This window comes from Ambystoma mexicanum, chromosome 10 (genome assembly GCF_040938575.1).
Source record: "Ambystoma mexicanum isolate Mex_15411 chromosome 10, UKY_AmexF1_1, whole genome shotgun sequence".
Taxonomy (NCBI): domain Eukaryota; kingdom Metazoa; phylum Chordata; class Amphibia; order Caudata; family Ambystomatidae; genus Ambystoma; species Ambystoma mexicanum.
Genome location: NC_090932.1, coordinates 542,765,732 through 542,837,820, shown reverse-complemented (window position 1 = coordinate 542,837,820; position 72,089 = coordinate 542,765,732).

Below are 72,089 nucleotides of genomic sequence, written 5' to 3'. Positions count from 1 at the left end.
CATATGGGAGGAGAGGGTGCATGAAGGTGGGCAACCATGGAGACAGGGACAACAAGGTCAGAGATGGTTAACACATGGGAAGAGAGGGTGCATGAAGGTGGGCAACCATCGAGAGAGGTCAACAAGGACAGAGATGGGTAACACATGGGAGGAGAGGGTGTATGAAGGTGGGCAACATGGAGACCGGGGCAACAAGGACTGAGGTGAGTAACACATGGGAGGAGAGGGTGCAGGGTGGGAGAACAGTGATGGGTAACACAAGGCAACAGAGGTTGGGTAACACATGGGGGGAGAGGGTGCATGAAGGTCGGTAACCATGGAGACAGGGACAAGGTCAGAGATGGTTAACACATGGGAAGAGTGGGTGCATGAAGGTGGGCAACCATGGAGAGAGGGCAACAAGGACAGAGATGAGTAACACATGGGAGGAGAGGGTGTATGAAGGTGGGCAACCATGGAGACAGGGGCAACAAGGTCAGAGATGGGTAACACATGGGAGGAGAGGGTGCAGGGTGGGAGAACAGTGATGGGTAACACAAGGCAACAGAGGGTGGTAACATATGGGAGGAGAGGGTGCATGAAGGTGGGCAACCATGGAGACAGGGACAACAAGGTAAGAGATGGTTAACACATGGGAAGAGAGGGTGCATGAAGGTGGGCAACCATCGAGAGAGGGCAACAAGGACAGAGATGAGTAACACATGGGAGGAGAGGGTGTATGAAGGTGGGCAACCATGGAGACAGGGGCAACAAGGACAGAGGTGGGTAACACATGGGAGGAGAGGGTGCAGGGTGGGAGAACAGTGATGGGTAACACAAGGCAACAGAGGTTGGGTAACACATGGGGGGAGAGGGTGCATGAAGGTGGGCAACCATGGAGACAGGGACAAGGTCAGAGATGGTTAACACATGGGAAGAGAGGGTGCATGAAGGTGGGCAACCATGGAGAGAGGGCAACAAGGACAGGGATGAGTAACACATGGGAGGAGAGGGTGTAGGGAGGTGAGCAACCATGGAGACAGGGGCAACAAGGACAGAGATGAGTAACACATGGGAGGAGAGGGTGTATGAAGGTGGGCAATCATGGAGACAGGGGCAACAAGGACAGAGATGGGTAACACATGGGAGGAGAGGGTGCAGGGTGGGAGAACAGTGATGGGTAACACAAGGCAACAGAGGGTGGGTAACACATGGGAGGAGAGGGTGCATGAAGGTGGGCAACCATGGAGACAGGGACAACAAGGTCAGAGATGGTTAACACATGGGAAGAGAGGGTGCATGAAGGTGGGCAACCATGGAGAGAGGGCAACAAGGACAGAGATGAGTAACACATGGGAGGAGAGGGTGTATGAAGGTGGGCAACCATGGAGACAGGGGCAACAAGGACAGAGATGTGTAACACATGGGAGGAGAGGGTGCAGGGTGGGAGAACAGTGATGGGTAACACAAGGCAACAGAGGTTGGGTAACACATGGGAGAAGAGGGTGCATGAAGGTGGGCAACCATGGAGACAGGGGCAACAAGTTCAGAGATGGGTAACATGGGAGGAGAGGGTGCATGAAGGTGGGCAACCATGGAGACAGGGGCAACAAGGACAGAGATGGGTAACACATGGGAGGACAGGGTGCATGAAGGTGGGCAACCATGGAGACAGGGACAACAAGGTCAGAGATGGTTAACACATGGGAAGAGAGGGTGCATGAAGGTGGGCAACCATGGAGAGAGGGCAACAAGGACAGAGATGGGTAACACATGGGAGGAGAGGGTGTATGAAGGTGGGCAACCATGGAGACAGGGGCAACAAGGACAGAGATGGGTAACACATGGGAGGAGAGGGTGCAGGGTGGGAGAACAGTGATGGGTAACACAAGGCAACAGAGGGTGGTAACATTAGGGAGGAGAGGGTGCATGAAGGTGGGCAACCATGGAGACAGGGACAACAAGGTCAGAGATGGTTAACACATGGGAAGAGAGGGTGCATGAAGGTGGGCAACCATCGAGAGAGGGCAACAAGGACAGAGATGGGTAACACATGGGAGGAGAGGGTGTATGAAGGTGGGCAACCATGGAGACAGGGGCAACAAGGACAGAGATGGGTAACACATGGGAGGAGAGGGTGCAGGGTGGGAGAACAGTGATAGGTAACACAAGGCAACAGAGGGTGGTAACATATGGGAGGAGAGGGTGCATGAAGGTGGGCAACCATGGAGACAGGGACAACAAGGTCAGAGATGGTTAACACATGGGAAGAGAGGGTGCATGAAGGTGGGCAACCATCGAGAGAGGGCAACAAGGACAGAGATGGGTAACACATGGGAGGAGAGGGTGTATGAAGGTGGGCAACATGGAGACCGGGGAAACAAGGACTGAGGTGAGTAACACATGGGAGGAGAGGGTGCAGGGTGGGAGAACAGTGATGGGTAACACAAGGCAACAGAGGTTGGGTAACACATGGGGGGAGAGGGTGCATGAAGGTCGGTAACCATGGAGACAGGGACAAGGTCAGAGATGGTTAACACATGGGAAGAGTGGGTGCATGAAGGTGGGCAACCATGGAGAGAGGGCAACAAGGACAGAGATGAGTAACACATGGGAGGAGAGGGTGTATGAAGGTGGGCAACCATGGAGACAGGGGCAACAAGGACAGAGATGGGTAACACATGGGAGGAGAGGGTGCAGGGTGGGAGAACAGTGATCGGTAACACACGGCAACAGAGGGTGGTAACATATGGGAGGAGAGGGTGCATGAAGGTGGGCAACCATGGAGACAGGGACAACAAGGTAAGAGATGGTTAACACATGGGAAGAGAGGGTGCATGAAGGTGGGCAACCATCGAGAGAGGGCAACAAGGACAGAGATGAGTAACACATGGGAGGAGAGGGTGTATGAAGGTGGGCAACCATGGAGACAGGGACAACAAGGTCAGAGATGGTTAATACATGGGAAGAGAGGGTGCATGAAGGTGGGCAACCACGGAGAGAGGGCAACAAGGAAAGAGATGAGTAACACATGGGAGGAGAGGGTGTATGAAGGTGGGCAACCATGGAGACGGGCAACAAGGACAGAGATGGGTAACACATGGGAGGAGAGGGTGCAGGGTGGGAGAACAGTGATGGGTAACACAAGGCAACAGAGGGTGGGTAACACATGGGAGGAGAGGGTGCATGAAGGTGGGCAACCATGGAGACAGGGACAACAAGGTCAGAGATGGTTAACACATGGGAAGAGAGGGTGCATGAAGGTGGGCAACCATGGAGAGAGGGCAACAAGGACAGAGATGAGTAACACATGGGAGGAGAGGGTGTATGAAGGTGGGCAACCATGGAGACAGGGGCAACAAGGACAGAGATGGGTAACACATGGGAGGAGAGGGTGCAGGGTGGGAGAACAGTGATGGGTAACACAAGGCAACAGAGGTTGGGTAACACATGGGAGAAGAGGGTGCATGAAGGTGGGCAACCATGGAGACAGGGGCAACAAGTTCAGAGATGGGTAACATGGGAGGAGAGGGTGCCTGAAGGTGGGCAACCATGGAGACAGGGGCAACAAGGACAGAGATGGGTAACACATGGGAGGACAGGGTGCATGAAGGTGGGCAACCATGGAGACAGGGACAACAAGGTCAGAGATGGTTAACACATGGGAAGAGAGGGTGCATGAAGGTGGGCAACCATGGAGAGAGGGCAACAAGGACAGAGATGGGTAACACATGGGAGGAGAGGGTGTATGAAGGTGGGCAACCATGGAGACAGGGGCAACAAGGACAGAGATGGGTAACACATGGGAGGAGAGGGTGCAGGGTGGGAGAACAGTGATGGGTAACACAAGGCAACAGAGGGTGGTAACATATGGGAGGAGAGGGTGCATGAAGGTGGGCAACCATGGAGACAGGGACAACAAGGTCAGAGATGGTTAACACATGGGAAGAGAGGGTGCATGAAGGTGGGCAACCATCGAGAGAGGGCAACAAGGACAGAGATGGGTAACACATGGGAGGAGAGGGTGTATGAAGGTGGGCAACCATGGAGACAGGGGCAACAAGGACAGAGATGGGTAACACATGGGAGGAGAGGGTGCAGGGTGGGAGAACAGTGATAGGTAACACAAGGCAACAGGGGGTGGTAACATATGGGAGGAGAGGGTGCATGAAGGAGGGCAACCATGGAGACAGGGACAACAAGGTCAGAGCTGGTTAACACATGGGAAGAGAGGGTGCATGAAGGTGGGCAACCATCGAGAGAGGGCAACAAGGACAGAGATGGGTAACACATGGGAGGAGAGGGTGTATGAAGGTGGGCAACATGGAGACCGGGGCAACAAGGACTGAGGTGAGTAACACATGGGAGGAGAGGGTGCAGGGTGGGAGAACAGTGATGGGTAACACAAGGCAACAGAGGTTGGGTAACACATGGGGGGAGAGGGTGCATGAAGGTCGGCAACCCTGGAGACAGGGACAAGGTCAGAGATGGTTAACACATGGGAAGAGTGGGTGCATGAAGGTGGGCAACCATGGAGAGAGGGCAACAAGGACAGAGATGAGTAACACATGGGAGGAGAGGGTGTATGAAGGTGGGCAACCATGGAGACAGGGGCAACAAGGACAGAGATGGGTAACACATTGGAGGAGAGGGTGCAGGGTGGGAGAACAGTGATGGGTAACACAAGGCAACAGAGGGTGGTAACATATGGGAGGAGAGGGTGCATGAAGGTGGGCAACCATGGAGACAGGGACAACAAGGTAAGAGATGGTTAACACATGGGAAGAGAGGGTGCATGAAGGTGGGCAACCATCGAGAGAGGGCAACAAGGACAGAGATGAGTAACACATGGGAGGAGAGGGTGTATGAAGGTGGGCAACCATGGAGACAGGGGCAACAAGGACAGAGGTGGGTAACACATGGGAGGAGAGGGTGCAGGGTGGGAGAACAGTGATGGGTAACACAAGGCAACAGAAGTTGGGTAACACATGGGGGGAGAGGGTGCATGAAGGTGGGCAACCATGGAGACAGGGACAAGGTCAGAGATGGTTAACACATGGGAAGAGAGGGTGCATGAAGGTGGGCAACCATGGAGAGAGGGCAACAAGGACAGGGATGAGTAACACATGGGAGGAGAGGGTGTAGGAAGGTGAGCAACCATGGAGACAGGGGCAACAAGGACAGTAATGGGTAACACATGGGAGGAGAGGGTGCAGGATGGGAGAACAGTGATGGGTAAAACAAGGCAACAGAGGTTGGGTAACACATGGGGGGAGAGGGTGCATGAAGGTGGGCAACCATGGAGACAGGGACAACAAGGTCAGAGATCGTTAACACATGGGAAGAGAGGGTGCATGAAGGTGGGCAACCATGGAGACAGGGGCAACAAGGACAGAGATGGGTAACACATGGGAGGAGAGGGTGCAGGGTGGGAGAACAGTGATGGGTAACACAAGGCAACAGAGGGTGGGTAACACATGGGAGGAGAGGGTGCATGAAGGTGGGCAACCATGGAGACAGGAACAACAAGGTCAGAGATGGTTAACACATGGGAAGGGAGGGTGCATGAAGGTGGGCAACCACGGAGCGAGGGCAAAAAGGACAGAGATGAGTAACACATGGGAGGAGAGGGTGTATGAAGGTGGGCAACCATGGAGACAGGGGCAACAAGGACAGAGATGGGTAACACATGGGAGGAGAGGGTGCAGGGTGGGAGAACAGTGATGGGTAACACAAGGCAACAGACGGTGGATAACACATGGGAGGAGAGGGTGCATGAAGGTGGGCAACCATGGAGACAGGGGCAACAAGTTCAGAGATGGGTAACATGGGAAGAGAGGGTGCATGAAGGTGGGCAACCATGGAGACAGGGGCAACAAGGACAGAGATGGGTAACACATGGGAGGACAGGGTGCATGAAGGTGGGCAACCATGGAGACAGGGACAACAAGGTCAGAGATGGTTAACACATGGGACGAGAGGGTGCATGAAGGTGGGCAACCATGGAGAGAGGGCAACAAGGACAGAGATGGGTAACACATGGGAGGAGAGGGTGTATGAAGGTGGGCAACCATGGAGACAGGGGCAACAAGGACAGAGATGGGTAACACATGGGAGGAGAGGGTGCAGGGTGGGAGAACAGTGATGGGTAACACAAGGCAACAGAGGGTGGATAACACATGGGAGGACAGGGTGCATGAAGGTGGGCAACCATGGAGACAGGGACAACAAGGTCAGACATGGTTAAGACATGGGAAGAGAGGGTGCATGAAGGTGGGCAACCATGGAGAGAGGGCAACAAGGACAGAGATAAGTAACACATGGGAGGAGAGGGTGTATGAAGGTGGGCAACCATGGAGACAGGGGCAACAAGGACAGAGATGGGTAACATATGGGAGGAGAGGGTGCAGGGTGGGAGAACAGTGATGGGTAACACAAGGCAACAGAGGGTGGGTAACACATGGGAGAAGAGGGTGCATGAAGGTGGGCAACCATGGAGACAGGGGCAACAAGTTCAGAGATGGGTAACATGGGAAGAGAGGGTGCATGAAGGTGGGCAACCATGGAGACAGGGGCAACAAGGACAGAGATGGGTAACTCATGGGAGGACAGGGTGCATGAAGGTGGGCAACCATGGAGACAGGGACAACAAGGTCAGAGATGGTTAACACATGGGACGAGAGGGTGCATGAAGGTGGGCAACCATGGAGAGAGGGCAGCAAGGACAGAGATGGGAAACACATGGGAGGAGAGGGTGTATGAAGGTGGGCAACCATGGAGACAGGGGCAACAAGGACAGAGATGGGTAACACATGGGAGGAGAGGGTGCAGGGTGGGAGAACAGTGATGGGTAACACAAGGCAACAGAGGGTGGGTAACACATGGGAGGACAGGGTGCATGAAGTTGGGCAACCATGGAGACAGGGACAACAAGGTCAGAGATGGTTAACACATGGAAAGAGAGGGTGCATGAAGGTGGGCAACCATGGAAAGAGGGCAACAAGGACAGAGATGAGTAACACATGGGAGGAGAGGGTGTATGAAGGTGGGCAACCATGGAGACAGGGGCAACAAGGACAGAGATGGGTAACACATGGGAGGAGAGGGTGCAGGGTGGGAGAACAGTGATGGGTAACACAAGGCAACAGAGGGTGGATAACACATGGGAGGAGAGGGTGCATGAAGGTGGGCAACCATGGAGACAGGGACAACAAGGTCAGAGATGGTTAAGGCATGGGAAGAGAGGGTGCATGAAGGTGGGCAACCATGGAGAGAGGGCAACAAGGACAGAGATAAGTAACACATGGGAGGAGAGGGTGTATGAAGGTGGGCAACCATGGAGACAGGGGCAACAAGGACAGAGATGGGTAACATATGGGAGGAGAGGGTGCAGGGTGGGAGAACAGTGATGGGTAACACAAGGCAACAGAGGGTGGGTAACACATGGGAGAAGAGGGTGCATGAAGGTGGGCAACCATGGAGACAGGGGCAACAAGTTCAGAGATGGGTAACATGGGAAGAGAGGGTGCATGAAGGTGGGCAACCATGGAGACAGGGGCAACAAGGACAGAGATGGGTAACACATAGGAGGACAGGGTGCATGAAGGTGGGCAACCATGGAGACAGGGACAACAAGGTCAGAGATGGTTAACACATGGGACGAGAGGGTGCATGAAGGTGGGCAACCATGGAGAGAGGGCAACAAGGACAGAGATGGGAAACACATGGGAGGAGAGGGTGTATGAAGGTGGGCAACCATGGAGACAGGGGCAACAAGGACAGAGATGGGTAACACATGGGAGGAGAGGGTGCAGGGTGGGAAAACAGTGATGGGTAACACAAGGCAACAGAGGGTGGTAACATATGGGAGGAGAGGGTGCATGAAGGTGGGCAACCATGGAGACAGGGACAACAAGGTCAGAGATGGTTAACACATGGGAAGAGAGGGTGCATGAAGGTGGGCAACCATCGAGAGAGGGCAACAAGGAGAGAGATGAGTAACACATGGGAGGAGAGGGTGTATGAAGGAGGGCAACCATGGAGACAGGGGCAACAAGGACAGAGGTGGGTAACACATGGGAGGAGAGGGTGCAGGGTGGGAGAACAGTGATGGGTAACACAAGGCAACAGAGGTTGGGTAAGACATGGGGGGAGAGGGTGCATGAAGGTGGGCAACCATGGAGACAGGGACAAGGTCAGAGATGGTTAACACATGGGAAGAGAGGGTGCATGAAGGTGGGCAACCATGGAGAGAGGGCAACAAGGACAGAGATGATTAACACATGGGAGGAGAGGGTGTATGAAGGTGGGCAACCATGGAGACAGGGGCAACAAGGACAGAGATGGGTAACACATGGGAGGAGAGGGTGCTGGGTGGGAGAACAGTGATGGGTAACACAAGGCAACAGAGGTTGGGTAACACATGGGGGGAGAGGGTGCATGAAGGTGGGCAACCATGGAGACAGGGACAACAAGGTCAGAGATGGTTAACACATGGGAAGAGAGGGTACATGAAGGTGGGCAACCATGGAGAGAGGACAACAAGGACAGAGATGGGTAACACATGGGAGGAGAGGGTGCAGGGTGGGAGAAAAGTGATGGGTAACACAAGGCAACAGAGTGTGGTAACATATGGGAGGAGAGGGTGCATGAAGGTGGGCAACCATGGAGACAGGGACAACAAGGTCAGAGATGGTTAACACATGGGAAGAGAGGGTGCATGAAGGTGGCCAACCATCGGGAGAGGGCAACAAGGACAGAGATTAGTAACACATGGGAGGAGAGGGTGTATGAAGGTGGGCAACCATGGAGACAGGGGCAACAAGGACAGAGGTGGGTAACACATGGGAGGAGAGGGTGCAGGGTGGGAGAACAGTGATGGGTAACACAAGGCAACAGAGGTTGGGTAACACATGGGGGGAAAGGGTGCATGAAGGTGGGCAACCATGGAGACAGGGACAAGGTCAGAGATGGTTAACACATGGGAAGAGAGGGTGCGTGAAGGTGGGCAACCATGGAGAGAGGGCAACAAGGACAGAGATGAGTAACACATGGGAGGAGAGGGTGTATGAAGGTGGGCAACCATGGAGACAGGTGCAACAAGGACAGAGATGGGTAACACATCGGAGGAGAGGGTGCAGGGTGGGGGAACAGTGATGGGTAACACAAGGCAACAGAGGTTGGGTAACACATGGGGGGAGAGGGTGCATGAAGGTGGGCAACCATGGAGACAGGGACAACAAGGTCAGAGATGGTTAACACATGGGAAGAGAGTGTGCATGAAGGTGGGCAACCATGGAGAGAGGGCAACAAGGACAGAGATGAGTAACACATGGGAGGAGAGGGTGTATGAAGGTGGGCAACCATGGAGACAGGGGCAACAAGGAAAGAGATGGGTAACACATGGGAGGAGAGGGTGCAGGGTGGGAGAACAGTGATGGGTAACACAAGGCAACAGAGGGTGGGTAACACATGGGAGAAGAGGGTGCATGAAGGTGGGCAACCATGGAGACAGGGACAACAAGGTCAGAGATGGTTAATACATGGGAAGAGAGGGTGCATGAAGGTGGGCAACCACGGAGAGAGGGCAACAAGGACAGAGATGAGTAACACATGGGAGGAGAGGGTGTATGAAGGTGGGCAATCATGGAGACAGGGGCAACAAGGACAGAGATGGGTAACACATGGGAGGAGAGGGTGCAGGGTGGGAGAACAGTGATGGGTAACACAAGGCAACAGAGGGTGGGTAACACATGGGAGGAGAGGGTGCATGAAGGTGGGCAACCATGGAGACAGGGACAACAAGGTCAGAGATGGTTAACACATGGGAAGAGAGGGTGCATGAAGGTGGGCAACCATGGAGAGAGGGCAACAAGGACAGAGATGAGTAACACATGGGAGGAGAGGGTGTATGAAGGTGGGCAACCATGGAGACAGGGGCAACAAGGACAGAGATGGGTAACACATGGGAGGAGAGGGTGCAGGGTGGGAGAACAGTGATGGGTAACACAAGGCAACAGAGGTTGGGTAACACATGGGAGAAGAGGGTGCATGAAGGTGGGCAACCATGGAGACAGGGGCAACAAGTTCAGAGATGGGTAACATGGGAGGAGAGGGTGCATGAAGGTGGGCAACCATGGAGACAGGGGCAACAAGGACAGAGATGGGTAACACATGGGAGGACAGGGTGCATGAAGGTGGGCAACCATGGAGACAGGGACAACAAGGTCAGAGATGGTTAACACATGGGAAGAGAGGGTGCATGAAGGTGGGCAACCATGGAGAGAGGGCAACAAGGACAGAGATGGGTAACACATGGGAGGAGAGGGTGTATGAAGGTGGGCAACCATGGAGACAGGGGCAACAAGGACAGAGATGGGTAACACATGGGAGGAGAGGGTGCAGGGTGGGAGAACAGTGATGGGTAACACAAGGCAACAGAGGGTGGTAACATATGGGAGGAGAGGGTGCATGAAGGTGGGCAACCATGGAGACAGGGACAACAAGGTCAGAGATGGTTAACACATGGGAAGAGAGGGTGCATGAAGGTGGGCAACCATCGAGAGAGGGCAACAAGGACAGAGATGGGTAACACATGGGAGGAGAGGGTGTATGAAGGTGGGCAACCATGGAGACAGGGGCAACAAGGACAGAGATGGGTAACACATGGGAGGAGAGGGTGCAGGGTGGGAGAACAGTGATAGGTAACACAAGGCAACAGAGGGTGGTAACATATGGGAGGAGAGGGTGCATGAAGGTGGGCAACCATGGAGACAGGGACAACAAGGTCAGAGATGGTTAACACATGGGAAGAGAGGGTGCATGAAGGTGGGCAACCATCGAGAGAGGTCAACAAGGACAGAGATGGGTAACACATGGGAGGAGAGGGTGTATGAAGGTGGGCAACATGGAGACCGGGGCAACAAGGACTGAGGTGAGTAACACATGGGAGGAGAGGGTGCAGGGTGGGAGAACAGTGATGGGTAACACAAGGCAACAGAGGTTGGGTAACACATGGGGGGAGAGGGTGCATGAAGGTCGGTAACCATGGAGACAGGGACAAGGTCAGAGATGGTTAACACATGGGAAGAGTGGGTGCATGAAGGTGGGCAACCATGGAGAGAGGGCAACAAGGACAGAGATGAGTAACACATGGGAGGAGAGGGTGTATGAAGGTGGGCAACCATGGAGACAGGGGCAACAAGGACAGAGATGGGTAACACATGGGAGGAGAGGGTGCAGGGTGGGAGAACAGTGATGGGTAACACAAGGCAACAGAGGGTGGTAACATATGGGAGGAGAGGGTGCATGAAGGTGGGCAACCATGGAGACAGGGACAACAAGGTAAGAGATGGTTAACACATGGGAAGAGAGGGTGCATGAAGGTGGGCAACCATCGAGAGAGGGCAACAAGGACAGAGATGAGTAACACATGGGAGGAGAGGGTGTATGAAGGTGGGCAACCATGGAGACAGGGGCAACAAGGACAGAGGTGGGTAACACATGGGAGGAGAGGGTGCAGGGTGGGAGAACAGTGATGGGTAACACAAGGCAACAGAGGTTGGGTAACACATGGGGGGAGAGGGTGCATGAAGGTGGGCAACCATGGAGACAGGGACAAGGTCAGAGATGGTTAACACATGGGAAGAGAGGGTGCATGAAGGTGGGCAACCATGGAGAGAGGGCAACAAGGACAGGGATGAGTAACACATGGGAGGAGAGGGTGTAGGGAGGTGAGCAACCATGGAGACAGGGGCAACAAGGACAGAGATGAGTAACACATGGGAGGAGAGGGTGTATGAAGGTGGGCAATCATGGAGACAGGGGCAACAAGGACAGAGATGGGTAACACATGGGAGGAGAGGGTGCAGGGTGGGAGAACAGTGATGGGTAACACAAGGCAACAGAGGGTGGGTAACACATGGGAGGAGAGGGTGCATGAAGGTGGGCAACCATGGAGACAGGGACAACAAGGTCAGAGATGGTTAACACATGGGAAGAGAGGGTGCATGAAGGTGGGCAACCATGGAGAGAGGGCAACAAGGACAGAGATGAGTAACACATGGGAGGAGAGGGTGTATGAAGGTGGGCAACCATGGAGACAGGGGCAACAAGGACAGAGATGTGTAACACATGGGAGGAGAGGGTGCAGGGTGGGAGAACAGTGATGGGTAACACAAGGCAACAGAGGTTGGGTAACACATGGGAGAAGAGGGTGCATGAAGGTGGGCAACCATGGAGACAGGGGCAACAAGTTCAGAGATGGGTAACATGGGAGGAGAGGGTGCATGAAGGTGGGCAACCATGGAGACAGGGGCAACAAGGACAGAGATGGGTAACACATGGGAGGACAGGGTGCATGAAGGTGGGCAACCATGGAGACAGGGACAACAAGGTCAGAGATGGTTAACACATGGGAAGAGAGGGTGCATGAAGGTGGGCAACCATGGAGAGAGGGCAACAAGGACAGAGATGGGTAACACATGGGAGGAGAGGGTGTATGAAGGTGGGCAACCATGGAGACAGGGGCAACAAGGACAGAGATGGGTAACACATGGGAGGAGAGGGTGCAGGGTGGGAGAACAGTGATGGGTAACACAAGGCAACAGAGGGTGGTAACATTAGGGAGGAGAGGGTGCATGAAGGTGGGCAACCATGGAGACAGGGACAACAAGGTCAGAGATGGTTAACACATGGGAAGAGAGGGTGCATGAAGGTGGGCAACCATCGAGAGAGGGCAACAAGGACAGAGATGGGTAACACATGGGAGGAGAGGGTGTATGAAGGTGGGCAACCATGGAGACAGGGGCAACAAGGACAGAGATGGGTAACACATGGGAGGAGAGGGTGCAGGGTGGGAGAACAGTGATAGGTAACACAAGGCAACAGAGGGTGGTAACATATGGGAGGAGAGGGTGCATGAAGGTGGGCAACCATGGAGACAGGGACAACAAGGTCAGAGATGGTTAACACATGGGAAGAGAGGGTGCATGAAGGTGGGCAACCATCGAGAGAGGGCAACAAGGACAGAGATGGGTAACACATGGGAGGAGAGGGTGTATGAAGGTGGGCAACATGGAGACCGGGGAAACAAGGACTGAGGTGAGTAACACATGGGAGGAGAGGGTGCAGGGTGGGAGAACAGTGATGGGTAACACAAGGCAACAGAGGTTGGGTAACACATGGGGGGAGAGGGTGCATGAAGGTCGGTAACCATGGAGACAGGGACAAGGTCAGAGATGGTTAACACATGGGAAGAGTGGGTGCATGAAGGTGGGCAACCATGGAGAGAGGGCAACAAGGACAGAGATGAGTAACACATGGGAGGAGAGGGTGTATGAAGGTGGGCAACCATGGAGACAGGGGCAACAAGGACAGAGATGGGTAACACATGGGAGGAGAGGGTGCAGGGTGGGAGAACAGTGATCGGTAACACACGGCAACAGAGGGTGGTAACATATGGGAGGAGAGGGTGCATGAAGGTGGGCAACCATGGAGACAGGGACAACAAGGTAAGAGATGGTTAACACATGGGAAGAGAGGGTGCATGAAGGTGGGCAACCATCGAGAGAGGGCAACAAGGACAGAGATGAGTAACACATGGGAGGAGAGGGTGTATGAAGGTGGGCAACCATGGAGACAGGGGCAACAAGGACAGAGGTGGGTAACACATGGGAGGAGAGGGTGCAGGGTGGGAGAACAGTGATGGGTAACACAAGGCAACAGAGGTTGGGTAACACATGGGGGGAGAGGGTGCATGAAGGTGGGCAACCATGGAGACAGGGACAAGGTCAGAGATGGTTAACACATGGGAAGAGAGGGTGCATGAAGGTGGGCAACCATGGAGAGAGGGCAACAAGGACAGGGATGAGTAACACATGGGAGGAGAGGGTGTAGGGAGGTGAGCAACCATGGAGACAGGGGCAACAAGGACAGAGATGGGTAACACATGGGAGGAGAGGGAGCAGGATGGGAGAACAGTGATGGGTAAAACAAGGCAACAGAGGTTGGGTAACACATGGGGGGAGAGGGTGCATGAAGGTGGGCAACCATGGAGACAGGAACAACAAGGTCAGAGATGGTTAACACATGGGAAGGGAGGGTGCATGAAGGTGGGCAACCACGGAGCGAGGGCAACAAGGACAGAGATGAGTAACACATGGGAGGAGAGGGTGTATGAAGGTGGGCAACCATGGAGACAGGGGCAACAAGGACAGAGATGGGTAACACATGGGAGGAGAGGGTGCAGGGTGGGAGAACAGTGATGGGTAACACACGGCAACAGAGGGTGGGTAACACATGGGAGGACAGGGTGCATGAAGTTGGGCAACCATGGAGACAGGGACAACAAGGTCAGAGATGGTTAACACATGGAAAGAGAGGGTGCATGAAGGTGGGCAACCATGGAGAGAGGGCAACAAGGACAGAGATGAGTAACACATGGGAGGAGAGGGTGTATGAAGGTGGGCAACCATGGAGACAGGGGCAACAAGGACAGAGATGGGTAACACATGGGAGGAGAGGGTGCAGGGTGGGAGAACAGTGATGGGTAACACAAGGCAACAGAGGGTGGGTAACACATGGGAGGAGAGGGTGCATGAAGGTGGGCAACCATGGAGACAGGGACAACAAGGTCAGAGATGGTTAAGACATGGGAAGAGAGGGTGCATGAAGGTGGGCAACCATGGAGAGAGGGCAACAAGGACAGAGATAAGTAACACATGGGAGGAGAGGGTGTATGAAGGTGGGCAACCATGGAGACAGGGGCAACAAGGACAGAGATGGGTAACATATGGGAGGAGAGGGTGCAGGGTGGGAGAACAGTGATGGGTAACACAAGGCAACAGAGGGTGGGTAACACATGGGAGAAGAGGGTGCATGAAGGTGGGCAACCATGGAGACAGGGGCAACAAGTTCAGAGATGGGTAACATGGGAAGAGAGGGTGCATGAAGGTGGGCAACCATGGAGACAGGGGCAACAAGGACAGAGATGGGTAACACATGGGAGGACAGGGTGCATGAAGGTGGGCAACCATGGAGACAGGGACAACAAGGTCAGAGATGGTTAACACATGGGACGAGAGGGTGCATGAAGGTGGGCAACCATGGAGAGAGGGCAACAAGGACAGAGATGGGTAACACATGGGAGGAGAGGGTGTATGAAGGTGGGCAACCATGGAGACAGGGGCAACAAGGACAGAGATGGGTAACACATGGGAGGAGAGGGTGCAGGGTGGGAGAACAGTGATGGGTAACACAAGGCAACAGAGGGTGGTAACATATGGGAGGAGAGGGTGCATGAAGGTGGGCAACCATGGAGACAGGGACAACAAGGTCAGAGATGGTTAACACATGGGAAGAGAGGGTGCATGAAGGTGGGCAACCATCGAGACAGGGCAACAAGGAGAGAGATGAGTAACACATGGGAGGAGAGGGTGTATGAAGGAGGGCAACCATGGAGACAGGGGCAACAAGGACAGAGGTGGGTAACACATGGGAGGAGAGGGTGCAGGGTGGGAGAACAGTGATGGGTAACACAAGGCAACAGAGGTTGGGTAAGACATGGGGGGAGAGGGTGCATGAAGGTGGGCAACCATGGAGACAGGGACAAGGTCAGAGATGGTTAACACATGGGAAGAGAGGGTGCATGAAGGTGGGCAACCATGGAGAGAGGGCAAAAAGGACTGAAATGAGTAACACATGGGAGGAGAGGGTGTATGAAGGTGGGCAACCATGGAGACAGGGGCAACAAGGAAATAGATGGGTAACACATGGGAGGAGAGGGTGCAGGGTGGGAGAACAGTGATGGGTAACACAAGGCAACAGAGGTTGGGTAACACATAGGGGGAGAGGGTGCATGAAGATGGGCAACCATGGAGACAGGGACAACAAGGTCAGAGATGGTTAACACATGGGAAGAGAGGGTGCATGAAGGTGGGCAACCATGGAGAGAGGGCAACAAGGACAGAGATGGGCAACACATGGGAGGAGAGGGTGTAGGGAGGTGAGCAACCATGGAGACAGGGGCAACAAGGACAGAGATGGGTAACACATGGGAGGAGAGGGAGCAGGATGGGAGAACAGTGATGGGTAAAACAAGGCAACAGAGGTTGGGTAACACATGGGGGGAGAGGGTGCATGAAGGTGGGCAACCATGGAGACAGGAACAACAAGGTCAGAGATGGTTAACACATGGGAAGGGAGGGTGCATGAAGGTGGGCAACCACGGAGCGAGGGCAACAAGGACAGAGATGAGTAACACATGGGAGGAGAGGGTGTATGAAGGTGGGCAACCATGGAGACAGGGGCAACAAGGACAGAGATGGGTAACACATGGGAGGAGAGGGTGCAGGGTGGGAGAACAGTGATGGGTAACACAAGGCAACAGAGGGTGGGTAACACATGGGAGGACAGGGTGCATGAAGTTGGGCAACCATGGAGACAGGGACAACAAGGTCAGAGATGGTTAACACATGGAAAGAGAGGGTGCATGAAGGTGGGCAACCATGGAGAGAGGGCAACAAGGACAGAGATGAGTAACACATGGGAGGAGAGGGTGTATGAAGGTGGGCAACCATGGAGACAGGGGCAACAAGGACAGAGATGGGTAACACATGGGAGGAGAGGGTGCAGGGTGGGAGAACAGTGATGGGTAACACAAGGCAACAGAGGGTGGGTAACACATGGGAGGAGAGGGTGCATGAAGGTGGGCAACCATGGAGACAGGGACAACAAGGTCAGAGATGGTTAAGACATGGGAAGAGAGGGTGCATGAAGGTGGGCAACCATGGAGAGAGGGCAACAAGGACAGAGATAAGTAACACATGGGAGGAGAGGGTGTATGAAGGTGGGCAACCATGGAGACAGGGGCAACAAGGACAGAGATGGGTAACATATGGGAGGAGAGGGTGCAGGGTGGGAGAACAGTGATGGGTAACACAAGGCAACAGAGGGTGGGTAACACATGGGAGAAGAGGGTGCATGAAGGTGGGCAACCATGGAGACAGGGGCAACAAGTTCAGAGATGGGTAACATGGGAAGAGAGGGTGCATGAAGGTGGGCAACCATGGAGACAGGGGCAACAAGGACAGAGATGGGTAACACATGGGAGGACAGGGTGCATGAAGGTGGGCAACCATGGAGACAGGGACAACAAGGTCAGAGATGGTTAACACATGGGACGAGAGGGTGCATGAAGGTGGGCAACCATGGAGAGAGGGCAACAAGGACAGAGATGGGTAACACATGGGAGGAGAGGGTGTATGAAGGTGGGCAACCATGGAGACAGGGGCAACAAGGACAGAGATGGGTAACACATGGGAGGAGAGGGTGCAGGGTGGGAGAACAGTGATGGGTAACACAAGGCAACAGAGGGTGGTAACATATGGGAGGAGAGGGTGCATGAAGGTGGGCAACCATGGAGACAGGGACAACAAGGTCAGAGATGGTTAACACATGGGAAGAGAGGGTGCATGAAGGTGGGCAACCATCGAGAGAGGGCAACAAGGAGAGAGATGAGTAACACATGGGAGGAGAGGGTGTATGAAGGAGGGCAACCATGGAGACAGGGGCAACAAGGACAGAGGTGGGTAACACATGGGAGGAGAGGGTGCAGGGTGGGAGAACAGTGATGGGTAACACAAGGCAACAGAGGTTGGGTAAGACATGGGGGGAGAGGGTGCATGAAGGTGGGCAACCATGGAGACAGGGACAAGGTCAGAGATGGTTAACACATGGGAAGAGAGGGTGCATGAAGGTGGGCAACCATGGAGAGAGGGCAACAAGGACTGAAATGAGTAACACATGGGAGGAGAGGGTGTATGAAGGTGGGCAACCATGGAGACAGGGGCAACAAGGAAATAGATGGGTAACACATGGGAGGAGAGGGTGCAGGGTGGGAGAACAGTGATGGGTAACACAAGGCAACAGAGGTTGGGTAACACATAGGGGGAGAGGGTGCATGAAGATGGGCAACCATGGAGACAGGGACAACAAGGTCAGAGATGGTTAACACATGGGAAGAGAGGGTGCATGAAGGTGGGCAACCATGGAGAGAGGGCAACAAGGACAGAGATGGGCAACACATGGGAGGAGAGGGTGTATGAAGGTGGGCAACCATGGAGACAGGGGCAACAAGGACAGAGATGGGTAACACATGGGAGGAGAGGGTGCAGGGTGGGAGAAAAGTGATGGGGAACACAAGGCAACAGAGGCTGGTCACATATGGGAGGAGAGGGTGCATGAAGGTGGGCAACCATGGAGACAGGGACAACAAGGCCAGAGATGGTTAACACATGGGAAGAGAGGCTGCATGAAGGTGGGCAACCATCGGGAGAGGGCAACAAGGACAGAGATGAGTAACACATGGGAGGAGAGGGTGTATGAAGGTGGGCAACCATGGAGACAGGGGCAACAAGGACAGATGTGGGTAACAGATGGGAGGAGAGGGTGCAGGGTGGGAGAACAGTGATGGGTAACACAAGGCAACAGAGGTTGGGTAACACATGGGGGGAGAGGGTTCATGAAGGTGGGCAACCATGGAGACAGGGACAAGGTCAGAGATAGTTAACACATGGGAAGAGAGGGTGCATGAAGGTGGGCAACCATGGAGAGAGGGCAACAAGGACAGAGATGAGTAACACATGGGAGGAGAGGGTGTATGAAGGTGGGCAACCATGGAGACAGGTGCAACAAGGACAGAGATGGGTAACACATGGGAGGAGAGGGTGCAGGGTGGGAGAACAGTGATGGGTAACACAAGGCAACAGAGGTTGGGTAACACATGGGGGGAGAGGGTGCATGAAGGTGGGCAACCATGGAGACAGGGACAACAAGGTCAGAGATGGTTAACACATGGGAAGAGAGGGTGCATGAAGGTGGGCAACCATGGAGAGAGGGCAACAAGGACAGAGATGAGTAACACATGGGAGGAGAGGGTGTATGAAGGTGGGCAACCATGGAGACAGGGGCAACAAGGACAGATATGGGTAACACATGGGAGGAGAGGGTGCAGGGTGAGAGAACAGTGATGGGTAACACAAGGCAACAGAGGGTGGGTAACACATGGGAGGAGAGGGTGCATGAAGGTGGGCAACCATGGAGACAGGGACAACAAGGTCAGAGATGGTTAATACATGGGAAGAGAGGGTGCATGAAGGTGGGCAACCATGGAGAGAGGGCAACAAGGACAGAGATGAGTAACACATGGGAGGAGAGGGTGAATGAAGGTGGGCAACCATGGAGACATGGGCAACAAGGACAGAGATGGGTAACACATGGGAGGAGAGGGTGCAGGGTGGGAGAACAGTGATGGGTAACACAAGGCAACAGAGGGTGGGTAACACATGGGAGGAGAGGGTGCATGAAGGTGGGCAACCATGGAGACAGGGACAACAAGGTCAGAGATGGTTAACACATGGGAAGAGAGGGTGCATGAAGGTGGGCAACCATGGAGAGAGGGCAACAAGGACAGAGATGAGTAACACATGGGAGGAGAGGGTGTATGAAGGTGGGCAACCAAGGAGAAAGGGGCAACAAGGACAGGGAAGGGTAACACATGGGAGGAGAGGGTGCAGGGTGGGAGAACAGTGATGGGTAACACAAGGCAACAGAGGTTGGGTAACACATGGGAGAAGAGGGTGCATGAAGGTGGGCAACCATGGAGACAGGGGCAACAAGTTCAGAGTTGGGTAACATGGGAGGAGAGGGTGCATGAAGGTGGGCCACCATGGAGACAGGGGCAACAAGGACAGAGATGTGTAACACATGGGAGGACAGGGTGCATGAAGGTGGGCAACCATGGAGACAGGGACAACAAGGTCAGAGATGGTTAACACATGGGAAGAGAGGGTGCATGAAGGTGGGCAACCATGGAGAGAGGGCAACAAGGACAGAGATGGGTAACACATGGGAGGAGAGGGTGTATGAAGGTGGGCAACCATGGAGACAGGGGCAACAAGGACAGAGATGGGTAACACATGGGAGGAGAGGGTGCAGGGTGGGAGAACAGTGATGGGTAACACAAGGCAACAGAGGGTGGTAACATATGGGAGGAAAGGGTGCATGAAGGTGGGCAACCATGGAGACAGGGACAACAAGGTCAGAGATGGTTAACACATGGGAAGAGAGGGTGCATGAAGGTGGGCAACCATCGAGAGAGGGCAACAAGGACAGAGATGAGTAACACATGGGAGGAGAGGGTGTATGAAGGTGGGCAACCATGGAGACAGGGGCAACAAGGACAGAGATGGGTAACACATGGGAGGAGAGGGTGCAGGGTGGGAGAACAGTGATGGGTAACACAAGGCAACAGAGGGTGGGTAAAACATGGGAGGAGAGGGTGCATGAAGGTGGGCAACCATGGAGAGAGGGACAACAAGGTCAGAGATGGTTAAGACATGGGAAGAGAGGGTGCATGAAGGTGGGCAATCATGGAGAGAGGGCAACAAGGACAGAGATGAGTAACACATGGGAGGAGAGGGTGCATGAAGGTGGGCAACCATGGAGAGAGGGCAACAAGGACAGAGATGAGTAACACATGGGAGGAGAGGGTGTATGAAGGTGGGCAACCATGGAGACAGGGGCAACAAGGACAGAGATGGGTAACACATGGGAGGAGAGGGTGCAGGGTGGGAGAACAGTGATGGGTAACACAAGGCAACAGAGGGTGGTTAACACATGGGAGGAGAGGATGCATGAAGGTGGGCAACCATGGAGACAGGGACAACAAGGTCAGAGATGGTTAACACATGGGAAGAGAGTGTGCATGAAGGTGGGCAACCATGGAGAGAGGGCAACAAGGACAGAGATGAGTAACACATGGGAGGAGAGGGTGTATGAAGGTGGGCAACCATGGAGACAGGGGCAACAAGGACAGAGATGGGTAACACATGGGAGGAGAGGGTGCAGGGTGGGAGAACAGTGATGGGTAACACAAGGCAACAGAGGGTGGGTAACACATGGGAGGAGAGGATGCATGAAGGTGGGCAACCATGGAGACAGGGACAACAAGGTCAGAGATGGTTAACACATGGGAAGAGAGGGTGCATGAAGGTGGGCAACCATGGAGAGAGGGCAACAAGGACAGAGATGAGTAACACATGGGAGGAGAGGGTGTATGAAGGTGGGCAACCATGGAGACAGGGGCAACAAGGACAGAGATGGGTAACACATGGGAGGAGAGGGTGCAGGGTGGGAGAACAGTGATGGGTAATACAAGGCAACAGAGGGTGGGTAACACATGGGAGAAGAGGGTGCATGAAAGTGGGCAACCATGGAGACAGGGGCAACAAGTTCAGAGATGGGTAACATGGGAAGAGAGGGTGCATGAAGGTGGGCAACCATGGAGACAGGGGCAACAAGGACTGAGATGGGTAACACATGGGAGGACAGGGTGCATGAAGGTGGGCAACCATGGAGACAGGGACAACAAGGTCAGAGATGGTTAACACATGAGACGAGAGGGTGCATGAAGGTGGGCAACCATGGAGAGAGGGCAACAAGGACAGAGATGGGTAACACATGGGGGGAGAGGGTGTATGAAGGTGGGCAACCATGGAGACAGGGGCAACAAGGACAGAGATGGGTAACAAATGGGAGGAGAGGGTGCAGGGTGGGAGAACAGTGATGGGTAACACAAGGCAACAGAGGGTGGTAACATATGGGAGGAGAGGGTGCATGAAGGTGGGCAACCATGGAGACAGGGACAACAAGGTCAGAGATGGTTAACACATGGGAAGAGAGGGTGCATGAAGGTGGGCAACCATCGAGAGAGGGCAACAAGGAGAGAGATGAGTAACACATGGGAGGAGAGGGTGTATGAAGGAGGGCAACCATGGAGACAGGGGCAACAAGGACAGAGGTGGGTAACACATGGGAGGAGAGGGTGCAGGGTGGGAGATTACAGTGATGGGTAACACAAGGCAACAGAGGTTGGGTAACACATGGGGGAAGAGGGTGCATGAAGGTGGGCAACCATGGAGACAGGGACAAGGTCAGAGATGGTTAACACATGGGAAGAGAGGGTGCATGAAGGTGGGCAACCATGGAGAGAGGGCAACAAGGACAGAGATGGGTAATACATGGGAGGAGAGGGTGCAGGGTGGGAGAACAGTGATGGGTAACACAAGGCAACAGAGGTTGGGTAACACATGGGGGGAGAGGGTGCATGAAGGTGGGCAACCATGGAGACAGGGGCAACAAGGTCAGAGATGGTTAACACATGGGAAGAGAGGGTGCATGAAGGTGGGCAACCATGGAGAGAGCGCAACAAGGACAGAGATGGGGAACACATGGGAGGAGAGGGTGTATGAAGGTGGGCAACCATGGAGACAGGGGCAACAAGGACAGAGATGGGTAACACATGGGAGGAGAGGGTGCAGGGTGGGAGAACAGTGATGGGTAACACAAGGCAACAGAGGGTGGGTAACACATGGGAGGAGAGGGTGCATGAAGGTGGGCAACCATGGAGAGAGGGACAACAAGGTCAGAGATGGTTAAGACATGGGAAGAGAGGGTGCATGAAGGTGGGCAATCATGGAGAGAGGGCAACAAGGACAGAGATGAGTAACACATGGGAAGAGAGGGTGCATGAAGGTGGGCAACCATGGAGACAGGGGCAACAAGGACAGAGATGGGTAACACATGGGAGGAGAGGGTGCAGGGTGGGAGAACAGTGATGGGTAACACAAGGCAACAGAGGGTGGGTAACACATGGGAGGAGAGGGTGCATGAAGGTGGGCAACCATGGAGAGAGGGACAACAAGGTCAGAGATGGTTAAGACATGGGAAGAGAGGGTGCATGAAGGTGGGCAATCATGGAGAGAGGGCAACAAGGACAGAGATGAGTAACACATGGGAAGAGAGGGTGCATGAAGGTGGGCAACCATGGAGACAGGGGCAACAAGGACAGAGATGGGTAACACATGGGAGGAGAGGGTGCAGGGTGGGAGAACAGTGATGGGTAACACAAGGCAACAGAGGGTGGGTAACACATGGGAGGAGAGGGTGCATGAAGGTGGGCAACCATGGAGAGAGGGACAACAAGGTCAGAGATGGTTAAGACATGGGAAGAGAGGGTGCATGAAGGTGGGCAATCATGGAGAGAGGGCAACAAGGACAGAGATGAGTAACACATGGGAGGAGAGGATGCATGAAGGTGGGCAACCATGGAGACAGGGACAACAAGGTCAGAGATGGTTAACACATGGGAAGAGAGGGTGCATGAAGGTGGGCAACCATGGAGATAGGGCAACAAGGACAGAGATGAGTAACACATGGGAGGAGAGGGTGGATGAAGGTGGGCAACCATGGAGACAGGGGCAACAAGGACAGAGGTGGGTAACACATGGGAGGAGAGGGTGCAGGGTGGGAGAACAGTGATGGGTAATACAAGGCAACAGAGGGTGGGTAACACATGGGAGAAGAGGGTGCATGAAAGTGGGCAACCATGGAGACAGGGGCAACAAGTTCAGAGATGGGTAACATGGGAAGAGAGGGTGCATGAAGGTGGGCAACCATGGAGACAGGGGCAACAAGGACAGAGATGGGTAACACATGGGAGGACAGGGTGCATGAAGGTGGGCAACCATGGAGACAGTGACAACAAGGTCAGGGATGGTTAACACATGGGACGAGAGGGTGCATGAAGGTGGGCAACCATGGAGAGAGGGCAACAAGGACAGAGATGGGTAACACATGGGAGGAGAGGGTGTATGAAGGTGGGCAACCATGGAGACAGGGGCAACAAGGAGAGAGATGAGTAACACAGGGAGGAGAGGGTGTATGAAGGAGGGCAACCATGGAGACAGGGGCAACAAGGACAGAGGTGGGTAACACATGGGAGGAGAGGGTGCAGGGTGGGAGAACAGTGATGGGTAACACAAGGCAACAGAGGGTGGTAACATATGGGAGGAGAGGGTGCATGAAGGTGGGCAACCATGGAGACAGGGACAAGGTCAGAGATGGTTAACACAAGGGAAGAGAGGGTGCATGAAGGTGGGCAACCATGGAGAGAGGGCAACAAGGACAGAGATGAGTAACACATGGGAGGAGAGGGTGTATGAAGGTGGGCAACTATGGAGACAGGGGCAACAAGGACAGAGATGGGTAATACATGGGAGGAGAGGGTGCAGGGTGGGAGAACAGTGATGGGTAACACAAGGCAACAGAGGTTGGGTAACACATGGGGGGAGAGGGTGCATGAAGGTGGGCAACCATGGAGACAGGGACAACAAGGTCAGAGATGGTTAACACATGGGAAGAGAGGGTGCATGAAGGTGGGCAACCATGGAGAGAGGGCAACAAGGACAGAGATGGGGAACACATAGGAGGAGAGGGTGTATGAAGGTGGGCAACCATGGAGACAGGGGCAACAAGGACAGAGATGGGTAACACATGGGAGGAGAGGGTGCAGGGTGGGAGAAAAGTGATGGGTAACACAAGGCAACAGAGGGTGGTAACATATGGGAGGAGAGGGTGCATGAAGGTGGGCAACCATCGGGAGAGGGCAACAAGGACAGAGATGAGTAACACATGGGAGGAGAGGGTGTATGAAGGTGGGCAACCATGGAGACAGGGGCAACAAGGACAGAGGTGGGTAACACATGGGAGGATGGGTGCAGGGTGGGAGAACAGTGATGGGTAACACAAGGCAACAGAGGTTGGGTAACACATGGGGGGAGAGGGTGCATGAAGGTGGGCAACCATGGAGACAGGGACAAGGTCAGAGATGGTTAACACATGGGAAGAGAGGGTGCATGAAGGTGGGCAACCATCGGGAGAGGGCAACAAGGACAGAGATGAGTAACACATGGGAGGAGAGGGTGTATGAAGGTGGGCAACCATGGAGACAGGGGCAACAAGGACAGAGGTGGGTAACACATGGGAGGAGAGGGTGCATGGTGGGAGAACAGTGATGGGTAACAAAAGGCAACAGAGGTTGGGTAACACATGGGGGGAGAGGGTGCATGAAGGTGGGCAACCATGGAGACAGGGACAAGGTCAGAGATGGTTAACACATGGGAAGAGAGGGTGCATGAAGGTGGGCAACCATGGAGAGAGGGCAACAAGGACAGAGATGAGTAACACATGGGAGGAGAGGGTGTATGAAGGTGGGCAACCATGGAGACAGGGGCAACAAGGACAGAGATGGGTAACACATGGGAGGAGAGGGTGCAGGGTGGGAGAACAGTGATGGGTAACACAAGGCAACAGAGGTTGGGTAACACATGGGGGGAGAGGGTGCATGAAGGTGGGCAACCATGGAGACAGGGACAACAAGGTCAGAGATGGTTAACACATGGGAAGAGAGGGTGCATGAAGGTGGGCAACCATGGAGAGAGGGCAACAAGGTCAGAGATGGTTAACACATGGGAAGAGAGGGTGCATGAAGGTGGGCAACCAGCGGGAGAGGGCAACAAGGACAGAGATGAGTAACACATGGGAGGAGAGGGTGCATGAAAGTGGGCAACCATGGAGACAGGGGCAACAAGTTCAGAGATGGGTAACATGGGAAGAGAGGGTACATGAAGGTGGGCAACCATGGAGACAGGGGCAACAAGGACAGAGATGGGTAACACATGGGAGGACAGGGTGCATGAAGGTGGGCAACCATCGAGAGAGGGCAACAAGGACAGAGATGGGTAACACATGGGAGGAGAGGGTGTATGAAGGAGGGCAACCATGGAGACAGGGGCAACAAGGACAGAGGTGGGTAACACATGGGAGGAGAGGGTGCAGGGTGGGAGAACAGTGATGGGTAACACAAGGCAACAGAGGTTGTGGTAACACATGGGGGGAGAGGGTGCATGAAGGTGGGCAACCATGGAGACAGGGACAAGGTCAGAGATGGTTAACACATGGGAAGAGAGGGTGCATGAAGGTGGGCAACCATGGAGAGAGGGCAACAAGGACAGAGATGAGTAACACATGGGAGGGGAGGGTGTATGAAGGTGGGCAACTATGGAGACAGGGGCAACAAGGACAGAGATGGGTAATACATGGGAGGAGAGGGTGCAGGGTGGGAGAACAGTGATGGGTAACACAAGGCAACAGAGGTTGGGTAACACATGGGGGAGAGGGTGCATGAAGGTGGGCAACCATGGAGAGAGGGCAACAAGGACAGAGATGGGGAACACATGGGAGGAGAGGGTGTATGAAGGTGGGCAACCATGGAGACAGGGGCAATAAGGACAGCGATGGGTAACACATGGGAGGAGAGGGTGCAGGGTGGGAGAACAGTGATGGGTAATACAAGGCAACAGAGGGTGGTAACATATGGGAGGAGAGGGTGCATGAAGGTGGGCAACCATGGAGACAGGGACAAGGTCAGAGATGGTTAACACATGGGAAGAGAGGGTGCATGAAGCTGGGCAACCATCGAGAGAGGGCAACAAGGAGAGAGATGAGTAACACATGGGAGGAGAGGGTGTATGAAGGAGGGCAACCATGGAGACAGGGGCAACAAGGACAGAGGTGGGTAACACATGGGAGGAGAGGGTGCAGGCTGGGAGAACAGTGATGGGTAACACAAGGCAACAGAAGTTGGGTAACACATGGGGGGAGAGGGTGCATGAAGGTGGGCAACCATGGAGACAGGGACAAGGTCAGAGATGGTTAACACATGGGAAGAGAGGGTGCATGAAGGTGGGCAACCATGGAGAGAGGGCAACAAGGACAGAGATGAGTAACACATGGGAGGAGAGGCGGTATGAAGGCGGGCAACCATGGAGACAGGGGCAACAAGGACAGAGATGGGTAACACATGGGAGGAGAGGGTGCAGGGTGGGAGAACAGTGATGGGTAACACAAGGCAACAGAGGTTGGGTAACACATTGGGGGAGAGGGTGCATGAAGGTGGGCAACCATGGAGACAGGGACAACAAGGTCAGAGATGGTTAACACATGGGAAGAGAGGGTGCATGAAGGTGGGCAACCATGGAGAGAGGGCAACAAGGACAGAGATGGGCAACACATGGGAGGAGAGGGTGTATGAAGGTGGGCAACCATGGAGACAGGGGCAACAAGGACAGAGATGGGTAACACATGGGAGGAGAGGGTGCAGGGTGGGAGAAAAGTGATGGGTAACACAAGGCAACAGACGGTGGTAACATATGGGAGGAGCGGGTGCATGAAGGTGGGCAACCATGGAGACAGGGACAACAAGGTCAGAGATGGTTAACACATGGGAAGAGAGGGTGCATGAAGGTGGCCAACCATCGGGAGAAGCCAACAAGGACAGAGATGAGTAACACATGGGAGGAGAGGGTGTATGAAGGTGGGCAACCATGGAGACAGGGGCAACAAGGACAGAGGTGGGTAACACATGGGAGGAGAGGGTGCTGGGTGGGAGAACAGTGATGGGTAACACAAGGCAACAGAGGTTGGGTAACACATGGGGGGAGAGGGTGCATGAAGGTGGGCAACCATGGAGACAGGGACAACAAGGTCAGAGATGGTTAACACATGGGAAGAGAGGGTGCATGAAGGTGGGCAACCATGGAGAGAGGGCAACAAGGACAGAGATGAGTAACACATGGGAGGAGAGGGTGTATGAAGGTGGGCAACCATGGAGACAGGGGCAACAAGGAAAGAGATGGGTAACACATGGGAGGAGAGGGTGCAGGGTGGGAGAACAGTGATGGGTAACACAAGGCAACAGAGGGTGGGTAACACATGGGAGGAGAGGGTGCATGAAGGTGGGCAACCATGGAGACAGGGACAACAAGGTCAGAGATGGTTAATACATGGGAAGAGAGGGTGCATGAAGGTGGGCAACCATGGAGAGAGGGCAACAAGGACAGAGATGAGTAACACATGGGAGGAGAGGGTGTATGAAGGTGGGCAACCATGGAGACAGGGGCAACAAGGACAGAGATGGGTAACACATGGGAGGAGAGGGTGCAGGGTGGGAGAACAGTGATGGGTAACACAAGGCAACAGAGGTTGGGTAACACATGGGAGAAGAGGGTGCATGAAGGTGGGCAACCATGGAGACAGGGGCAACAAGTTCAGAGATGGGTAACATGGGAGGAGAGGGTGCATGAAGGTGGGCAACCATGGAGACAGGGGCAACAAGGACAGAGATGGGTAACACATGGGAGGACAGGGTGCATGAAGGTGGGCAACCATGGAGACAGGGACAACAAGGTCAGAGATGGTTAACACATGGGAAGAGAGGGTGCATGAAGGTGGGCAACCATGGAGAGAGGGCAACAAGGACAGAGATGGGTAACACATGGGAGGAGAGGGTGTATGAAGGTGGGCAACCATGGAGACAGGGGCAACAAGGACAGAGATGGGTAACACATGGGAGGAGAGGGTGCAGGGTGGGAGAACAGTGATGGGTAACACAAGGCAACAGAGGGTGGTAACATATGGGAGGAGAGGGTGCATGAAGGTGGGCAACCATGGAGACAGGGACAACAAGGTCAGAGATGGTTAACACATGGGAAGAGAGGGTGCATGAAGGTGGGCAACCATGGAGAGAGGGCAACAAGGACAGAGATGGGTAACACATGGGAGGAGAGGGTGTATGAAGGTGGGCAACCATGGAGACAGGGGCAACAAGGACAGAGATGGGTAACACATGGGAGGAGAGGGTGCAGGGTGGGAGAACAGTGATGGGTAACACAAGGCAACAGAGGGTGGTAACATATGGGAGGAGAGGGTGCATGAAGGTGGGCAACCATGGAGACAGGGACAACAAGGTCAGAGATGGTTAACACATGGGAAGAGAGGGTGTATGAAGGTGGGCAACCATGGAGACAGGGGCAACAAGGACAGAGATGGGTAACACATGGGAGGAGAGGGTGCAGGGTGGGAGAACAGTGATGGGTAACACAAGGCAACAGAGGGTGGTAACATATGGGAGGAGAGGGTGCATGAAGGTGGGCAACCATGGAGACAGGGACAACAAGGTCAGAGATGGTTAACACATGGGAAGAGAGGGTGCATGAAGGTGGGCAACCATCGAGAGAGGGCAACAAGGACAGAGATGGGTAACACATGGGAGGAGAGGGTGTATGAAGGTGGGCAACCATGGAGACAGGGGCAACAAGGACAGAGATGGGTAACACATGGGAGGAGAGGGTGCAGGGTGGGAGAACAGTGATAGGTAACACAAGGCAACAGAGGTTGGGTAAGACATGGGGGGAGAGGGTGCATGAAGGTGGGCAACCATGGAGACAGGGACAAGGTCAGAGATGGTTAACACATGGGAAGAGAGGGTGCATGAAGGTGGGCAACCATGGAGAGAGGGCAAAAAGGACTGAAATGAGTAACACATGGGAGGAGAGGGTGTATGAAGGTGGGCAACCATGGAGACAGGGGCAACAAGGAAATAGATGGGTAACACATGGGAGGAGAGGGTGCAGGGTGGGAGAACAGTGATGGGTAACACAAGGCAACAGAGGTTGGGTAACACATAGGGGGAGAGGGTGCATGAAGATGGGCAACCATGGAGACAGGGACAACAAGGTCAGAGATGGTTAACACATGGGAAGAGAGGGTGCATGAAGGTGGGCAACCATGGAGAGAGGGCAACAAGGACAGAGATGGGCAACACATGGGAGGAGAGGGTGTAGGGAGGTGAGCAACCATGGAGACAGGGGCAACAAGGACAGAGATGGGTAACACATGGGAGGAGAGGGAGCAGGATGGGAGAACAGTGATGGGTAAAACAAGGCAACAGAGGTTGGGTAACACATGGGGGGAGAGGGTGCATGAAGGTGGGCAACCATGGAGACAGGAACAACAAGGTCAGAGATGGTTAACACATGGGAAGGGAGGGTGCATGAAGGTGGGCAACCACGGAGCGAGGGCAACAAGGACAGAGATGAGTAACACATGGGAGGAGAGGGTGTATGAAGGTGGGCAACCATGGAGACAGGGGCAACAAGGACAGAGATGGGTAACACATGGGAGGAGAGGGTGCAGGGTGGGAGAACAGTGATGGGTAACACAAGGCAACAGAGGGTGGGTAACACATGGGAGGACAGGGTGCATGAAGTTGGGCAACCATGGAGACAGGGACAACAAGGTCAGAGATGGTTAACACATGGAAAGAGAGGGTGCATGAAGGTGGGCAACCATGGAGAGAGGGCAACAAGGACAGAGATGAGTAACACATGGGAGGAGAGGGTGTATGAAGGTGGGCAACCATGGAGACAGGGGCAACAAGGACAGAGATGGGTAACACATGGGAGGAGAGGGTGCAGGGTGGGAGAACAGTGATGGGTAACACAAGGCAACAGAGGGTGGGTAACACATGGGAGGAGAGGGTGCATGAAGGTGGGCAACCATGGAGACAGGGACAACAAGGTCAGAGATGGTTAAGACATGGGAAGAGAGGGTGCATGAAGGTGGGCAACCATGGAGAGAGGGCAACAAGGACAGAGATAAGTAACACATGGGAGGAGAGGGTGTATGAAGGTGGGCAACCATGGAGACAGGGGCAACAAGGACAGAGATGGGTAACATATGGGAGGAGAGGGTGCAGGGTGGGAGAACAGTGATGGGTAACACAAGGCAACAGAGGGTGGGTAACACATGGGAGAAGAGGGTGCATGAAGGTGGGCAACCATGGAGACAGGGGCAACAAGTTCAGAGATGGGTAACATGGGAAGAGAGGGTGCATGAAGGTGGGCAACCATGGAGACAGGGGCAACAAGGACAGAGATGGGTAACACATGGGAGGACAGGGTGCATGAAGGTGGGCAACCATGGAGACAGGGACAACAAGGTCAGAGATGGTTAACACATGGGACGAGAGGGTGCATGAAGGTGGGCAACCATGGAGAGAGGGCAACAAGGACAGAGATGGGTAACACATGGGAGGAGAGGGTGTATGAAGGTGGGCAACCATGGAGACAGGGGCAACAAGGACAGAGATGGGTAACACATGGGAGGAGAGGGTGCAGGGTGGGAGAACAGTGATGGGTAACACAAGGCAACAGAGGGTGGTAACATATGGGAGGAGAGGGTGCATGAAGGTGGGCAACCATGGAGACAGGGACAACAAGGTCAGAGATGGTTAACACATGGGAAGAGAGGGTGCATGAAGGTGGGCAACCATCGAGAGAGGGCAACAAGGAGAGAGATGAGTAACACATGGGAGGAGAGGGTGTATGAAGGAGGGCAACCATGGAGACAGGGGCAACAAGGACAGAGGTGGGTAACACATGGGAGGAGAGGGTGCAGGGTGGGAGAACAGTGATGGGTAACACAAGGCAACAGAGGTTGGGTAAGACATGGGGGGAGAGGGTGCATGAAGGTGGGCAACCATGGAGACAGGGACAAGGTCAGAGATGGTTAACACATGGGAAGAGAGGGTGCATGAAGGTGGGCAACCATGGAGAGAGGGCAACAAGGACTGAAATGAGTAACACATGGGAGGAGAGGGTGTATGAAGGTGGGCAACCATGGAGACAGGGGCAACAAGGAAATAGATGGGTAACACATGGGAGGAGAGGGTCCAGGGTGGGAGAACAGTGATGGGTAACACAAGGCAACAGAGGTTGGGTAACACATAGGGGGAGAGGGTGCATGAAGATGGGCAACCATGGAGACAGGGACAACAAGGTCAGAGATGGTTAACACATGGGAAGAGAGGGTGCATGAAGGTGGGCAACCATGGAGAGAGGGCAACAAGGACAGAGATGGGCAACACATGGGAGGAGAGGGTGTATGAAGGTGGGCAACCATGGAGACAGGGGCAACAAGGACAGAGATGGGTAACACATGGGAGGAGAGGGTGCAGGGTGGGAGAAAAGTGATGGGGAACACAAGGCAACAGAGGCTGGTAACATATGGGAGGAGAGGGTGCATGAAGGTGGGCAACCATGGAGACAGGGACAACAAGGCCAGAGATGGTTAACACATGGGAAGAGAGGCTGCATGAAGGTGGGCAACCATCGGGAGAGGGCAACAAGGACAGAGATGAGTAACACATGGGAGGAGAGGGTGTATGAAGGTGGGCAACCATGGAGACAGGGGCAACAAGGACAGATGTGGGTAACAGATGGGAGGAGAGGGTGCAGGGTGGGAGAACAGTGATGGGTAACACAAGGCAACAGAGGTTGGGTAACACATGGGGGGAGAGGGTTCATGAAGGTGGGCAACCATGGAGACAGGGACAAGGTCAGAGATAGTTAACACATGGGAAGAGAGGGTGCATGAAGGTGGGCAACCATGGAGAGAGGGCAACAAGGACAGAGATGAGTAACACATGGGAGGAGAGGGTGTATGAAGGTGGGCAACCATGGAGACAGGTGCAACAAGGACAGAGATGGGTAACACATGGGAGGAGAGGGTGCAGGGTGGGAGAACAGTGATGGGTAACACAAGGCAACAGAGGTTGGGTAACACATGGGGGGAGAGGGTGCATGAAGGTGGGCAACCATGGAGACAGGGACAACAAGGTCAGAGATGGTTAACACATGGGAAGAGAGGGTGCATGAAGGTGGGCAACCATGGAGAGAGGGCAACAAGGACAGAGATGAGTAACACATGGGAGGAGAGGGTGTATGAAGGTGGGCAACCATGGAGACAGGGGCAACAAGGACAGATATGGGTAACACATGGGAGGAGAGGGTGCAGGGTGAGAGAACAGTGATGGGTAACACAAGGCAACAGAGGGTGGGTAACACATGGGAGGAGAGGGTGCATGAAGGTGGGCAACCATGGAGACAGGGACAACAAGGTCAGAGATGGTTAATACATGGGAAGAGAGGGTGCATGAAGGTGGGCAACCATGGAGAGAGGGCAACAAGGACAGAGATGAGTAACACATGGGAGGAGAGGGTGAATGAAGGTGGGCAACCATGGAGACATGGGCAACAAGGACAGAGATGGGTAACACATGGGAGGAGAGGGTGCAGGGTGGGAGAACAGTGATGGGTAACACAAGGCAACAGAGGGTGGGTAACACATGGGAGGAGAGGGTGCATGAAGGTGGGCAACCATGGAGACAGGGACAACAAGGTCAGAGATGGTTAACACATGGGAAGAGAGGGTGCATGAAGGTGGGCAACCATGGAGAGAGGGCAACAAGGACAGAGATGAGTAACACATGGGAGGAGAGGGTGTATGAAGGTGGGCAACCAAGGAGAAAGGGGCAACAAGGACAGAGAAGGGTAACACATGGGAGGAGAGGGTGCAGGGTGGGAGAACAGTGATGGGTAACACAAGGCAACAGAGGTTGGGTAACACATGGGAGAAGAGGGTGCATGAAGGTGGGCAACCATGGAGACAGGGGCAACAAGTTCAGAGTTGGGTAACATGGGAGGAGAGGGTGCATGAAGGTGGGCCACCATGGAGACAGGGGCAACAAGGACAGAGATGTGTAACACATGGGAGGACAGGGTGCATGAAGGTGGGCAACCATGGAGACAGGGACAACAAGGTCAGAGATGGTTAACACATGGGAAGAGAGGGTGCATGAAGGTGGGCAACCATGGAGAGAGGGCAACAAGGACAGAGATGGGTAACACATGGGAGGAGAGGGTGTATGAAGGTGGGCAACCATGGAGACAGGGGCAACAAGGACAGAGATGGGTAACACATGGGAGGAGAGGGTGCAGGGTGGGAGAACAGTGATGGGTAACACAAGGCAACAGAGGGTGGTAACATATGGGAGGAGAGGGTGCATGAAGGTGGGCAACCATGGAGACAGGGACAACAAGGTCAGAGATGGTTAACACATGGGAAGAGAGGGTGCATGAAGGTGGGCAACCATCGAGAGAGGGCAACAAGGACAGAGATGAGTAACACATGGGAGGAGAGGGTGTATGAAGGTGGGCAACCATGGAGACAGGGGCAACAAGGACAGAGATGGGTAACACATGGGAGGAGAGGGTGCAGGGTGGGAGAACAGTGATGGGTAACACAAGGCAACAGAGGGTGGGTAAAACATGGGAGGAGAGGGTGCATGAAGGTGGGCAACCATGGAGAGAGGGACAACAAGGTCAGAGATGGTTAAGACATGGGAAGAGAGGGTGCATGAAGGTGGGCAATCATGGAGAGAGGGCAACAAGGACAGAGATGAGTAACACATGGGAGGGGAGGGTGCATGAAGGTGGGCAACCATGGAGAGAGGGCAACAAGGACAGAGATGAGTAACACATGGGAGGAGAGGGTGTATGAAGGTGGGCAACCATGGAGACAGGGGCAACAAGGACAGAGATGGGTAACACATGGGAGGAGAGGGTGCAGGGTGGGAGAACAGTGATGGGTAACACAAGGCAACAGAGGGTGGGTAACACATGGGAGGAGAGGATGCATGAAGGTGGGCAACCATGGAGACAGGGACAACAAGGTCAGAGATGGTTAACACATGGGAAGAGAGTGTGCATGAAGGTGGGCAACCATGGAGAGAGGGCAACAAGGACAGAGATGAGTAACACATGGGAGGAGAGGGTGTATGAAGGTGGGCAACCATGGAGACAGGGGCAACAAGGACAGAGATGGGTAACACATGGGAGGAGAGGGTGCAGGGTGGGAGAACAGTGATGGGTAACACAAGGCAACAGAGGGTGGGTAACACATGGGAGGAGAGGATGCATGAAGGTGGGCAACCATGGAGACAGGGACAACAAGGTCAGAGATGGTTAACACATGGGAAGAGAGGGTGCATGAAGGTGGGCAACCATGGAGAGAGGGCAACAAGGACAGAGATGAGTAACACATGGGAGGAGAGGGTGTATGAAGGTGGGCAACCATGGAGACAGGGGCAACAAGGACAGAGATGGGTAACACATGGGAGGAGAGGGTGCAGGGTGGGAGAACAGTGATGGGTAATACAAGGCAACAGAGGGTGGGTAACACATGGGAGAAGAGGGTGCATGAAAGTGGGCAACCATGGAGACAGGGGCAACAAGTTCAGAGATGGGTAACATGGGAAGAGAGGGTGCATGAAGGTGGGCAACCATGGAGACAGGGGCAACAAGGACAGAGATGGGTAACACATGGGAGGACAGGGTGCATGAAGGTGGGCAACCATGGAGACAGGGACAACAAGGTCAGAGATGGTTAACACATGGGACGAGAGGGTGCATGAAGGTGGGCAACCATGGAGAGAGGGCAACAAGGACAGAGATGGGTAACACATGGGGGGAGAGGGTGTATGAAGGTGGGCAACCATGGAGACAGGGGCAACAAGGACAGAGATGGATAACAAATGGGAGGAGAGGGTGCAGGGTGGGAGAACAGTGATGGGTAACACAAGGCAACAGAGGGTGGTAACATATGGGAGGAGAGGGTGCATGAAGGTGGGCAACCATGGAGACAGGGACAACAAGGTCAGAGATGGTTAACACATGGGAAGAGAGGGTGCATGAAGGTGGGCAACCATCGAGAGAGGGCAACAAGGAGAGAGATGAGTAACACATGGGAGGAGAGGGTGTATGAAGGAGGGCAACCATGGAGACAGGGGCAACAAGGACAGAGGTGGGTAACACATGGGAGGAGAGGGTGCAGGGTGGGAGATTACAGTGATGGGTAACACAAGGCAACAGAGGTTGGGTAACACATGGGGGGAGAGGGTGCATGAAGGTGGGCAACCATGGAGACAGGGACAAGGTCAGAGATGGTTAACACATGGGAAGAGAGGGTGCATGAAGGTGGGCAACCATGGAGAGAGGGCAACAAGGACAGAGATGGGTAATACATGGGAGGAGAGGGTGCAGGGTGGGAGAACAGTGATGGGTAACACAAGGCAACAGGGGTTGGGTAACACATGGGGGGAGAGGGTGCATGAAGGTGGGCAACCATGGAGACAGGGGCAACAAGGTCAGAGATGGTTAACACATGGGAAGAGAGGGTGCATGAAGGTGGGCAACCATGGAGAGAGCGCAACAAGGACAGAGATGGGGAACACATGGGAGGAGAGGGTGTATGAAGGTGGGCAACCATGGAGACAGGGGCAACAAGGACAGAGATGGGTAACACATGGGAGGAGAGGGTGCAGGGTGGGAGAACAGTGATGGGTAACACAAGGCAACAGAGGGTGGGTAACACATGGGAGGAGAGGGTGCATGAAGGTGGGCAACCATGGAGAGAGGGACAACAAGGTCAGAGATGGTTAAGACATGGGAAGAGAGGGTGCATGAAGGTGGGCAATCATGGAGAGAGGGCAACAAGGACAGAGATGAGTAACACATGGGAAGAGAGGGTGCATGAAGGTGGGCAACCATGGAGACAGGGGCAACAAGGACAGAGATGGGTAACACATGGGAGGAGAGGGTGCAGGGTGGGAGAACAGTGATGGGTAACACAAGGCAACAGAGGGTGGGTAACACATGGGAGGAGAGGGTGCATGAAGGTGGGCAACCATGGAGAGAGGGACAACAAGGTCAGAGATGGTTAAGACATGGGAAGAGAGGGTGCATGAAGGTGGGCAATCATGGAGAGAGGGCAACAAGGACAGAGATGAGTAACACATGGGAAGAGAGGGTGCATGAAGGTGGGCAACCATGGAGACAGGGGCAACAAGGACAGAGATGGGTAACACATGGGAGGAGAGGGTGCAGGGTGGGAGAACAGTGATGGGTAACACAAGGCAACAGAGGGTGGGTAACACATGGGAGGAGAGGGTGCATGAAGGTGGGCAACCATGGAGAGAGGGACAACAAGGTCAGAGATGGTTAAGACATGGGAAGAGAGGGTGCATGAAGGTGGGCAATCATGGAGAGAGGGCAACAAGGACAGAGATGAGTAACACATGGGAGGAGAGGATGCATGAAGGTGGGCAACCATGGAGACAGGGACAACAAGGTCAGAGATGGTTAACACATGGGAAGAGAGGGTGCATGAAGGTGGGCAACCATGGAGAGAGGGCAACAAGGACAGAGATGAGTAACACATGGGAGGAGAGGGTGGATGAAGGTGGGCAACCATGGAGACAGGGGCAACAAGGACAGAGGTGGGTAACACATGGGAGGAGAGGGTGCAGGGTGGGAGAACAGTGATGGGTAATACAAGGCAACAGAGGGTGGGTAACACATGGGAGAAGAGGGTGCATGAAAGTGGGCAACCATGGAGACAGGGGCAACAAGTTCAGAGATGGGTAACATGGGAAGAGAGGGTGCATGAAGGTGGGCAACCATGGAGACAGGGGCAACAAGGACAGAGATGGGTAACACATGGGAGGACAGGGTGCATGAAGGTGGGCAACCATGGAGACAGTGACAACAAGGTCAGGGATGGTTAACACATGGGACGAGAGGGTGCATGAAGGTGGGCAACCATGGAGAGAGGGCAACAAGGACAGAGATGGGTAACACATGGGAGGAGAGGGTGTATGAAGGTGGGCAACCATGGAGACAGGGGCAACAAGGAGAGAGATGAGTAACACAGGGAGGAGAGGGTGTATGAAGGAGGGCAACCATGGAGACAGGGGCAACAAGGACAGAGGTGGGTAACACATGGGAGGAGAGGGTGCAGGGTGGGAGAACAGTGATGGGTAACACAAGGCAACAGAGGGTGGTAACATATGGGAGGAGAGGGTGCATGAAGGTGGGCAACCATGGAGACAGGGACAAGGTCAGAGATGGTTAACACAAGGGAAGAGAGGGTGCATGAAGGTGGGCAACCATGGAGAGAGGGCAACAAGGACAGAGATGAGTAACACATGGGAGGAGAGGGTGTATGAAGGTGGGCAACTATGGAGACAGGGGCAACAAGGACAGAGATGGGTAATACATGGGAGGAGAGGGTGCAGGGTGGGAGAACAGTGATGGGTAACACAAGGCAACAGAGGTTGGGTAACACATGGGGGGAGAGGGTGCATGAAGGTGGGCAACCATGGAGACAGGGACAACAAGGTCAGAGATGGTTAACACATGGGAAGAGAGGGTGCATGAAGGTGGGCAACCATGGAGAGAGGGCAACAAGGACAGAGATGGGGAACACATGGGAGGAGAGGGTGTATGAAGGTGGGCAACCATGGAGACAGGGGCAACAAGGACAGAGATGGGTAACACATGGGAGGAGAGGGTGCAGGGTGGGAGAAAAGTGATGGGTAACACAAGGCAACAGAGGGTGGTAACATATGGGAGGAGAGGGTGCATGAAGGTGGGCAACCATCGGGAGAGGGCAACAAGGACAGAGATGAGTAACACATGGGAGGAGAGGGTGTATGAAGGTGGGCAACCATGGAGACAGGGGCAACAAGGACAGAGGTGGGTAACACATGGGAGGATGGGTGCAGGGTGGGAGAACAGTGATGGGTAACACAAGGCAACAGAGGTTGGGTAACACATGGGGGGAGAGGGTGCATGAAGGTGGGCAACCATGGAGACAGGGACAAGGTCAGAGATGGTTAACACATGGGAAGAGAGGGTGCATGAAGGTGGGCAACCATCGGGAGAGGGCAACAAGGACAGAGATGAGTAACACATGGGAGGAGAGGGTGTATGAAGGTGGGCAACCATGGAGACAGGGGCAACAAGGACAGAGGTGGGTAACACATGGGAGGAGAGGGTGCAGGGTGGGAGAACAGTGATGGGTAACAAAAGGCAACAGAGGTTGGGTAACACATGGGGGGAGAGGGTGCATGAAGGTGGGCAACCATGGAGACAGGGACAAGGTAAGAGATGGTTAACACATGGGAAGAGAGGGTGCATGAAGGTGGGCAACCATGGAGAGAGGGCAACAAGGACAGAGATGAGTAACACATGGGAGGAGAGGGTGTATGAAGGTGGGCAACCATGGAGACAGGGGCAACAAGGACAGAGATGGGTAACACATGGGAGGAGAGGGTGCAGGGTGGGAGAACAGTGATGGGTAACACAAGGCAACAGAGGTTGGGTAACACATGGGGGGAGAGGGTGCATGAAGGTGGGCAACCATGGAGACAGGGACAACAAGGTCAGAGATGGTTAACACATGGGAAGAGAGGGTGCATGAAGGTGGGCAACCATGGAGAGAGGGCAACAAGGTCAGAGATGGTTAACACATGGGAAGAGAGGGTGCATGAAGGTGGGCAACCAGCGGGAGAGGGCAACAAGGACAGAGATGAGTAACACATGGGAGGAGAGGGTGCATGAAAGTGGGCAACCATGGAGACAGGGGCAACAAGTTCAGAGATGGGTAACATGGGAAGAGAGGGTACATGAAGGTGGGCAACCATGGAGACAGGGGCAACAAGGACAGAGATGGGTAACACATGGGAGGACAGGGTGCATGAAGGTGGGCAACCATCGAGAGAGGGCAACAAGGACAGAGATGGGTAACACATGGGAGGAGAGGGTGTATGAAGGAGGGCAACCATGGAGACAGGGGCAACAAGGACAGAGGTGGGTAACACATGGGAGGAGAGGGTGCAGGGTGGGAGAACAGTGATGGGTAACACAAGGCAACAGAGGTTGTGGTAACACATGGGGGGAGAGGGTGCATGAAGGTGGGCAACCATGGAGACAGGGACAAGGTCAGAGATGGTTAACACATGGGAAGAGAGGGTGCATGAAGGTGGGCAACCATGGAGAGAGGGCAACAAGGACAGAGATGAGTAACACATGGGAGGGGAGGGTGTATGAAGGTGGGCAACTATGGAGACAGGGGCAACAAGGACAGAGATGGGTAATACATGGGAGGAGAGGGTGCAGGGTGGGAGAACAGTGATGGGTAACACAAGGCAACAGAGGTTGGGTAACACATGGGGGAGAGGGTGCATGAAGGTGGGCAACCATGGAGAGAGGGCAACAAGGACAGAGATGGGGAACACATGGGAGGAGAGGGTGTATGAAGGTGGGCAACCATGGAGACAGGGGCAATAAGGACAGCGATGGGTAACACATGGGAGGAGAGGGTGCAGGGTGGGAGAACAGTGATGGGTAATACAAGGCAACAGAGGGTGGTAACATATGGGAGGAGAGGGTGCATGAAGGTGGGCAACCATGGAGACAGGGACAACAAGGTCAGAGATGGTTAACACATGGGAAGAGAGGGTGCATGAAGCTGGGCAACCATCGAGAGAGGGCAACAAGGAGAGAGATGAGTAACACATGGGAGGAGAGGGTGTATGAAGGAGGGCAACCATGGAGACAGGGGCAACAAGGACAGAGGTGGGTAACACATGGGAGGAGAGGGTGCAGGCTGGGAGAACAGTGATGGGTAACACAAGGCAACAGAAGTTGGGTAACACATGGGGGGAGAGGGTGCATGAAGGTGGGCAACCATGGAGACAGGGACAAGGTCAGAGATGGTTAACACATGGGAAGAGAGGGTGCATGAAGGTGGGCAACCATGGAGAGAGGGCAACAAGGACAGAGATGAGTAACACATGGGAGGAGAGGCGGTATGAAGGCGGGCAACCATGGAGACAGGGGCAACAAGGACAGAGATGGGTAACACATGGGAGGAGAGGGTGCAGGGTGGGAGAACAGTGATGGGTAACACAAGGCAACAGAGGTTGGGTAACACATGGGGGGAGAGGGTGCATGAAGGTGGGCAACCATGGAGACAGGGACAACAAGGTCAGAGATGGTTAACACATGGGAAGAGAGGGTGCATGAAGGTGGGCAACCATGGAGAGAGGGCAACAAGGACAGAGATGGGCAACACATGGGACGAGAGGGTGTATGAAGGTGGGCAACCATGGAGACAGGGGCAACAAGGACAGAGATGGGTAACACATGGGAGGAGAGGGTGCAGGGTGGGAGAAAAGTGATGGGTAACACAAGGCAACAGACGGTGGTAACATATGGGAGGAGAGGGTGCATGAAGGTGGGCAACCATGGAGACAGGGACAACAAGGTCAGAGATGGTTAACACATGGGAAGAGAGGGTGCATGAAGGTGGCCAACCATCGGGAGAAGCCAACAAGGACAGAGATGAGTAACACATGGGAGGAGAGGGTGTATGAAGGTGGGCAACCATGGAGACAGGGGCAACAAGGACAGAGGTGGGTAACACATGGGAGGAGAGGGTGCAGGGTGGGAGAACAGTGATGGGTAACACAAGGCAACAGAGGTTGGGTAACACATGGGGGGAGAGGGTGCATGAAGGTGGGCAACCATGGAGACAGGGACAAGGTCAGAGATGGTTAACACATGGGAAGAGAGGGTGCGTGAAGGTGGGCAACCATGGAGAGAGGGCAACAAGGACAGAGATGAGTAACACATGGGAGGAGAGGGTGTATGAAGGTGGGCAACCATGGAGACAGGTGCAACAAGGACAGAGATGGGTAACACATGGGAAGAGAGGGTGCAGGGTGGGGGAACAGTGATGGGTAACACAAGGCAACAGAGGTTGGGTAACACATGGGGGGAGAGGGTGCATGAAGGTGGGCAACCATGGAGACAGGGACAACAAGGTCAGAGATGGTTAACACATGGGAAGAGAGGGTGCATGAAGGTGGGCAACCATGGAGAGAGGGCAACAAGGACAGAGATGAGTAACACATGGGAGGAGAGGGTGTATGAAGGTGGGCAACCATGGAGACAGGGGCAACAAGGAAAGAGATGGGTAACACATGGGAGGAGAGGGTGCAGGGTGGGAGAACAGTGATGGGTAACACAAGGCAACAGAGGGTGGGTAACACATGGGAGGAGAGGGTGCATGAAGGTGGGCAACCATGGAGACAGGGACAACAAGGTCAGAGATGGTTAATACATGGGAAGAGAGGGTGCATGAAGGTGGGCAACCATGGAGAGAGGGCAACAAGGACAGAGATGAGTAACACATGGGAGGAGAGGGTGTATGAAGGTGGGCAACCATGGAGACAGGGGCAACAAGGACAGAGATGGGTAACACATGGGAGGAGAGGGTGCAGGGTGGGAGAACAGTGATGGGTAACACAAGGCAACAGAGGTTGGGTAACACATGGGAGAAGAGGGTGCATGAAGGTGGGCAACCATGGAGACAGGGGCAACAAGTTCAGAGATGGGTAACATGGGAGGAGAGGGTGCATGAAGGTGGGCAACCATGGAGACAGGGGCAACAAGGACAGAGATGGGTAACACATGGGAGGACAGGGTGCATGAAGGTGGGCAACCATGGAGACAGGGACAACAAGGTCAGAGATGGTTAACACATGGGAAGAGAGGGTGCATGAAGGTGGGCAACCATGGAGAGAGGGCAACAAGGACAGAGATGGGTAACACATGGGAGGAGAGGGTGTATGAAGGTGGGCAACCATGGAGACAGGGGCAACAAGGACAGAGATGGGTAACACATGGGAGGAGAGGGTGCAGGGTGGGAGAACAGTGATGGGTAACACAAGGCAACAGAGGGTGGTAACATATGGGAGGAGAGGGTGCATGAAGGTGGGCAACCATGGAGACAGGGACAACAAGGTCAGAGATGGTTAACACATGGGAAGAGAGGGTGCATGAAGGTGGGCAACCATCGAGAGAGGGCAACAAGGACAGAGATGGGTAACACATGGGAGGAGAGGGTGTATGAAGGTGGGCAACCATGGAGACCGGGGCAACAAGGACTGAGGTGAGTAACACATGGGAGGAGAGGGTGCAGGGTGGGAGAACAGTGATGGGTAACACAAGGCAACAGAGGTTGGGTAACACATGGGGGGAGAGGGTGCATGAAGGTCGGCAACCATGGAGACAGGGACAACAAGGTCAGAGATGGTTAACACATGGGAAGAGAGGGTGCATGAAGGTGGGCAACCATGGAGAGAGGGCAACAAGGACAGAGATGAGTAACACATGGGAGGAGAGGGTGGATGAAGGTGGGCAACCATGGAGACAGGGGCAACAAGGACAGAGGTGGGTAACACATGGGAGGAGAGGATGCAGGGTGGGAGAACAGTGATGGGTAATACAAGGCAACAGAGGGTGGGTAACACATGGGAGAAGAGGGTGCATGAAAGTGGGCAACCATGGAGACAGGGGCAACAAGTTCAGAGATGGGTAACATGGGAAGAGAGGGTGCATGAAGGTGGGCAACCATGGAGACAGGGGCAACAAGGACAGAGATGGGTAACACATGGGAGGACAGGGTGCATGAAGGTGGGCAACCATGGAGACAGGGACAACAAGGTCAGAGATGGTTAACACATGGGACGAGAGGGTGCATGAAGGTGGGCAACCATGGAGAGAGGGCAACAAGGACAGAGATGGGTAACACATGGGAGGAGAGGGTGTATGAAGGTGGGCAACCATGGAGACAGGGGCAACAAGGACAGAGATGGGTAACACATGGGAGGAGAGGTTGCAGGGTGGGAGAACAGTGATGGGTAACACAAGGCAACAGAGGGTGGTAACATATGGGAGGAGAGGGTGCATGAAGGTGGGCAACCATGGAGACAGGGACAACAAGGTCAGAGATGGTTAACACATGGGAAGAGAGGGTGCATGAAGGTGGGCAACCATCGAGAGAGGGCAAAAAGGACAGAGATGGGTAACACATGGGAGGAGAGGGTGTATGAAGGTGGGCAACCATGGAGACAGGGACAACAAGGTCAGAGATGGTTAACACATGGGAAGAGAGGGTGCATGAAGGTGGGCAACCATCGAGAGAGGGCAACAAGGACAGAGATGGGTAACACATGGGAGGAGAGGGTGTATGAAGGTGGGCAACCATGGAGACAGGGGCAACAAGGACAGAGATGGGTAACACATGGGAGGAGAGGGTGCAGGGTGGGAGAACAGTGATAGGTAACACAAGGCAACAGAGGGTGGTAACATATGGGAGGAGAGGGTGCATGAAGGTGGGCAACCATGGAGACAGGGACAACAAGGTCAGAGATGGTTAACACATGGGAAGAGAGGGTGCATGAAGGTGGGCAACCATCGAGAGAGGGCAAAAAGGACAGAGATGGGTAACACATGGGAGGAGAGGGTGTATGAAGGTGGGCAACATGGAGACCGGGGCAACAAGGACTGAGGTGAGTAACACATGGGAGGAGAGGGTGCAGGGTGGGAGAACAGTGATGGGTAACACAAGGCAACAGAGGTTGGGTAACACATGGGGGGAGAGGGTGCATGAAGGTCGGCAACCATGGAGACAGGGACAACAAGGTCAGAGATGGTTAACACATGGGAAGAGAGGGTGCATGAAGGTGGGCAACCATGGAGAGAGGGCAACAAGGACAGAGATGAGTAACACATGGGAGGAGAGGGTGGATGAAGGTGGGCAACCATGGAGACAGGGGCAACAAGGACAGAGGTGGGTAACACATGGGAGGAGAGGATGCATGGTGGGAGAACAGTGATGGGTAATACAAGGCAACAGAGGGTGGGTAACACATGGGAGAAGAGGGTGCATGAAAGTGGGCAACCATGGAGACAGGGGCAACAAGTTCAGAGATGGGTAACATGGGAAGAGAGGGTGCATGAAGGTGGGCAACCATGGAGACAGGGGCAACAAGGACAGAGATGGGTAACACATGGGAGGACAGGGTGCATGAAGGTGGGCAACCATGGAGACAGGGACAACAAGGTCAGAGATGGTTAACACATGGGAAGAGAGGGTGCATGAAGGTGGGCAACCATGGAGAGAGGGCAACAAGGACAGAGATGGGTAACACATGGGAGGAGAGGGTGTATGAAGGTGGGCAACCATGGAGACAGGGGCAACAAGGACAGAGATGGGTAACACATGGGAGGAGAGGGTGCAGGGTGGGAGAACAGTGATGGGTAACACAAGGCAACAGAGGGTGGTAACATATGGGAGGAGAGGGTGCATGAAGGTGGGCAACCATGGAGACAGGGACAACAAGGTCAGAGATGGTTAACACATGGGAAGAGAGGGTGCATGAAGGTGGGCAACCATCGAGAGAGGGCAACAAGGAGAGAGATGAGTAACACATGGGAGGAGAGGGTGTATGAAGGAGGGCAACCATGGAGACAGGGGCAACAAGGACAGAGGTGGGTAACACATGGGAGGAGAAGGTGCAGGGTGGGAGAACAGTGATGGGTAACACAAGGCAACAGAGGTTGGGTAACACATGGGGGGAGAGGGTGCATGAAGGTGGGCAACCATGGAGACAGGGACAACAAGGTCAGAGATGGTTAACACATGGGAAGAGAGGGTGCATGAAGGTGGGCAACCATGGAGAGAGGGCAACAAGGACAGAGATGGGGAACACATGGGAGAAGAGGGTGTATGAAGGTGGGCAACCATGGAGACAGGGGCAACAAGGACAGAGATGGGTAACACATGGGAGGAGAGGGTGCAGGGTGGGAGAAAAGTGATGGGTAACACAAGGCAACAGAGGGTGGTAACATATGGGAGGAGAGGGTGCATGAAGGTGGGCAACCATCGGGAGAGGGCAACAAGGACAGAGATGAGTAACACATGGGAGGAGAGGGTGTATGAAGGTGGGCAACCATGGAGACAGGGGCAACAAGGACAGAGGTGGGTAACACATGGGAGGAGAGGGTGCAGGGTGGGAGAACAGTGATGGGTAACACAAGGCAACAGAGGTTGGGTAACACATGGGGGGAGAGGGTGCATGAAGGTGGGCAACCATGGAGACAGGGACAAGGTCAGAGATGGTTAACACATGGGAAGAGAGGGTGCATGAAGGTGGGCAACCATCGGGAGAGGGCAACAAGGACAGAGATGAGTAACACATGGGAGGAGAGGGTGTATGAAGGTGGGCAACCATGGAGACAGGGGCAACAAGGACAGAGGTGGGTAACACATGGGAGGAGAGGGTGCAGGGTGGGAGAACAGTGATGGGTAACACAAGGCAACAGAGGTTGGGTAACACATGGGGGGATAGGGTGCATGAAGGTGGGCAACCATGGAGACAGGGACAAGGTCAGAGATGGTTAACACATGGGAAGAGAGGGTGCATGAAGGTGGGCAAACATGGAGAGAGGGCTACAAGGACAGAGATGAGTAACACATGGGAGGAGAGGGTGTATGAAGGTGGGCAACCATGGAGACAGGGGCAACAAGGACAGAGATGGGTAACACATGGGAGGAGAGGGTGCAGGGTGGGAGAACAGTGATGGGTAACACAAGGCAACAGAGGTTGGGTAACACATGGGGGGAGAGGGTGCATGAAGGTGGGCAACCATGGAGACAGGGACAACAAGGTCAGAGATGGTTAACACATGGGAAGAGAGGGTGCATGAAGGTGGGCAACCATGGAGAGAGGGCAACAAGGTCAGAGATGGTTAACACATGGGAAGAGAGGGTGCATGAAGGTGGGCAACCATCGGGAGAGGGCAACAAGGACAGAGATGAGTAACACATGGGAGGAGAGGGTGCATGAAAGTGGGCAACCATGGAGACAGGGGCAACAAGTTCAGAGATGGGTAACATGGGAAGAGAGGGTGCATGAAGGTGGGCAACCATGGAGACAGGGGCAACAAGGACAGAGATGGGTAACACATGGGAGGACAGGGTGCATGAAGGTGGGCAACCATGGAGACAGGGACAACAAGGTCAGAGATGGTTAACACATGGGACGAGAGGGTGCAAGAAGGTGGGCAACCATCGAGAGAGGGCAACAAGGACAGAGATGGGTAACACATGGGAGGAGAGGGTGTATGAAGGAGGGCAACCATGGAGACAGGGGCAACAAGGACAGAGGTGGGTAACACATGGGAGGAGAGGGTGCAGGGTGGGAGAACAGTGATGGGTAACACAAGGCAACAGAGGTTGGGTAACACATGGGGGGAGAGGGTGCATGAAGGTGGGCAACCATGGAGACAGGGACAAGGTCAGAGATGGTTAACACATGGGAAGAGAGGGTGCATGAAGGTGGGCAACCATGGAGAGAGGGCAACAAGGACAGAGATGAGTAACACATGGGAGGAGAGGGTGTATGAAGGTGGGCAACTATGGAGACAGGGGCAACAAGGTCAGAGATGGGTAATACATGGGAGGAGAGGGTGCAGGGTGGGAGAACAGTGATGGGTAACACAAGGCAACAGAGGTTGGGTAACACATGGGGGGAGAGGGTGCATGAAGGTGGGCAACCATGGAGACAGGGACAACAAGGTCAGAGATGGTTAACACATGGGAAGAGAGGGTGCATGAAGGTGGGCAACCATGGAGAGAGGGCAACAAGGACAGAGATGGGGAACACATGGGAGGAGAGGGTGTATGAAGGTGGGCAACCATGGAGACAGGGGCAACATGGACAGAGATGGGTAACACATGGGAGGAGAGGGTGCAGGGTGGGAGAACAGTGATGGGTAACACAAGGCAACAGAGGGTGGTAACATATGGGAGGAGAGGGTGCATGAAGGTGGGCAACCATGGAGACAGGGACAACAAGGTCAGAGATGGTTAACACATGGGAAGAGAGGGTGCATGAAGCTGGGCAACCATCGAGAGAGGGCAACAAGGAGAGAGATGAGTAACACATGGGAGGAGAGGGTGTATGAAGGAGGGCAACCATGGAGACAGGGGCAACAAGGACAGAGGTGGGTAACACATGGGAGGAGAGGGTGCAGGCTGGGAGAACAGTGATGGGTAACACAAGGCAACAGAAGTTGGGTAACACATGGGGGGAGAGGGTGCATGAAGGTGGGCAACCATGGAGACAGGGACAAGGTCAGAGATGGTTAACACATGGGAAGAGAGGGTGCATGAAGGTGGGCAACCATGGAGAGAGGGCAACAAGGACAGAGATGAGTAACACATGGGAGGAGAGGGTGTATGAAGGTGGGCAACCATGGAGACAGGGGCAACAAGGACAGAGATGGGCAACACATGGGAGGAGAGGGTGTATGAAGGTGGGCAAGCATGGAGACAGGGGCAACAAGGACAGAGATGGGTAACACATGGGAGGAGAGGGTGCAGGGTGGGAGAACAGTGATGGGTAACACAAGGCAACAGAGGTTGGGTAACACATGGGGGGAGAGGGTGCATGAAGGTGGGCAACCATGGAGACAGGGACAACAAGGTCAGAGATGGTTAACACATGGGAAGAGAGGGTGCATGAAGGTGGGCAACCATGGAGAGAGGGCAACAAGGACAGAGATGGGCAACACATGGGAGGAGAGGGTGTATGAAGGTGGGCAAGCATGGAGACAGGGGCAACAAGGACAGAGATGGGTAACACATGGGAGGAGAGGGTGCAGGGTGGGAGAAAAGTGATGGGTAACACAAGGCAACAGAGGGTGGTAACATATGGGAGGAGAGGGTGCATGAAGGTGGGCAACCATGGAGACAGGGACAACAAGGTCAGAGATGGTTAACACATGGGAAGAGAGGGTGCATGAAGGTGGCCAACCATCGGGAGAAGCCAACAAGGACAGAGATGAGTAACACATGGGAGGAGAGGGTGTATGAAGGTGGGCAACCATGGAGACAGGGGCAACAAGGACAGAGGTGGGTAACACATGGGAGGAGAGGGTGCAGGGTGGGAGAACAGTGATGGGTAACACAAGGCAACAGAGGTTGGGTAACACATGGGGGGAGAGGATGCATGAAGGTGGGCAACCATGGAGACAGGGACAAGGTCAGAGATGGTTAACACATGGGAAGAGAGGGTGCGTGAAGGTGGGCAACCATGGAGAGAGGGCAACAAGGACAGAGATGAGTAACACATAGGAGGAGAGGGTGTATGAAGGTGGGCAACCATGGAGACAGGGGCAACAAGGACAGACATGGGTAACACATGGGAGGAGAGGGTGCAGGGTGGGAGAACAGTGATGGGTAACACAAGGCAACAGAGGTTGGGTAACACATGGGGGGAGAGGGTGCATGAAGGTGGGCAACCATGGAGACAGGGACAACAAGGTCAGAGATGGTTAACACATGGGAAGAGAGGGTGCATGAAGGTGGGCAACCATGGAGAGAGGGCAACAAGGTCAGAGATGGTTAACACATGGGAAGAGAGGGTGCATGAAGGTGGGCAACCATCGGGAGAGGGCAACAAGGACAGAGATGAGTAACACATGGGAGGAGAGGGTGCATGAAAGTGGGCAACCATGGAGACAGGGGCAACAAGTTCAGAGATGGGTAACATGGGAAGAGAGGGTGCATGAAGGTGGGCAACCATGGAGACAGGGGCAACAAGGACAGAGATGGGTAACACATGGGAGGACAGGGTGCATGAAGGTGGGCAACCATGGAGACAGGGACAACAAGGTCAGAGATGGTTAACACATGGGACGAGAGGGTGCATGAAGGTGGGCAACCATCGAGAGAGGGCAACAAGGACAGAGATGGGTAACACATGGGAGGAGAGGGTGTATGAAGGAGGGCAACCATGGAGACAGGGGCAACAAGGACAGAGGTGGGTAACACATGGGAGGAGAGGGTGCAGGGTGGGAGAACAGTGATGGGTAACACAAGGCAACAGAGGTTGGGTAACACATGGGGGGAGAGGGTGCATGAAGGTGGGCAACCATGGAGACAGGGACAAGGTCAGAGATGGTTAACACATGGGAAGAGAGGGTGCATGAAGGTGGGCAACCATGGAGAGAGGGCAACAAGGACAGAGATGAGTAACACATGGGAGGAGAGGGTGTATGAAGGTGGGCAACTATGGAGACAGGGGCAACAAGGACAGAGATGGGTAATACATGGGAGGAGAGGGTGCAGGGTGGGAGAACAGTGATGGGTAACACAAGGCAACAGAGGTTGGGTAACACATGGGGGGAGAGGGTGCATGAAGGTGGGCAACCATGGAGACAGGGACAACAAGGTCAGAGATGGTTAACACATGGGAAGAGAGGGTGCATGAAGGTGGGCAACCATGGAGAGAGGGCAACAAGGACAGAGATGGGGAACACATGGGAGGAGAGGGTGTATGAAGGTGGGCAACCATGGAGACAGGGGCAACAAGGACAGAGATGGGTAACACATGGGAGGAGAGGGTGCAGGGTGGGAGAACAGTGATGGGTAACACAAGGCAACAGAGGGTGGTAACATATGGGAGGAGAGGGTGCATGAAGGTGGGCAACCATGGAGACAGGGACAACAAGGTCAGAGATGGTTAACACATGGGAAGAGAGGGTGCATGAAGCTGGGCAACCATCGAGAGAGGGCAACAAGGAGAGAGATGAGTAACACATGGGAGGAGAGGGTGTATGAAGGAGGGCAACCATGGAGACAGGGGCAACAAGGACAGAGGTGGGTAACACATGGGAGGAGAGGGTGCAGGCTGGGAGAACAGTGATGGGTAACACAAGGCAACAGAAGTTGGGTAACACATGGGGGGAGAGGGTGCATGAAGGTGGGCAACCATGGAGACAGGGACAAGGGCAGAGATGGTTAACACATGGGAAGAGAGGGTGCATGAAGGTGGGCAACCATGGAGAGAGGGCAACAAGGACAGAGATGAGTAACACATGGGAGGAGAGGGTGTATGAAGGTGGGCAACCATGGAGACAGGGGCAACAAGGACAGAGATGGGTAACACATGGGAGGAGAGGGTGCAGGGTGGGAGAACAGTGATGGGTAACACAAGGCAACAGAGGTTGGGTAACACATGGGGGGAGAGGGTGCATGAAGGTGGGCAACCATGGAGACAGGGACAACAAGGTCAGAGATGGTTAACACATGGGAAGAGAGGGTGCATGAAGGTGGGCAACCATGGAGAGAGGGCAACAAGGACAGAGATGGGCAACACATGGGAGGAGAGGGTGTATGAAGGTGGGCAACCATGGAGACAGGGGCAACAAGGACAGAGATGGGTAACACATGGGAGGAGAGGGTGCAGGGTGGGAGAAAAGTGATGGGTAACACAAGGCAACAGAGGGTGGTAACATATGGGAGGAGAGGGTGCATGAAGGTGGGCAACCATGGAGACAGGGACAACAAGGTCAGAGATGGTTAACACATGGGAAGAGAGGGTGCATGAAGGTGGCCAACCATCGGGAGAAGCCAACAAGGACAGAGATGAGTAACACATGGGAGGAGAGGGTGTATGAAGGTGGGCAACCATGGAGACAGGGGCAACAAGGACAGAGGTGGGTAACAGATGGGAGGAGAGGGTGCAGGGTGGGAGAACAGTGATGGGTAACACAAGGCAACAGAGGTTGGGTAACACATGGGGGGAGAGGATGCATGAAGGTGGGCAACCATGGAGACAGGGACAAGGTCAGAGATGGTTAACACATGGGAAGAGAGGGTGCGTGAAGGTGGGCAACCATGGAGAGAGGGCAACAAGGACAGAGATGAGTAACACATGGGAGGAGAGGGTGTATGAAGGTGGGCAACCATGGAGACAGGTGCAACAAGGACAGAGATGGGTAACACATGGGAGGAGAGGGTGCAGGGTGGGGGAACAGTGATGGGTAACACAATGCAACAGAGGTTGGGTAACACATGGGGGGAGAGGGTGCATGAAGGTGGGCAACCATGGAGACAGGGACAACAAGGTCAGAGATGGTTAACACATGGGAAGAGAGGGTGCATGAAGGTGGGCAACCATGGAGAGAGGGCAACAAGGACAGAGATGAGTAACACATGGGAGGAGAGGGTATATGAAGGTGGGCAACCATGGAGACAGGGGCAACAAGGAAAGAGATGGGTAACACATGGGAGGAGAGGGTGCAGGGTGGGAGAACAGTGATGGGTAACACAAGGCAACAGAGGGTGGGTAACACATGGGAGGAGAGGGTGCATGAAGGTGGGCAACCATGGAGACAGGGACAACAAGGTCAGAGATGGTTAATACATGGGGAGAGAGGGTGCATGAAGGTGGGCAACCACGGAGAGAGGGCAACAAGGACAGAGATGAGTAACACATGGGAGGAGAGGGTGTATGAAGGTGGGCAACCATGGAGACAGGGGCAACAAGGACAGAGATGGGTAACACATGGGAGGAGAGGGTGCAGGGTGGGAGAACAGTGATGGGTAACACAAGGCAACAGAGGTTGGGTAACACATGGGAGAAGAGGGTGCATGAAGGTGGGCAACCATGGAGACAGGGGCAACAAGTTCAGAGATGGGTAACATGGGAGGAGAGGGTGCATGAAGGTGGGCAACCATGGAGACAGGGGCAACAAGGACAGAGATGGGTAACACATGGGAGGACAGGGTGCATGAAGGTGGGCAACCATGGAGACAGGGACAACAAGGTCAGAGATGGTTAACACATGGGAAGAGAGGGTGCATGAAGGTGGGCAACCATGGAGAGAGGGCAACAAGGACAGAGATGGGTAACACATGGGAGGAGAGGGTGTATGAAGGTGGGCAACCATGGAGACAGGGGCAACAAGGACAGAGATGGGTAACACATGGGAGGAGAGGGTGCAGGGTGGGAGAACAGTGATGGGTAACACAAGGCAACAGAGGTTGGGTAACACATGGGGGGAGAGGGTGCATGAAGGTGGGCAACCATGGAGACAGGGACAACAAGGTCAGAGATGGTTAACACATGGGAAGAGAGGGTGCATGAAGGTGGGCAACCATCGAGAGAGGGCAACAAGGGCAGAGATGGGTAACACATGGGAGGAGAGGGTGTATGAAGGTGGGCAACCATGGAGACAGGGGCAACAAGGACAGAGATGGGTAACACATGGGAGGAGAGGGTGCAGGGTGGGAGAACAGTGATAGGTAACACAAGGCAACAGAGGGTGGTAACATATGGGAGGAGAGGGTGCATGAAGGTGGGCAACCATGGAGACAGGGACAACAAGGTCAGAGATGGTTAACACATGGGAAGAGAGGGTGCATGAAGGTGGGCAACCATCGAGAGAGGGCAAAAAGGACAGAGATGGGTAACACATGGGAGGAGAGGGTGTATGAAGGTGGGCAACATGGAGACCGGGGCAACAAGGACTGAGGTGAGTAACACATGGGAGGAGAGGGTGCAGGGTGGGAGAACAGTGATATGTAACACAAGGCAACAGAGGTTGGGTAACACATGGGGGGAGAGGGTGCATGAAGGTCGGCAACCATGGAGACAGGGACAAGGTCAGAGATGGTTAACACATGGGAAGAGTGGGTGCATGAAGGTGGGCAACCATGGAGAGAGGGCAACAAGGACAGAGATGAGTAACACATGGGAGGAGAGGGTGTATGAAGGTGGGCAACCATGGAGACAGGGGCAACAAGGACAGAGATGGGTAACACATGGGAGGAGAGGGTGCAGGGTGGGAGAACAGTGATGGGTAACACAAGGCAAAAGAGGGTGGTAACATATGGGAGGAGAGGGTGCATGAAGGTGGGCAACCATGGAGACAGGGACAACAAGGTAAGAGATGGTTAACACATGGGAAGAGAGGGTGCATGAAGGTGGGCAACCATCGAGAGAGGGCAACAAGGACAGAGATGAGTAACACATGGGAGGAGAGGGTGTATGAAGGTGGGCAACCATGGAGACAGGGGCAACAAGGACAGAGGTGGGTAACACATGGGAGGAGAGGGTGCAGGGTGGGAGAACAGTGATGGGTAACACAAGGCAACAGAGGTTGGGTAACACATGGGGGGAGAGGGTGCATGAAGGTGGGCAACCATGGAGACAGGGACAAGGTCAGAGATGGTTAACACATGGGAAGAGAGGGTGCATGAAGGTGGGCAACCATGGAGAGAGGGCAACAAGGACAGGGATGAGTAACACATGGGAGGAGAGGGTGTAGGAAGGTGAGCAACCATGGAGACAGGGGCAACAAGGACAGAGATGGGTAACACATGGGAGGAGAGGGTGCAGGATGGGAGAACAGTGATGGGTAAAACAAGGCAACAGAGGTTGGGTAACACATGGGGGGAGAGGTTGCATGAAGGTGGGCAACCATGGAGACAGGGACAACAAGGTCAGAGATGGTTAACACATGGGAAGAGAGGGTGCATGAAGGTGGGCAACCATGGAGAGAGGGCAAAAAGGACAGAGATAAGTAACATATGGGAGGAGAGGGTGTATGAAGGTGGGCAACCATGGAGACAGGGGCAACAAGGACAGAGATGGGTAACACATGGGAGGAGAGGGTGCAGGGTGGGAGAACAGTGATGGGTAACACAAGGCAACAGAGGGTGGGTAACACATGGGAGGAGAGGGTGCATGAAGGTGGGCAACCATGGAGACAGGAACAACAAGGTCAGAGATGGTTAACACATGGAAAGAGAGGGTGCATGAAGGTGGGCAACCATGGAGAGAGGGCAACAAGGACAGAGATGAGTAACACATGGGAGGAGAGGGTGTATGAAGGTGGGCAACCATGGAGACAGGGGCAACAAGGACAGAGATGCATAGATTGGTCTCCCCCATCCGATTTGAAACACCGCATCTCGTATTGCCAGCCGGCTGTAGCCACACACATACCTGGCGCTCTCTCTTGGCGTCCCTCTCGTCCTCCTACCCTCCGATCCACTAGACTTGTCTTACCTTTCACTGACAGCATGTCAACGAGGATGGGAAAGAAGCAATCCTCTATCAACATGTTTGCGAAGCCTCCGGGAGGATCTGGCGCGGAGACACCTACACAGGAACCACCCGCTGCACAAGAGCTGGAACCATCCGAATCTCAGAAAATGATGGAATACATCCGCGAAGGGTTCACCGCGATCCATAGCAAACTAGACGACATGAACGGTACGATATCCTCCATTAAGGCACACATGGAGAGAACTGATGGTCGTGTAACTGAGATTGAGTCACGTGTTAGCACCGCAGAGGACGGCCTGGGCTCCCTTCGGGCAGAGGTCTCCACATTATCCGCACACGTAACAGAGGTGGAGAAGAAAAATGAGGATCTTGAGTCTCGCTCAAGACGCAACAACCTCCGTATAATCGGGGTACCCGAGGATGGCATACAAGAACCCATGGAGGACTACGTCGAGAGCTTGCTACTTCGACTCCTCGATTCCCCAAAACTCTCCTCACAATTTGCAATCGAGAGAGCACACCGCGCACTTACGGCGAAGCCTAGGCCTGGCGCTCCTCCTCGCCCGATTATAGCCAGGATCCTCAATTTCCGCGACCGGGATGCCCTGCTCAGGGCGGCGAGAGTCAAGGGAGACCTTTTGTTGGGCGCGGCCAGAATCCACCTATACCCGGACTTCTCGATGGCGGTTCAGTGTGAGCGAAAATCCTTCCTGGCGGTGAAGAGACGATTGCGTGAGGTTCAGGTTAAATACGCTATGTTATACCCCGCCAAACTCCGGATCGAGCACACGAATCGAGTATACTTCTTCACACTGCCGGAGGAGGCCTCCAGGTTCATAGACGAACACTTTCCCGGCTGAACTATACTTATAAAGATCTCTCCCATTGCTCAGGCTCTTCCCCATTGTTCATTCGCTGTACTTTTGTTCTACCACAACATGCTCTTACTGCGGGGTCGCCACCATTGAGCCCTAACCCAGAACTCGATTGGTCTAGTGGCGCCCCGTCATCCTTTGCTGCGGTACTGCGTGGACTCCTGGGCTGGAGTGATGCTGCACATCTCATCCTGTTGGTGTTATGATTGTGCATGTTTATGTCTCTGTTTTTTCTCTAAGCGATGCATTTGTTGGTGTTGGGTTGTGATGCTAAGGGAATTGGCTGCTGATCTAAGGACGGCACCGACTTCTTGTCGTCTGCGCGTCCCAGCTACCCACCATAATACACCACTTGCCCGTTTGATTATCCTGAAATACTGTGGTAATCCCCAGTTCCTGATTTCCGGCCTGTACACATACACCATCCCATTCAAGCTGACGGAGGGTTGCTCTATTTTATCTCGCTACATTGGTCATAATTGATGATCGTTCCTTCCCCCTTCCCCCCCGCGGGTTCACCCCCGAATGTATTTTGCTTTCATTGCCAGGCATTACGTTTATCCTCAAATAGCCTCAAGGTTCGGAGCATCGCCGCCAGGCCGACGTACAGGCCCCCCAGGCGTTGATGCCAATGTTGTTGACTTTGTTGGTTGCATATGGGTTGTTCATCCCTCTGATTGGGGGAGGGATGTGGGAGGGGGTGGGGGGTAGGGGAGTTAATGTTAAAAAAGGCTTGGTAACTGCAGTGAAGGTAGAGTTCGGGAAACCAGGGTCGCTATGCCATTACAGATCTGACGGCAATGGGGCCCGCTTGTGGGGGGCACTGTTCCATCCACCGGTCTATTTCCATGTCTGCCATGAATGTGTCGGGTGAGGAAACCCTTACGTTCCTGAGTTGGAATGTACGTGGGCTGGGGAACTTCAAGAAAATGAGATTGCTACAGCTCCAGGCTGAACGGCATGGAACTGGGGTCCTGTTTCTTCAGGAGACACATGCGATAACTGATCACTGTGAGAAGTTTGCTAAAACATGGGGACCACAGAGATACTATACTTCCTATTCCACACAGAGCCGCGGAGTTATGACCCTTATTCATAAGAGTATTAGATTTACCCCCATTGCCACGACAATAGACCCTCTGGGCAGATACGTTTTACTTCATTGCATCCTACAGAATAGGGAAGTGGTCCTACTGAATATCTACGGTCCCAATATTGACGATCCTGAATTTTTCACACATCTCACATCCCTCCTCGACGGCTTCCCACTGGTACCTATTCTCTGGGGAGGCGATTTTAACACAATATTCAATGTGGATCTCGACAGATCTGGCTCTCGTCCCCGTCACCTCACTAGGGCCGCATATTCTACACTGTCTTCACTCCCTCGCCTGGCCCTGTTCGACGCATGGAGGCTTCTCCACCCTGACTCTCGCGCCTTCTCCTTCTACTCCTCGGTACATGATTCCTTCTCCCGGATTGATAGATGGCTAGTCTCTGACATACTCATAAGGAACATCTCAGGCTTGTCGATTCTCCCCAGGACTCTCTCCGATCATTCACCAGTAACTATTACCTTATCCTGGGGCTCGGATCACGATCGTTCTAGACACTGGAGGATGAAACCACTTTCCCTCCTCGACCCGGTTTTTAGTTCGGAGCTGGAGTCGGCGATCGAGGAATTTTTTGAAACCAATACCGGCTCCGTCTCGTCACAAGCCACCCTCTGGGAAACTTTTAAAGCCTATATCAGAGGCATCGCCCTCTCTAAAGAAAATGGCATCCTCAGAACTATCCGTAGAGAGATTGCTGAGAGCGAGGACACACTATCCGAGCTGGAAGCCCAATATGCATTAAATCACACTTCTGATACCCTTGCACTGATCGGCACGGAGCTGGACACCTTCCGAGCCCTTGCGGACCGAGAGCAGAGGTTTCTCGACAACCCTGGGCTGGCGAGGAGATATGGTGAGGGTGAACGCCCATCTCGTCTTCTGGCTAGGCTTCTCCGCCGTGAGTTTGGCGCTCCTCCCATTCCTGGCGTTGAGAGACCTGATGGATCCCTTGCCACTTCCTCCGGTGACATCAATTCCGAATTCCTCTCCTTCTACCAATCCCTTTATGCTAACGCAGATAATGCTACTATAGCAGAAATAGATGTTTTCCTTGACAGGCTCCCCCTTTCGGCTCTCTCCCCCGATACCATAGGAGCCCTTGAGAGTCCATTCTCTTCCTCGGAACTCTCGGAGGCCATAGACTCTCTCTCATCAGGCAAATCCCCGGGATCGGACGGTATACCAGTTGAGTTCTACAAGCGCTTTAAGTCTCTACTACTTCCTCACCTGGTCGCTCTTTGGGAAGAATCGTTAGGGACGGGCCAGCTCCCTCCCACGCTCCGCGAAGCCACCATAACTGTCCTGCTAAAGCCGGGTAAATCCCCCACGCAATGTGGCTCTTACCGCCCACTCTCGCTAATCAACTCCGACGTCAAGATTTATGCTAAGCTACTTGCTTTACGTCTGGCCCCCTTCATGCAACATATCATTCATCCAGACCAGGCAGGGTTTATTCCGGGTCGCTCTACCTCCCTGAATCTTAGACGGCTCTTTAATATCATAAGCAGGGTGCGACCAGACATTCACGCTGTGGCCGCCACACTTGATATGCAAAAAGCTTTTGATTCCGTCTCTTGGAGGTACCTTTGGCGGGTACTTGATAAATGTAAATTCGGCCCCACATTTCTTTCCTGGGTCAAGCTGCTATATTCAAACCCCGTGGCAAGGGTCCGTACCGAGGACCGGTGCTCTTCCCTCTTCCAAATAGCTAGAGGCACTAGACAAGGTTGTCCCTTCTCTCCATTAATCTTCGCTGTAGCGCTGGAGCCATTCGCAGATATGCTTCGCCAATCTCATTCCCATAGAGGTCTACGTACAGCAGGTACCTCCGATATAGTGTCCCTATATGCTGACGATGCTCTACTCTTTATTCGCTCCCCTGAAATCAACCTTGCCCCAATACTGGAGGATGTTGCTCTCTTTGGCCGTATGTCTGGCCTGACAGTAAACTGTGCTAAATCAACTCTTTTCCCGCTCACCCCCATCACGCTCCCCCCTCCCGATACTCTTGGGTTCACTTGGGCCCAGGCTGAGTTCACCTACTTGGGGGTAGTGGTATCGCGACATATCGATTGAGTTTTCGAGAAGAACTATCAAGCATACCTTACAAACCTTACGCAAAAACTTCAGGGTTGGGACAAACTCCCGATCTCACTGGCAGGTAGGGTGGGAATACTAAAGATGGTGGTGCTCCCCCAGCTACTGTATAGATTTGTTAATATCCCGCAATGGCCGGGAACTGAGTTCTTCCAGACATTGACACGCACCCTCAATACCTTTCTCTGGCACTCTGGTGCAGTCCGCCTCAAGTTTGAAACCCTTGCTGCTCCGATGGAGATGGGTGGCTTCGGTGCACCCGACTTTCTCAAGTACTGGCTGGCAGCCCAGCTCCAACACATCGCACACTGGTTCAACATATCTGATCCCCCTCCCCATGTCAGACTAGAGAAGTTATCGGTTGGTGACCGCGATATTAGATCCCTGGTGATCGCACCCATCCCAACAGACTCGGGCACATTGGACCCGTTGCGGTGCACATCCCTTGCTTTATCCAAAACATGGCAATTACTGGGCACCACCCATCCCTTTCATGGTAACTTCCCGATCTGGAACTTTCTCCCGGGAATCCCACAGATCCCCCCATCGATTGTTCGCACATGGGCTGAGGCGGGATTTGAATTGCTCCGAGACATATTTGCAGATGGTAATTTCATAGAATGGCCTGACCTCCCGCCGTCCCTCAGACAGCGTCCCTCAGTGTGGCTTCAATACTCATCTCTCCGTAGAGCCCTCAAACATAAGTACCCATGCTTCCCGGCATTACCGCCGGATGAACTGGCGATCACTGAATTGACTTCTCCATTCCCTATGAGGGGGAAAACTTCCAGACTATATACCCTGGTACAATCCAGATCGCCCCCTTCATTCTCTAAATTAAAGCTCGCTTGGGAGTCTGATCTTGGAGTTGAAATGACCGAAGACCGTTGGACCCAAATGTGCTCACGTATCCAGAGGGTCTCCTTCAATTCCCGATTCAAGTTAATTCAATTCAAACTACTCCACAGATACCACTACACCCCAATTAGACTACATCGTATTTCTAATAGTCTCTCCCCTAGATGCCCTAGATGCGGCCACGATAGAGCTGACTATTTCCACATGATCTGGTCATGTCCCAGCCTTACCCAATTTTGGGACACTGTTTGCTCCACCATCTCGTCCATTCTCGACCACCCTATTTCTCCTACACCGATGAAATGCTTGTTCCATGACTTTCCTGACCTACACAGAGATTCTAGGAGACTGGCCGGCCTCTGTATGCTTCTGGCTGTGCGGGCAATACTACTCTGTTGGCTTAGACCTACCACCCCGACTCACGCACAGTGGCTCAGAGCAGTCACTTGGGCCTCCGATATGGAGGAATCATAGGCGGTACAACAGCCTGCCTGCTCTAGACCCAGGAACATCTGGCTCAAGTTCCGATTATTCATGTCCTCCCCTGACACCAACTCTGGTCCTACATCCCCAACAACCTCTTCTCGACAATCCCCTGCAGCCCCCTAAATGGCCCTCCACCGGGTCCTACATTGTCCTGCTACTCTCCATTGCCCACGGGGCGAGCCCCTCCACTTGTTGTGTGATTATGCGATGTTGTAATTGCTTGTTTTTATATGCTCTGCTGATGCTCACCTGTATCTGTGTTGCCAAGCTGGAAAAATAAAAGTTTAAAAAAAAAACAAGGACAGAGATAGGTAACACATGGGAGGAGAGGGTGCAGGGTGGGAGAACAGTGATGGGTAACACAAGGCAACAGAGGGTGGGTAACACATGGGAGGAGAGGGTGCATGAAGGTGGGCAACCATGGAGACAGGGACAACAAGGTCAGAGATGGTTAAGACATGGGAAGAGAGGGTGCATGAAGGTGGGCAACCATGGAGAGAGGGCAACAAGGACAGAGATAAGTAACACATGGGAGGAGAGGGTGTATGAAGGTGGGCAACCATGGAGACAGGGGCAACAAGGACAGAGATGGGTAACATATGGGAGGAGAGGGTGCAGGGTGGGAGAACAGTGATGGGTAACACAAGGCAACAGAGGGTGGGTAACACATGGGAGAAGAGGGTGCATGAAGGTGGGCAACCATGGAGACAGGGGCAACAAGTTCAGAGATGGGTAACATGGGAAGAGAGGGTGCATGAAGGTGGGCAACCATGGAGACAGGGGCAACAAGGACAGAGATGGGTAACACATGGGAGGACAGGGTGCATGAAGGTGGGCAACCATGGAGACAGGGACAACAAGGTCAGAGATGGTTAACACATGGGACGAGAGGGTGCATGAAGGTGGGCAACCATGGAGAGAGGGCAACAAGGACAGAGATGGGTAACACATGGGAGGAGAGGGTGTATGAAGGTGGGCAACCATGGAGACAGGGGCAACAAGGACAGAGATGGGTAACACATGTGAGGAGAGGGTGCAGGGTGGGAGAACAGTGATGGGTAACACAAGGCAACAGAGGGTGGTAACATATGGGAGGAGAGGGTGCATGAAGGTGGGCAACCATGGAGACAGGGACAACAAGGTCAGAGATGGTTAACACATGGGAAGAGAGGGTGCATGAAGATGGGCAACCATCGAGAGAGGGCAACAAGGAGAGAGATGAGTAACACATGGGAGGAGAGGGTGTATGAAGGAGGGCAACCATGGAGACAGGGGCAACAAGGACAGAGGTGGGTAACACATGGGAGGAGAGGGTGCAGGGTGAGAGAACAGTGATGGGTAACACAAGGCAACAGAGGTTGGGTAAGACATGGGGGGAGAGGGTGCATGAAGGTGGGCAACCATGGAGACAGGGACAAGGTCAGAGATGGTTAACACATGGGAAGAGAGGGTGCATGAAGGTGGGCAACCATGGAGAGAGGGTAACAAGGACAGAGATGAGTAACACATGGGAGGAGAGGGTGTATGAAGGTGGGCAACCATGGAGACAGGGGCAACAAGGACAGAGATGGGTAACACATGGGAGGAGAGGGTGCAGGGTGGGAGAACAGTGATGGGTAACACAAGGCAACAGAGGTTGGGTAACACATGGGGGGAGAGGGTGCATGAAGATGGGCAACCATGGAGACAGGGACAACAAGGTCAGAGATGGTTAACACATGGGAAGAGAGGGTGCATGAAGGTGGGCAACCATGGAGAGAGGGCAACAAGGACAGAGATGGGCAACACATGGGAGGAGAGGGTGTATGAAGGTGGGCAACCATGGAGACAGGGGCAACAAGGACAGAGATGGGTAACACATGGGAGGAGAGGGTGCAGGGTGGGAGAAAAGTGATGGGGAACACAAGGCAACAGAGGCTGGTAACATATGGGAGGAGAGGGTGCATGAAGGTGGGCAACCATGGAGACAGGGACAACAAGGTCAGAGATGGTTAACACATGGGAAGAGAGGCTGCATGAAGGTGGGCAACCATCGGGAGAGGGCAACAAGGACAGAGATGAGTAACACATGGGAGGAGAGGGTGTATGAAGGTGGGCAACCATGGAGACAGGGGCAACAAGGACAGAGGTGGGTAACAGATGGGAGGAGAGGGTGCAGGGTGGGAGAACAGTGATGGGTAACACAAGGCAACAGAGGTTGGGTAACACATGGGGGGAGAGGGTGCATGAAGGTGGGCAACCATGCAGACAGGGACAAGGTCAGAGATGGTTAACACATGGGAAGAGAGGGTGCATGAAGGTGGGCAACCACGGAGAGAGGGCAACAAGGACAGAGATGAGTAACACATGGGAGGAGAGGGTGTATGAAGGTGGGCAACCATGGAGACAGGTGCAACAAGGACAGAGATGGGTAACACATGGGAGGAGAGGGTGCAGGGTGGGAGAACAGTGATGGGTAACACAAGGCAACAGAGGTTGGGTAACACATGGGGGGAGAGGGTGCATGAAGGTGGGCAACCATGGAGACAGGGACAACAAGGTCAGAGATGGTTAACACATGGGAAGAGAGGGTGCATGAAGGTGGGCAACCATGGAGAGAGGGCAACAAGGACAGAGATGAGTAACACATGGGAGGAGAGGGTGTATGAAGGTGGGCAACCATGGAGACAGGGGCAACAAGGACAGATATGGGTAACACATGGGAGGAGAGGGTGCAGGGTGAGAGAACAGTGATGGGTAACACAAGGCAACAGAGGGTGGGTAACACATGGGAGGAGAGGGTGCATGAAGGTGGGCAACCATGGAGACAGGGACAACAAGGTCAGAGATGGTTAATACATGGGAAGAGAGGGTGCATGAAGGTGGGCAACCACGGAGAGAGGGCACTAAGGACAGAGATGAGTAACACATGGGAGGAGAGGGTGTATGAAGGTGGGCAACCATGGAGACAGGGGCAACAAGGACAGAGATGGGTAACACATGGGAGGAGAGGGTGCAGGGTGGGAGAACAGTGATGGGTAACACAAGGCAACAGAGGGTGGGTAACACATGGGAGGAGAGGGTGCATGAAGGTGGGCAACCATGGAGACAGGGACAACAAGGTCAGAGATGGTTAACACATGGGAAGAGAGGGTGCATGAAGGTGGGCAACCATGGAGAGAGGGCAACAAGGACAGAGATGAGTAACACATGGGAGGAGAGGGTGTATGAAGGTGGGCAACCAAGGAGACAGGGGCAACAAGGACAGAGATGGGTAACACATGGGAGGAGAGGGTGCAGGGTGGGAGAACAGTGATGGGTAACACAAGGCAACAGAGGTTGGGTAACACATGGGAGAAGAGGGTGCATGAAGGTGGGCAACCATGGAGACAGGGGCAACAAGTTCAGAGATGGGTAACATGGGAGGAGAGGGTGCATGAAGGTGGGCCACCATGGAGACAGGGGCAACAAGGACAGAGATGGGTAACACATGGGAGGACAGGGTGCATGAAGGTGGGCAACCATGGAGACAGGGACAACAAGGTCAGAGATGGTTAACACATGGGAAGAGAGGGTGCATGAAGGTGGGCAACAATGGAGAGAGGGCAACAAGGACAGAGATGGGTAACACATGGGAGGAGAGGGTGTATGAAGGTGGGCAACCATTGAGACAGGGGCAACAAGGACAGAGATGGGTAACACATGGGAGGAGAGGGTGCAGGGTGGGAGAACAGTGATGGGTAACACAAGGCAACAGAGGGTGGTAACATATGGGAGGAGAGGGTGCATGAAGGTGGGCAACCATGGAGACAGGGACAACAAGGTCAGAGATGGTTAACACATGGGAAGAGAGGGTGCATGAAGGTGGGCAACCATCGAGAGAGGGCAACAAGGACAGAGATGAGTAACACATGGGTGGAGAGGGTGTATGAAGGTGGGCAACCATGGAGACAGGGGCAACAAGGACAGAGATGGGTAACACATGGGAGGAGAGGGTGCAGGGTGGGAGAACAGTGATGGGTAACACAAGGCAACAGAGGGTGGGTAACACATGGGAGGAGAGGGTGCATGAAGGTGGGCAACCATGGAGACAGGGACAACAAGGTCACAGATGGTTAACACATGGGAAGAGAGGGTGCATGAAGGTGGCCAACCATCGAGGGAGGGCAACAAGGACAGAGATGAGTAACACATGGGAGGAGAGGGTGTATGAAGGTGGGCAACCGTGGAGACAGGGGCAACAAGGACAGAGATGGGTAACACATGGGAGGAGAGGGTGCAGGGTGGGAGAACAGTGATGGGTAACACAAGGCAACAGAGGGTGGGTAACACATGGGAGGAGAGGGTGCATGAAGGTGGGCAACCATGGAGAGAGGGACAACAAGGTCAGAGATGGTTAAGACATGGGAAGAGAGGGTGCATGAAGGTGGGCAATCATGGAGAGAGGGCAACAAGGACAGAGATGAGTAACACATGGGAAGAGAGGTTGCATGAAGGTGGGCAACCATGGAGACAGGGGCAACAAGGACAGAGATGGGTAACACATGGGAGGAGAGGGTGCAGGCTGGGAGAACAGTGATGGGTAACACAAGGCAACAGAGGGTGGGTAACACATGGGAGGAGAGGATGCATGAAGGTGGGCAACCATGGAGACAGGGACAACAAGGTCAGAGATGGTTAACACATGGGAAGAGAGGGTGCATGAAGGTGGGCAACCATGGAGAGAGGGCAACAAGGACAGAGATGAGTAACACATGGGAGGAGAGGGTGTATGAAGGTGGGCAACCATGGAGACAGGGGCAACAAGGACAGAGATGGGTAACACATGGGAGGAGAGGGTGCAGGGTGGGAGAACAGTGATGGGTAATACAAGGCAACAGAGGGTGGGTAACACATGGGAGAAGAGGGTGCATGAAAGTGGGCAACCATGGAGACAGGGGCAACAAGTTCAGAGATGGGTAACATGGGAAATGAGGGTGCATGAAGGTGGGCAACCATGGAGACAGGGGCAACAAGGACAGAGATGGGTAACACATGGGAGGACAGGGTGCATGAAGGTGGCAACCATGGAGACAGGGACAACAAGGTCAGAGATGGTTAACACATGGGACGAGAGGGTGCATGAAGGTGGGCAACCATGGAGAGAGGGCAACAAGGACAGAGATGGGTAACACATGGGAGGAGAGGGTGTATGAAGGTGGGCAACCATGGAGACAGGGGCAACAAGGACAGAGATGGGTAACACATGGGAGGAGAGGGTGCAGGGTGGGAGAACAGTGATGGGTAACACAAGGCAACAGAGGGTGGTAACATATGGGAGGAGAGGGTGCATGAAGGTGGGCAACCATGGAGACAGGGACAACAAGGTCAGAGATGGTTAACACATGGGAAGAGAGGGTGCATGAAGGTGGGCAACCATCGAGAGAGGGCAACAAGGAGAGAGATGAGTAACACCTGGAAGGAGAGGGTGTATGAAGGAGGGCAACCATGGAGACAGGGGCAACAAGGACAGAGGTGGGTAACACATGGGAGGAGAGGGTGCAGGGTGGGAGATTACAGTGATGGGTAACACAAGGCAACAGAGGTTGGGTAACACATGGGGGGAGAGGGTGCATGAAGCTGGGCAACCATGGAGACAGGGACAAGGTCAGAGATGGTTAACACATGGGAAGAGAGGGTGCATGAAGGTGGGCAACCATGGAGAGAGGGCAACAAGGACAGAGATGGGTAATACATGGGAGGAGAGGGTGCAGGGTGGGAGAACAGTGATGGGTAACACAAGGCAACAGAGGTTGGGTAACACATGGGGGGAGAGGGTGCATGAAGGTGGGCAACCATGGAGACAGGGACAACAAGGTCAGAGATGGTTAACACATGGGAAGAGAGGGTGCATGAAGGTGGGCAACCATGGAGAGAGGGCAACAAGGACAGAGATGGGGAACACATGGGAGGAGAGGGTGTATGAAGGTGGGCAACCATGGAGACAGGGGCAACAAGGACAGAGATGGGTAACACATGGGAGGAGAGGGTGCAGGGTGGGAGAACAGTGATGGGTAACACAAGGCAACAGAGGGTGGGTAACACATGGGAGGAGAGGGTGCATGAAGGTGGGCAACCATGGAGAGAGGGACAACAAGGTCAGAGATGGTTAAGACATGGGAAGAGAGGGTGCATGAAGGTGGGCAATCATGGAGAGAGGGCAACAAGGACAGAGATGAGTAACACATGGGAAGAGAGGGTGCATGAAGGTGGGCAACCATGGAGACAGGGGCAACAAGGACAGAGATGGGTAACACATGGAGGAGAGGGTGCAGGGTGGGAGAACAGTGATGGGTAACACAAGGCAACAGAGGGTGGGTAACACATGGGAGGAGAGGGTGCATGAAGGTGGGCAACCATGGAGAGAGGGACAACAAGGTCAGAGATGGTTAAGACATGGGAAGAGAGGGTGCATGAAGGTGGGCAATCATGGAGAGAGGGCAACAAGGACAGAGATGAGTAACACATGGGAAGAGAGGGTGCATGAAGGTGGGCAACCATGGAGACAGGGGCAACAAGGACGGAGATGGGTAACACATGGGAGGAGAGGGTGCAGGGTGGGAGAACAGTGATGGGTAACACAAGGCAACAGAGGGTGGGTAACACATGGGAGGAGAGGGTGCATGAAGGTGGGCAACCATGGAGAGAGGGACAACAAGGTCAGAGATGGTTAAGACATGGGAAGAGAGGGTGCATGAAGGTGGGCAATCATGGAGAGAGGGCAACAAGGACAGAGATGAGTAACACATGGGAGGAGAGGATGCATGAAGGTGGGCAACCATGGAGACAGGGACAACAAGGTCAGAGATGGTTAACACATTGGAAGAGAGGGTGCATGAAGGTGGGCAACCATGGAGAGAGGGCAACAAGGACAGAGATGAGTAACACATGGGAGGAGAGGGTGGATGAAGGTGGGCAACCATGGAGACAGGGGCAACAAGGACAGAGGTGGGTAACACATGGGAGGAGAGGGTGCAGGGTGGGAGAACAGTGATGGGTAATACAAGGCAACAGAGGGTGGGTAACACATGGGAGAAGAGGGTGCATGAAAGTGGGCAACCATGGAGACAGGGGCAACAAGTTCAGAGATGGGTAACATGGGAATAGAGGGTGCATGAAGGTGGGCAACCATGGAGACAGGGGCAACAAGGACAGAGATGGGTAACACATGGGAGGACAGAGTGCATGAAGGTGGGCAACCATGGAGACAGGGACAACAAGGTCAGAGATGGTTAACACATGGGACGAGAGGGTGCATGAAGGTGGGCAACCATGGAGAGAGGGCAACAAGGACAGAGATGGGTAACACATGGGAGGAGAGGGTGTATGAAGGTGGGCAACCATGGAGACAGGGGCAACAAGGACAGAGATGGGTAACACATGGGAGGAGAGGGTGCAGGGTGGGAGAACAGTGATGGGTAACACAAGGCAACAGAGGGTGGTAACATATGGGAGGAGAGGGTGCATGAAGGTGGGCAACCATGGAGACAGGGACAACAAGGTCAGAGATGGTTAACACATGGGAAGAGAGGGTGCATGAAGGTGGGCAACCATCGAGAGAGGGCAACAAGGAGAGAGATGAGTAACACATGGGAGGAGAGGGTGTATGAAGGAGGGCAACCATGGAGACAGGGGCAACAAGGACAGAGGTGGGTAACACATGGGAGGAGAGGGTGCAGGGTGGGAGAACAGTGATGGGTAACACAAGGCAACAGAGGGTGGTAACATATGGGAGGAGAGGGTGCATGAAGGTGGGCAACCATGGAGACAGGGACAAGGTCAGAGATGGTTAACACAAGGGAAGAGAGGGTGCATGAAGGTGGGCAACCATGGAGAGAGGGCAACAAGGACAGAGATGAGTAACACATGGGAGGAGAGGGTGTATGAAGGTGGGCAACTATGGAGACAGGGGCAACAAGGACAGAGATGGGTAATACATGGGAGGAGAGGGTGCAGGGTGGGAGAACAGTGATGGGTAACACAAGGCAACAGAGGTTGGATAACACATGGGGGGAGAGGGTGCATGAAGGTGGGCAACCATGGAGACAGGGACAACAAGGTCAGAGATGGTTAACACATGGGAAGAGAGGGTGCATGAAGGTGGGCAACCATGGAGAGAGGGCAACAAGGACAGAGATGAGTAACACATGGGAGGAGAGGGTGTATGAAGGTGGGCAACCATCGAGACAGGGGCAACAAGGACAGAGGTGGGTAACACATGGGAGGAGAGGGTGCAGGGTGGGAGAACAGTGATGGGTAACACAAGGCAACAGAGGTTGGGTAACACATGGGGGGAGAGGGTGCATGAAGGTGGGCAACCATGGAGACAGGGACAAGGTCAGAGATGGTTAACACATGGGAAGAGAGGGTCATGAAGGTGGGCAACCATCGGGAGAGGGCAACGAGGACAGAGATGAGTAACACATGGGAGGAGAGGGTGTATGAAGGTGGGCAACCATGGAGACAGGGGCAACAAGGACAGAGGTGGGTAACACATGGGAGGAGAGGGTGCAGGGTGGGAGAACAGTGATGGGTAACACAAGGCAACAGAGGTTGGGTAACACATGGGGGGAGAGGGTGCATGAAGGTGGGCAACCATGGAGACAGGGACAAGGTCAGAGATGGTTAACACATGGGAAGAGAGGGTGCATGAAGGTGGGCAACCATGGAGAGAGGGCAACAAGGACAGAGATGAGTAACACATGGGAGGAGAGGGTGTATGAAGGTGGGCAACCATGGAGACAGGGACAAGGTCAGAGATGGTTAACACATGGGAAGAGAGGGTGCATGAAGGTGGGCAACCATGGAGAGAGGGCAACAAGGACAGAGATGGGTAACACATGGGAGGAGAGGGTGCAGGGTGGGAGAACAGTGATGGGTAACACAAGGCAACAGAGGTTGGGTAACACATGGGGGGAGAGGGTGCATGAAGGTGGGCAACCATGGAGACAGGGACAAGGTCAGAGATGGTTAACACATGGGAAGAGAGGGTGCATGAAGGTGGGCAACCATGGAGAGAGGGCAACAAGGTCAGAGATGGTTAACACATGGGAAGAGAGGGTGCATGAAGGTGGGCAACCATCGGGAGAGGGCAACAAGGACAGAGATGAGTAACACATGGGAGGAGAGGGTGTATGAAGGTGGGCAACCATCGAGACAGGGGCAACAAGGACAGAGGTGGGTAACACATGGGAGGAGAGGGTGCAGGGTGGGAGAACAGTGATGGGTAACACAAGGCAACAGAGGTTGGGTAACACATGGGGGGAGAGGGTGCATGAAGGTGGGCAACCATGGAGACAGGGACAAGGTCAGAGATGGTTAACACATGGGAAGAGAGGGTGCATGAAGGTGGGAAACCATGGAGAGAGGGAAACAAGGACAGAGATGAGTAATACATGGGAGGAGAGGGTGTATGAAGGTGGGCAACCATGGAGACAGGGGCAACAAGGACAGAGATGGGTAACACATGGGAGGAGAGGGTGCAGGGTGGGAGAACAGTGATGGGTAACACAAGGCAACAGAGGTTGGGTAACACATGGGGGGAGGGGGTGCATGAAGGTGGGCAACCATGGAGACAGGGACAACAAGGTCAGAGATGGTTAACACATGGGAGGAGAGGGTGTATGAAGGTGGGCAACCATGGAGACAGGGGCAACAAGGACAGAGATGGGTAACACATGGCAGGAGAGGGTGCAGGGTGGGAGAACAGTGATGGGTAACACAAGGCAACAGAGGTTGGGTAACACATGGGAAGAGAGGGTGCATGAAGGTGGGCAACCATCGAGAGAGGGCAACAAGGACAGAGATGAGTAACACATGGGAGGAGAGGGTGCATGAAGGTGGGCAACCATGGAGACAGGGGCAACAAGGACAGAGATGGGTAACACATGGGAGGAGAGGGTGCAGGGTGGGAGAACAGTGATGGGTAACACAAGGCAACAGAGGGTGGGTAACACATGGGAGGAGAGGGTGCATGAAGGTGGGCAACCATGGAGACAGGGACAACAAGGTCAGAGATGGTTAACACATGGGAAGAGAGGGTGCATGAAGGTGGGCAACCACGGAGAGAGGGCAACAAGGACAGAGATGAGTAACACATGGGAGGAGAGGGTGTATGAAGGTGGGCAACCATGGAGACAGGGGCAACAAGGACAGAGATGGGTAACACATGGGACGAGAGGGTGCAGGGTGGGAGAACAGTGATGGGTAACACAAGGCAACAGAGGGTAGGTAACACATGGGAGAAGAGGGTGCATGAAGGTGAGCAACCATGGAGACAGGGGCAACAAGTTCAGAGATGGGAAACACATGGGAGGAGAGGTTGCATGAAGGTGGGCAACCATGGAGACAGGGGCAACAAGGACAGAGATGGTAACACATGGGAGGAGAGGGTGCATGAAGGTGGGCATCCATGGAGAGAGGGGCAACAAGGACAGATATGGGTAACACAGGGGAAGAGAGGGTGCATGAAGGTGGGCATCCATGGAGACAGTGGCAACAAGGACAGAGATGGGTAACACATGGGAGGAGAGGGTGCATGAAGGTGGGCAACCATGGAGACAGGGGCAACAAGGGCAGAGATGGGTAACACATGGGAGGAGAGGGTGCATGAAGGTGGGCAACCATGGACACAGGGGCAACAAGGACAGAGATGGGTAATACATGGGAGGAGAGGGTGCAAGGTGGGAGAACAGTGATGGTTAACGCAAGGGAGCAGAGGGTACAGAATGGGGCAGCAAGGAGATATGGCCAACACATGGGAGGAGAGGTTGCAGGATGGAAGAACAGTGATGGGTAACACATTGGAACAAAAGGGGCAGGAGGGGGAAACAAGGAGAGGTGGGCAACACATGGGCCAAGAGGGTGCACGATAGTGGCCTTCTACAACTGCTATTATTTTATCTTAAAAAGAAACCAGGGACGTGATGATAATGGGGTTTGTGGGGAGTGGGTGCAGGCCTGCAAGGAACAAAACTGAAGAAAAAAAAAACATTGCACTAAACTAACTTGGAAAGTACATAAATCACATTACCAAACATGACCATTTTTAAAAACAAATTATTATAGAAGGGTGCAACAAAGAATGATTTTATCTTCATTCTCTCCATTATCAAGAGAAGTATATAAGTATCAGCATACCAATCAGTGTGATTTCACAGATTTAATATGGGTTGGTCTTTTGTATTTGAAACCTTTACATAGTACCAAAACACTGGCTTGTGAAATTGTCATTTGTAAACATGCATAAAACCGTTGACTTTCACAAAAATGCAAAGCGTTTTTTTGCGTCAAATGAGCAGACTTTTAAATATGCTTGCCCGAGTCCTGCACCATCTGGTATGCTCCCTTTTGTCTACCACCCCTTCCACTCAAATGGCCTACGTAAGAAGAAAGATCAAAGAATGGGCTAAACGATGCCACCAGCATGGGAGGAGGCAAACTTCACAGTAGACAGTACATTAATGTAAGAGATATTAGATGATTTGACCAGGATCACTGTATTGTCTGCTGGCAAAGCCAGGATACAGGCATGAATGCTTTGGTTCCAAATTTGGATACTTATTCATTTCTTTGACTAACAGTGTATGCTCATCGTTGGAGGTGATTGCTAGAGTTTTACAACACTCCATTTGAACAAATCCATTTCTAGACCTTCAGCATAAGGAAGACATATTCGTTTTTATAGCAACCCCTAGCTGGTGCAGGCACGTTGCTCATAATAAGATCTGTTGCGCTGCAAGACCAAGTATATACAGAGGCAGGTTTACATAGGAAAGGCTCAGCCAGCCTTACAGGAATGTGCTATTCTAATCTTGCAAAGGAACACATATCTCTGCAATGAGTGTTCACACACTGAGCTAACTTCTGAACCATTGTGACACTCAATTTACCAATATGCATTTCAAATTTGGCTATTGTACCAGATGAACATAATTACCACAGGAGTAAAGAATGCTAGAGGAGTTGTGCAGCAAGGAACAAACACACAAAATACATATACCACAGTGAACACAGAAAGCATCACATGATGAATTGATTGAGGCAGATTGTACTTGCCAAAACAGACAAGCAATAGGTTTAGAGCCTCAGCACCATGCCATAACATATCCTGATGTGTGCTATTTAAGTCTGGTGAACAACGGAATCTTACTTCTTTAGATCAGGCAGCCTTGTGGGGGGCCCCCTCCAAGGTGGGGGCCCTGGGCAAGTGCCCCTTTTGCCCTCCCATAAAAACGTCTCTGAGTGCAGGCCAGCAGGGAACATAGTTCCACTCCCTTAAACAGCAGGTGCAAGTATTTGGTGGTGCGTATTGTGTAGGGGAGGGAACGTGATGATGATGGGGTTTGCGGGGAGTAGGTGCAAGCCAGCAGGGAACATAGTTCGACTGCCTTAAACAGCAGGTGCAAGTGTTTGGTGGTGTGTATTGTGTGTGGGAGGGGACGTGCTGCCAAAGTGCATGCTTTC